The following is a 72,089-nucleotide window of genomic DNA, read 5'->3' as shown; positions in this document are numbered from 1 at the left end:
CCCCCTGTTGTGGAAGGTCCCTACAGGAAAATTCTGGTAAGACCTCTGTATTAGTTTTCTATTGCTGCTGTAACAAATTACCACAAACTTACTGGCTTAAACAGTAGAAATTTATCAATTCACAGTTCTGGTGGTCAAAAGACCAAGAAGGGTCTCACCGGACTAAGCCATTGGCAAGGCTGCTTTCTCTTCTAGAAGCTCTAGGAGAGAATCTGTTTTCTTGCCTTTGCAAGCTCCTAGAGGCTTCTCAAATTCCTTGGGGAGTGGCCCCCTTTCTCCACATTCTAAGCCAGCAACATTGCATCCTTCTGACTCTTCTTCTATACTCACATCCTCCTCTGGTCACAGCCAGGAGAGATTCTCTGCTTTTAAGGGTTTATGTAATTAGATTGGGCCCACCCAGATAATCCAGGAGAATCTCCTCTCTCAAAATCTTTACCCTTAATCACATCTTCAAAGTTCCTTTTGCCACCCTGTGAGGTACTATATTACCAGGTTCCAGGGTTTAGGGCCTGGACAGCCTTGGGGTTCATTATCCTGCCTTCCCACAGCCTCTCTGGACTCTTCTATTTCATTGTCAGGAATTATGTTGGCATGTTTTGTTCAGTTAGATGCACAGGGCTGAACTCAGTCAGGCTCCAGCTCAACTCACTGGTTTATAAGATCCAATGAGATTTATGCCCTGATGAATCATTATACCCTGATGAATCACTTCCCAGTGACTTCTTGCCTCTAAATTCCCTATTTAATTCCTTCTCAGGCTCCTTTCTTTCCTCTTTTCCTCGCTATTATCCAAATCTTGGAGCCTCAGCTTCAAAACCTCCACCACTGACCCAGAGCTGCCTCTTGTCGTCCCTCCCCATGGCCCCTTGTTACCAGCCAGGCCTTTTGCTTAACGACTTCTGATTGTGCTTTTTGTAGTCCTACCTGAGTTTCTTTGCTTAGTACTGCTTTTATTTTGAAAGCAAAAGAAAGTAAGAAAAAAAAAGGAAAATTATTCCATTAGTCATATTTCTTCTTTTAAAGACCATTCTCTAAGTCTGTAATCCTACATATCGCTGATTACCCCATGGACAGATTACCCCATGGCCTAATTCTTCAGGTATCATATTTTTTCATTCAACTCTGACATTTCCTATCTAACTGACCTTGAGTAACGTACTTAACTCCTCAGCGACAAGGTTTTCTTACACATAACATGGAAACAGTAATTCTATGTATTTTTAATGATTGTTGTGGGGCAAAATGATTCAGTATATGTCAAATGCTTTGAACAGTGCCTGGCACAGAGAAAACACTTGGAAACTACTTTCATTATCATCCTTCACAAGTGGCTCTTTCTTCCCAGTTTATTACCATCCTTAATTTTTATCACACTAAGAAATACAGTCTCAAACTTCATGAGTCTTCCAGCTACTGATTTAACGTACGTTTGTTGCTTCCATTTCTTAGTCTACTTTTCTCTAGAATACTCTGCACAGTCTTGATTTTCAACCTACCACACTTTGAAGGTCAGCCGTGAATCTTGAATAATTTCCAGATTAAATAGGCATTTTTCATTCATTAGCTGGGTTGTCATTACTTCTATATTTGGGTAATAATGATCACATCATTTATGTTGTGCTTTACACTTCTCACTTAATACATATAAAAACCATATGAAGTAGATTTTATCATTATCTGCACTGTCACGGGAACTGCTTGCATGATGCAGCAGTGGTCCCTAAATGCCCATTCACCTTTGTGGCACAGACAGACTACCAAAGAAAAGTCTGGGGACCTTCATAAAATACAGATTCCCAAAAACAAATGGATCTGAGAATCCTGACCAGTTTGACCGGATTGTGGCTCAAGATATTGTTAACAAGTTTCCCAGCTGATTCTGATATGCAGCTTAGCTGATAAACACTGTTATCATCCTTGCTGATTATGTGATTTTGTGTAAGTTACTTTCCGTGATTTTCATTCATTCATTTGTAGAGTAATCTTACCTGAAACAATCCTGGTTTATATCAATTGCCTTAGTGTCTTGTCCAGTTTATCAATTTCCTCAGATTTTTAATTTTACACTAAAGTGTCATTATTAATATGGTACATTGCATTACAGGCAACAACCCATCTCACTTGCCCTGAGTCTTTTCCTTTTCATTTTGGGACAGTTAATTTCTCCTACTCTCAGATGTTGATGACGAAATAGGGCTGTGTGTCACTTCATGATGGAGATACGTTCTGAGAAGTGTGGCATTAGGCAATTTCGTGATTGTGTGAACAGTGTAGAGCATACTTACACAAACCTAGATGGTATAACCTACTACGCACCTAGGCTATGTGGTACTAATCTTTTGGGACCACCATCACATATGGTCTGTCATTGACCAAAATGTTGTTATGCAGCGCATGGCCGTATTTGCTGCTCTGTCCCTGCCATATTCTTTGCAGACCAGCCAACTGTGCTTTGGTCTACTCTGTGGTCTGAAAGATGAATATAAATTCTTACAGCCTACTTGGAGCTAGTATTTTACCACCTCAAGAAAAATGTAGGAGCTCTGGAATAACTTAGGTGTCTTCAGCTTTGTCCTTTACATGATGTACCACCATATGCATTCTAATATCCACCTGACATTGTTATATTATTTGCTTTCAACAATCATACATGTTTTAAAGTTCTTAGGAGGAGAGAAAGAGTCTATTTACTCAAAGATTTATCACTTATGTTGCATTTTTGTTCATTCTTGAAGTTTGCAGTTTCCTGTAGTGTTATTTCTCTTCAGACTGAAGAACTTTATTTCACATTTCTATTAAAGTAGGTATGCTAGCAACAAATTCTCTAGCTTTCCCTTCATCACAGTGTGTCTTCATTTTCCATCATCCACAAAGAATATTTTCACTAGACATATAGAATTTTGAGCTGGTGTTTCTTCTGTTTTTCACTTTGACTCTATTATTCAATTGTCTCCTGTTTTCCATAGATTCTGATGAGAAGTCTGCATACGTTTGAATTGTTGTGTTTCCCTCTACACATCATTTTCTCTGCTGTGTCTCCTTTCAAGATTTTTTTCTTTGTTCTCCAGCAGTTTGATTATGACATGAACAGATGTGAGTCTTTTTGAGTATATCTTGTTGGAGTGTGCTGCACTTCTTAAACCTGTAAATTTATCATGCTCATCAAATTTGGAAATTTTCTTACATTACTTTTCAAAGATTTTTCTCAACTAGTCCCTGACTTTTGAGCTTTTGCATCTTTGTATTTTCCAATTTTATCAAGAATCCTGCTAAATGAGTTAAACCAGAATGCTCCCTCCTTGATATCTGATTGGGCTCCTCATCCTCTACCTTCCCCCAGGTGGTGTCTGATCATCCTGGCCTGCCTTCAGCAAGCATCTTGTCAGGTTGGTTTAGCCAGAATCACCCCTGACCCCTGATGTTTCCTCTTAGTAATTTTCTATCCACTGACCCCACCTGCTCCTTGGCTATAAATTCCCACTTTTTCTTATTGTATTTGGAATTGAGCTCAAACTCCCTCTTCCACTGTATAACCCAATTGCAATAGACTCTACACCTATGTTGATGGTCCCGAATAAGCCTGTCTTACTGTTTTTAATAAGTGTCATGAATAAATTTTTTCTTCAACACTATGTGTCTTTTTGAGGTGAATTGATTTGCTAGAGAAAAAAAATGTTGTTTGTCTTCTATTTACTACTGATTAAAAAGTAGATTGGAAAAAGTCAGATGTAAACCTAGAGAAAACTGACATCATGGAAATCATAAGTGATTTTTGTCTGAGAAGATAACCCTACTGCTTATGGTTTTATCGCTCTATAGGACATTAACAAGTTTTGCATCTTATTTATCAATATTATTGCCTTATTGATATGTGTGTGTGTGTATGCGTGTGTGTGTGTGTGTGTAGATGTATATCCTTTTTTGAACCAGCTTTACCATCTGGTCCTGTCATTAATAAGTTAAATGAATCTTTGTTACATGCTCACAATATATATGCATGAGAACTTTATTTAAATTTTTGAAAAGTTTATACCTTGACAATATTAATTTCACAATTGAGGGGCCAGCCTGGTTGCACAGTGGTTAAGTTCGCATGCTCTGCTTTGGCAGCTCAGGATCTGCTGCTTTGGATACCAGGTGTGGACCAATGCACCACCTGTCAAGCCATGCTGTGGCAGGTGTCCCACATAAAACAGAGGAAGATGGGCACAGATGTTAGTTCAGGGCCAGTCTCCTTCAGCAAAAAGAGGAGGATTGGTGGCAGATGTTAGCTCAGGCTTAATCATCCTCAAAAAATAAAAATTTCACAATTGAAAGCCAAAGAAGAGTGAATAAAACACAGCAACCCAGCCATATGCTGTTTAGATGAGATTTACCTAAAACAAATACATAAAATGATTGAAACAACTAAGGCAATGGATTAAGACATATCAGGCAACTGCTAACTGAAGGAGAAACCATATGTAATATCAGAAAAATAGAGGAAAGAGCATTTCTAGGGACAAAACTTATATGATAAGTGGTATATAGCAAGAAGATCAGTCATCAAGGGGCGGAGCAAAATGGCGGGGTGACCTGACCTGGGATTCTCTCCCCTCCAAAATACAACAAAAGATTGGAAGAACTGAATTTCAGAGAATAAAGATAATGCCAGCTCGTTAGAGACCTACAATACCAAGAAGGCGGAGATCATAACCTTGCTTACACCTTCGGAGGCACTGGAACGGTAGGAGAGAACATCACTCCCTCCCCTAGAGTCTGCGATCGCTGCGGCTCGGGTCGGGAAGGAGCGGGGGAGGGGCCGCGCGACGGGGGATCATCCAGGACTCCTGCCGCTGATTCAGTGGAGACCCGCTGACGGGGGGAAAGCTTCTGTCGGCGGGGACCCCATAAACCAAGGGCCTTGGGAGACCAGAGAACAGAACTGATCTGAACCCAGACCGGCGTGTGTGAGTAACAGCCCCTCCCCCCTAACAAAGCCAGGGGGCGCAGCCATCTTGCCCCAAGGCGGAGAGCTAACACGCGGCTCTCGACCCCCATCTAGTGGCGACAGGCTGTAACTGCAACAGAATTCTACCACCATGCGAAAAAACTGCTCCTCTACCATCCAGCAATTTATAAAAGCCCCAGACCAGAAGGAAAACAATAAAAACATAGAATTAAGTCCTGAGGACTTGGAATTAGGTAAACTAAGTGATAATGAGTTCAGAGCAGCTATAATAAAAAAACTCAATGAAGTAGAGAGAAAGATAGAGAAACAAGCCGAGTTCTGGAGTTACTTCACAAAAGAGTTTGAAATCATAAAGAAGAATCAAACAGAATTACTTGAGATGAAAAACACAATGGACCAGATAAAACAGAATACGGATTCCCTGAATGCCTGTGTAGACAACCTAGAGGAGCAAATCAGCATAATCGAGGACAGACAGGCTGAATGGCTCCAGACAGAGGAAGAAAGAGAACTAAGAATTTAAAAAAATGAGGAAAATCTCCGAGAGATAATGGATTCAATGAGGAGTAAGAACATAAGGATCATAGGAATTCCCGAGAATATGGAAAGTGAAAATGGAGCAGAAAGTGTGCTTAACGAAATTATTGAAGAGAACTTCCCAAATCTAGGGATCAATGGAGAAATGTGTGTAGAGGAGGGTTTTAGATCTCCTAGATTTGTCAATGTAAAAAGAGCTACCCCAAGGCACATAGTAGCAAAATTGGCAAAAAGGAAAGATAAGGAAAAAATACTCAGGGAAGTAAGAAAAAAAAAAGAGAATAACCTATAAAGGAGCCCCTATCACACTGTCAGCGGATTTCTCTACAGAAACCCTACAAGCTAGGAGAGAATGGAGTGACATATTCAAAGCTTTAAAGGATAAAAATCTTCAGCCAAAAATACTCTATCCAGCAAGAATCTCCTTCAGATATGAGGGAGAAATTAAATCTTTTCCAGACAAACAAAAGTTAAGGGAATTTGTAACCAGAAGCCCTCCATTACAAGAAATCCTCAAGAAGGCTCTCATACCTGAAAAAAGAAAAAAGGGAGAAAGGGGACACAATCCACAGACTAGGGAGACCAATGGATAGAACCAGAACAGGATAGCAATTATTCAATTATAGCATTAGGGTAAAGGTAAGGAAACTACCGAAGCAAGGACGATCTTATCACTCTAACTACAAATTAATAAGACGAGTTGGAATAAAAAATGAAAATAATTATTTAGGAGGGGAAGAGCAAAGGGTCTAAATCAGTATTGGTCAAGTAAGTAAGAGACCACCAGAGAATAGACTACATTATACACGAGATTCTAAATACAAACTTCAAGGTAGACACTAAAATAAAGTACAGAACAGAGTCACAAATCATAAATAAGGAAAAATCTTAGAAACCCAGCATAAGAAATTGCAGTATTAAATGGGTAGGCTAAAGCACACAGGAAAAGAAACACAGGAAAACAAGATAATGAGCGACAGATTGACAGCATTAAGTCCACATGCATCAATAATCGCTCTCAATGTGAATGGATTGAACTCTCCAATAAAAAGACACAGAGTGGCAAAATGGATTAAAGAACATGATCCAACAATTTGTTGCCTCCAGGAAACACACCTCAGCCCCAAGGACAAACACAGACTCAGGGTGAAGGGGTGGAGGACAATACTTCAAGCAAATAGCAAGGAAAAAAAGGCAGGTGTTGCAATTCTCATATCAGACCAAGTGGCTTTCAAAATAAGACAGGTAAAGAGAGACACAGAGGGACAATATATAATGATCAAAGGGACACTTCATCAAGAAGAAATAACGCTTATAAATATCTATACACCCAACACAGGAGCACCAAGATTCATAAAGCAACTATTAACAGACCTAAAGGAAGATGTTAAAAACAACACAATAATAGGAGGGGACCTCAACACCCCACTCACATCAATGGACAGATCATCCAGACAGAAAATCAACAAGGAAATAGTGGAGCTAAATGAAAAACTAAAACAATTGGACTTAATAGACATATATAGGTCACTCCACCCTTAAAGAGCTGAATACACATTCTTCTCAAGTGCACATGGAACATTCTCAAGGATAGACCATATGTTGGGAAACAAGGCAAGCCTCTACAAATTTAAAAATATTGAAATAATAACAAGCATCTTCTCCGATCATAGTGCTATAAGGCTAGAAATTAATTACAAGAAAAAAGCTGAGAAAGGCACAAAGATGAGGAGACTAAACAACACACTACTGAACAAGCAAAGGATCATTGAAGAAATTAAACAAGAAATAAAAATATACCTGGAAACAAATGAAAATGATAGCATGCCATACCAACTCATATGGGATACAGCAAAAGCTGTATTAAGAGGAAAATTCATCACAATACAGGCACATCTTAACAAACAAGAAAAATCCCAAATAAGCAACCTTAAAGCACACCTAACTGAACTAGAGAAAAAAGAACAAATGAAGCCCAAAGTCAGCAGAAGGAGAGAAATAATAAAAATCAGAGCAGAAATAAATACTATTGAAATGAAAAAGTCAGTAGAAAGGATCAATGAGACAAAGAGCTGGTTTTTTGAGAAGATAAATAAAATTGACAAACCCCTAGCCAGACTTACAAAGAAAAAAAGGGAGAAAGCTCAAATAAACAAAATCAGAAATGAGCAAGGAGAAATAACAACAGACTCTGCAGAAATACAACAGATTATAAGAGAATACTACAAAAACTATATGCCAACAGAGGAAATGGATAAATTCTTGGACTCCTACAATCTCCCAAAGCTCACTCAAGAAGAGGCAGACAATTTGAACAGACCAATCACAAGGAAAGAGATTGAAACAGCAATCAAAAACATCCCAAAGAATAAAACCCCAGGACCAGATGGCTTTCCTGGGGAATTCTACCAAACTTTCAGAGAGGATTTAATATCTATCCTTTTCAAGCTATTCCAAAAAATTAGGGAAGATGGAACACTTCCTAACACATTCGATGAGGCCAACATCACGCTGATACCAAAACCTGACAAGGACACCACGAAAAAAGAGAACTACAGGCCAATATCACTGATGAACATAGATGCAAAAATTCTAAACAAAATTTTGGCAACCAGAATTCAGCAATTCATCAAAAGAATCATACATCATGATCAGGTGGGATTCATACCAGGGACACAGGGATGGTTCAACATCCGCAAATCAATCAATGTGATACACCACATCAACAAACTGAGGAATAAAAACCATATGATCATCTCAATAGATGCAGAGAAGGCATTTGACAAGATCCAACAGCCATTTATGATAAAAACTCTGAACAAGATGGGCATAGAAGGAAACTACCTCAACATAATAAAGGCCATATATGACAAACCCATAGCCAACATCATACTTAATGGGCAAAAACTGAACGCCATCCCCCTGAAAACAGGAACGAGACAAGGATGCCCTCTATCACCACTCTTATTTAACATAGTACTGGAGGTCCTGGTCAGAGCAATCAGGCAAGAAAAAGGAATAAAAGGAATCCAAATAGGAAGGGAAGATGTGAAACTCTTGCTGTTTGCACACTACATGATCTTATATATAGAAAACCCCAAAGAATCCACTGGAAAACTGTTAGAAGTAATCAACAACTACAGCAAAGTTGCAGGGTATAAAATCAATTTGCATAAATCAGTAGCATTTCTATACTCCAGTAATGAACCAACAGAAAAAGAACTCAAGAACACAATACCATTCACAATCGCAACAAGAAGAATAAAATACCTTGGGGTAAATTTAACTAAGGAATTGAAGGACCTATATAATGAAAATTACAAGGCCTTTCTGAGAGAATTGGATGACGACATAAGGAGATGGAAAGACATTCCATGTACATGGATTGGAAGAATAAACATAGTTAAAATGTCCGTTCTACCTAAAGCAATCTACAGATTCAACGCCATCCCAATCAGAATCCCAATGACATTCTTTACAGAATTAGAACAAAGAATCCTAAAATTCCTATGAGGCAACAAAAGACCCTGAATTTCTAAAGCAATCCTGAGAAAAAAGAACAAAACGGGTGGCATCACAATCCCTGACTTCAAAACATACTACAAAGCTACAGTAATCAAAACAGTGTGGTACTGGTACAAAAACAGGTGCACAGATCAATGGAACAGAATAGAAAGCCCAGAAATAAAACCACACATCTATGGACAGCTTATCTTTGACAAAGGAGCTGAGGGCATACAATGGAGAAAAGAAAGTCTTTTCAACAAATGGTGCTGGGAAAACTGGAAAGCCACATGTAAACGAAGGAAAATTGACCATTCTTTTTCATCATTCACCAAAATAAACTCAAAATGGATCAAAGACCTAAAGGTGAGACCTGAAACCATAAGGCTTCTGGAAGAAAACGTAGGCAGTACACTCTTTGACATCAGTATTAAAAGGATCTTTTCGGACACCATGTCTTCTCAGAGAAGGGAAACAATAGAAAGAATAAACAAATGGGACTTCATCAGACTAAAGACCTTCTTTAAGGCAAATGAAAACAGGATTGAAACAAAAAAACAACCCACTAACTGGGAAAAAATATTTGCAAGTCATATATCTGACAAAGGCTTAATATCCATAATATATAAAGAACTCTCGCAACTCAACAACAAAACATCAAACAACCCAATCAAAAAATGGGCTGGAGACATGAACAGACATTTCTCCAAAGAAGATATACTGATGGCCAATAGGCACATGAAAAGATGCTCATCATCGCTGATCATCAGGGAAATGCAAATCAAAACTACACTAAGATATCACCTTGCACCCGTTAGAATGACAAAAATATCTAAAACTAATAGCAACAAATGTGGGAGAGGTTGCGGAGAAAAAGGAACCCTCATACACTGCTGGTGGGAATGCAAACTGGTGCAGCCACTATGGAAAACAGTATGGACATTCCTCAAAAAATTAAAAATAGAACTACCATACGATCCAGCCATCCCACTACTGGGTATTTATCCAAAGAGCTTGAAGTCAGCAATCCCAAAAGTCCTATGCACCCCAATGTTTATTGCAGCATTATTTACAATAGCCAAGACATGGAAGCAACCTAAGTGCCCAGCAACAGACGAATGGATAAAGAAGATGTGGTACATATATACAATGGAATACTACTCAGCTGTAAAACAGAACAAAATCATTCCATTTGCAATAACATGGATGGGACTTGAGGGAATTATGTTAAGTGAAATAATCCAGCGAGAGAAGGATAATCTGTGTATGACTCCACTCATATGAGGAATTTAAAATTATGGACTAAGAACAGTTAAGTGGATACCAGGGGAAAGGTGGGGTGGGGGGCGGGCACAAAGGGTGAAGTGGTGCACCTACAACATGACTGACAAACATTAATGTACAACTGAAATTTCACAAGATTGTAACCTATCAATAACTCAATAAAAAAAAAGATCAATCATAAGACTGAAGAACCATCAGTGTGGGAAATGCTCTTATAGCAGATTGATTTATTTTTGTGATTATGTTTTGGGAACCATGGAAGCAAGGCAGTGGGTACTGTGACTGCCAATTTTCCTAAGATGATGGTGGGCCTTGGGACTTAAGGAGAGGTGTGTCCCTTGGCACTCATGGATCAGTAGCACCTGAGAGAGGCTCTGGGGGTGGTGGCGGTGGAGAAGGTGGGGAAGGTGATATCTCACCTGGTGTCAACAATGTCGCTGGAAGGGCAGTGCCTCTAAGCCTCTAATTTATGTTCATTCTCACCCTCAAATATTCTTTATAGCAGGAACAGTCTGGTCAAGCTGCTGTTATTAGATGGAATGAAATACTTTCAGTCTCTGTGTCTTTTTCCTCAAGATTCAGGCTGCAAGGAGGGAGGTTTGTTTAGCCTCACTTGGGTCAGATGCTCACCTCTGGCTAGAAGAGGGTGGGCCCCATGACATCCTCACCTGACTGTATCCAATCAGAAAGAAGTAATTCTCCCAAAGGGAGGTCAGTGTGCTCTTAGGAAACACAAGGATGCGGTTAGGAAATGGAATGTCCGTTGCTCTGTTTCTTCTGAATATTTTGAACCCAAAGCTCATGAACTAGGATATTTTGACTGTAAATAAAAAATACCATTCACCAAGAAGACTTACTAGTGATGGATTTTATACTGAGTCACATTGCATCAAAGTCTATATATAAATAATATCATATCAGAGACACAGTAATAGCTTTAGAAAATGACAATTATACTAGAAGACCTTCTCTATGTATATGGAAGACTGGAACAACACGATAAAAACTTTGAATCTCTCTCCTCTCTCTTCTTTCCCTCTCACACCCATCATTCTATATCCTTTGTGGAATCACAGAACTGATCGTAGTGTGAGGTAACGGCGTTGACATCAACGTGTTAAAGATTATTTGCCTCCTTCCAAAGCAAGCTTATGTCAGAAGGGACATTTTGAAGGTAGCTGAGAATACTTCTGTCTGGGTTCCCTGACTGAGAAGCACAAGCTTCAAATAAATTCTTTCTAATCCGCATACTGACCCTCAATAGAAAAATAGAAAGAGACATATGTCTCAGTTCATTTTGATATAAGTATATGGATGTATATATATAACTTTATATATATATATCTCCATGGAATATATTTGTGTTTATAACATAATCTTCTCAAATGGCCACTGAATATTTACAACATTTGGTTATGTACTAGCCCTAGGCCCCTCCTCCAAAAAATGGAACAATACATTGTCCCAAAGTGGATATCATTGGTGGCGTTGTCTTAACCACAATGCAACAAAACTAGAACTTAGCCATGAAATAGCCAACTAATAAATTGTTGACTTGGAAATTAAAAAACTCAAAAATTGCACACCATTCTAAAAATCTTAAGAAGTAAACATATCAAATTACAGACATCAGATTATTTAAGAATAAACAGCAGTGAGAACACTACATATCAAAATCTATGGGAAGGAGTCAAAGTGGTTCTCAAATGAAAATATATTTTCTTTACTGACTAAAGAGCCAAGAGATCAAACATAAATAAATTAACCTTAAACTCAAGAAGCTGGCCACAGAACAAGATAAAACAAAAGAATGCAGAAGGAAGCAGTTAGTAAAAATAAAAATAGAAGCAGATGAGAACCAAAAAAGAGATTTTGGTGAATAAAACCAAGAAATATTTCTTTGAAAAGGAGCAATAAAATAGACAAATTTCTGGAAAGTTTGACAAAGGACAAAGAGAACCACAAATAGACATTGGGAATGAGAAAGAGATTGTAATAACATAAAAAAAGAACTTTTAAGAATTAAAGTACATGCTTCCTGGATTATCCCCATTTTTCCAGCCTTCTGGGGCTATCCTCATGATTATTTTCTTCTCTTTCTTTTTTTGGTAGTGGTTGGGGGGTAACAGCTCTATTGGGATATAATGCACATGCCACATAATTCATCCATTTAAAGTCTACAATTCAATGACTTTTAATATATTCACCATGCTACAGTACAAATATAACCAACACCATCATCAATTTTTGAACATTTTCATCACCTCAAAATGAAACCTTGGACACCTTATCTATATCACTCCCATCCTTTCCAGCCCCAGGCAACAGCTAATTTACTTTGTATCTCTATAGTTGCTCATGCTGGACATTTCATATAAATGAAATCATAACACACGGTCCTTTTTGTGTGGTTTCCTTCACGAAGCATGGTGTTTCCAAGGTTCATCCCTGTTTTAGCTCTTATCAGTACGTCTTTCCTGTTTATGACTGAATAATATTCCACTATATGGTCATACCACATTTTGTGTATTCATTCATCAGTTGATTCACTCTTTTTAGTACCCAAATAATACTAATCGGGCCTCTCCGTGACATGTTGGTGAAGGCTGCACCTCTCCAAGTATTCTCAGAAGTTTCTCAAATGTGTGGTCCCTTCCTGTTTCAGATTCTTATTCCAAAGGGGTTACTGATCTCTCTCACTGCTGTCATGGTTAATGTGGTCACTGCCTTTTCTCTGCCCCTCGTCATCTCATGTTTGACTTTTCTTCTTCCTTCATTTTAACAGAAATCCACTTACGCTGGTTTTCTGGGGTAGGCAGTGTTGGATTTGATAGAATTTATTTACCCAATTTTCTACCTGTTTTCAAAATAAAACCCCTTTAAACCCCTGCCTTTTGAACATCTAAATGAAGTGGACAATTCCTCATCTCCAAAAATCAATCAAGTAATTCTTTCAAAAAGAGATATAAACCAGAATAAACTCATAATTATAGAAGAGATTGAGAAGTTTGCCAAAGAACTATCTCCTCCAAAAGAAACTTAATATAAGATGGTTTTCAACCTGTGTCTTTATAAACTTTATTTTGAAACAGGTAATTCCTATGCCAAGAAGATAAACAAATATGGGATACTTTTCAATTTATTGTCTGAATTGGCTTGACTAGATTCTGCAGCTGGACTAGTGTAGCCCTCAAAAGACACCTAGGACCACTACAGATTACAAGGGCTCATCTCTTGATGTTCACCCCTTGAACCTTAAGTCCAGTAATTTCATGTCCTTTTTAAGTGAAGTGAAGAGACAGGCTAGATATTTAGTCAGCTCTTGTAATCGCCTGGCTGGGAATTTGAAGTACTACACACAAGGGGCAGGTGCCAACATTAACAACAGAAACCAGTGGGAGTCTACCTAAATGTAAGGCGTATATACCAGGATTCATCAACCTAGAAGTAAAACTAGTGTCACAAGAATGATCATACAGAACATGTCACTGACTCTTGTCTCTACCCAGGATGTCATATCTTCCAATCCCATGAACAATATTATTCTTCATCTCACTCATTATTTCTTGCATTTCACAAGGCATCTCACGAAGGGCTCACACTCACCATTGTGCTTTCAGTGACAAGTGTCTGGTATACAGTTGGTGTTCAATAGTTATTTATTAAATAATTGAAAGAAATGAACAAGGTGTTTTCAGCAGTCACATGGCACTTGCTGCTTTCTCCTTGCTTGCTCTGGTACCCTCAGGTGACTCTATTGAGTAGATTCTGAAGCCTTGAAAGCTGCATCTGATGGTGATGACTTAATCTGAAATTCTCTCGGCTGCACCTCACCCTAGAACCACGTTAAGCTGAATAGAAAATAGACTTAGTGCATCCTTGGATGGGTTTTGTAGGCTTGTAGACTGTTTGAACTGGAAGAGACAAACCATGTCTAACTCTATTCATTACAAATAGAAGAAAACTGGGTTCCTAAGAAAGGAAGTGATCCTCTCAAGGCTAGGTAGCTGGGGAAGGACTGGGCTGGAGGCAGAACCATGTGTCTTGCCTCCTAGTTAATGTACTTCTATTACGTTTCCTGACAATTGCCAAGATCTTTGTAAACCAGGAAAATTCTTTGCACCATTGCCATCTCGTTCTTCCTAGTCAAAGGAGACATTTAAAAAATTAAAAAAAAATTTAATTGAGGTATAATTGCCACACAACATTCCATTAGCTTCAGGTGTACAGCACAACGATTTAATATTTGCATATATTGTGAAAAGATCACCACCATAAGTCTAGTTAACATATCACAATACAGAATTAAAATTTTTCTCTTTGTGTTGAGAACGTATGAGATTTACTCTCTTGACAACCTTCAAATATGCAATACAGTACTATTAACTATAGTTACCATGCTGTACATTATACCCCCATGACTTGTTTCTTTCATAATTGAGAATTTGTACCTTTGATTACTTTCACCTGTTTTGCCTGCTCTCCACTTCCTACCTCTGAAAACTACCAATCTGTTCTCTGTATCCATGAGCTTGGCCTTTTTGTTTTATTCCACATATAAGGGAGATCATACAGCATTTGTCTTTCTTTGTCTGACTTATTTCACTTAGCATAATGCCCTCAAGATCCATTCATTTTGTCGCAAATGGCAAGATTTCATTATTTTTTTGTGGATGAATAATGTTCTATTGCATACATATGTCACACTTTCTTCATTCATTCATGCACAAATGGACACTTAGGTTGTTTCCATATCGTGGCCATTTTAAATAATGCTGTCATGAACATGGGGGTGCAGATCTTTTAGAGTTACCCAGAAGTGGAATTCATGGATCATATGGTAACACTACTCTTAATTTTTTCATGAAACTCCATACTGTTTTCTGTTTTTAATTTAATTTATTTTTTATTTTGGTAATATTTGTTTATAACATTATATAAATTTCAAGTGTACATCGTTATATATTTTGATTTCTGTGTAGATTACATCATGTTCAGCACCCAAAGACTAATTACAATCCATCACCACACACATGAGCCTAATCACCCCTTTCTTCCTCCTCCCTCCCCTCTTCCCCTCTGGTAACCACCAATCCAATCTCTGTTTCTATGTGTTTGTTTGTTGTTGTTTTTTCTTCTACTTATGAGTGAGACCAGACACTATTTGACTTTCTCCCTCTGACTTATTTCAATTAGCATAACACCCTCAAAGTCCATCCATGTTCTCACAAATGGCCCGATTTCATAGTTTCTTATGGCTGAGTAGTATTCCATTGTGTATATATACCACATCTTCTTAATCTATTCATCCCTTGATGGGCACCTAGGTTGCTTCCAAGTCTAGGCTTTTGTGAGTAATGTTGCGATGAACATAGGCATGCATGTATTCTTTATGCATTCGTGTTTTCATGTTCTTTGGATGAATACCCAGCAGTGGAATAGCTTGATCATATGATAGATCTATTTTTAATTTTTTGAGGAATCTCCATACTATTTTCTGTAGTGGCTGCACCAGTTTGCACTGCCACCAGCCGTGTTTGAGAGTTCCCTTCTCTCCACATCCTCTTCAACACCTGTTTCCTGTCTTGTTAGTTATAGCCCTTCTCACAGAAGTGAGGTGATATCTCATTGCAGGTTTGATTTGCATTTCCCTGATAATTAATGATGTTGAACATCTTTTCATGTGCCTATTGGCCATCTGTATATCTTCTTTGGAGAAATGTCTGTTCAGATCTTTTGCCCACTTTTTAATTGGATTGTTAGTTTTTTTGTTGTCGTGATGTATGAGTTATTTGGATATTTTGGATATTAACCCATTATCTGATATGATTTGCAAATATCTTTTCCAAATTGATAGGTTGCATTTTCATTTTGTTGATGATTTCCTTTGCTGTGAAGAACTTATTAGAGTGACGTAGGGTCCAATTGTTTTCTTTTGTTTTTGTTGTCAAATAAAAAAACCCTGTGCCAAGTTCGATGTCATGGAGCTTATCGCCTTTTTTCTTCTGGGAGTTTTGTGATTTCAGGTCTGAAGTTCAAGTTGTTAATCCGTTTTGAATTAATTTTTGTGCATGTTGCAACATAGTTGTCCAGTTTCATTCTTTTGCATGTGGCTGTCCAGTTTTCCAGAGGGGACATTTTAGTGAATTTTCTGAAATCAAGTGACAGAATGAAAAATGACCCTGTGCAGTATGCAAATATGCTTCTTTATTCCCAAATGACAGCTGCCTCAGGAGTTAGTCAGGATCCCAAGCATCGTTTTTAAATCTGGAAGTAACCTTAACAATTTGACTTTGACAGTTGAGGAAACCAAGCTTCCCTAAATGAAACTGAGGTTGTGGGTACACAGCCAGGGTCTAAACCCTTTTCCTTCTAAGGTCCATTTCAGTAATTTCCACTAAATGGGGCTGTCTCAGCCATCCTACAGAATGCATCAGATTGGTACAGGAATAATCTTTACCATGGTGAATGTATTAATTAAGGGCAATGATGATTACCCAAACAGATAGGATCTGAATCTTGAATGATGTAACACATTAGAAATTTATTTTTCACTCACATAAAGTTCTAATTGGCAGTAGAGGGTGGGGTTTCTGTTCCATGCTTTTCCTCAGGTACACAGGCTCACAAAGGCCATCTTCAACACAAGGTTTCCACAGTGAATTGCCAGACTACTGGTTATCAGAGAAAAATTGATCACAGAGTCGCTGCCACTGAATCTGGCTGGAATTCCAGAACAGGACAGACGCTTTGGGGATGAGGAGCTTTATATATGACAAAGTTTTCCACTGCTTCCAAACAGATTTTGGTTGTTTAAGGAGAGGGTGAAGATGGAGTGAACACAAACTCTCCAGGTAGGTCAGCAATCACTTTGGTAGTATGCCATTTATCATCCTTCACACATCCTGCCTTGCATCATGGAATTTGTAATCAGATTCTAATCTTCCTACTAGAGACTGAACAGCTGGAGGTGAGTGGCTCATCCAGGCCCTTCTCTATTCTCCGTGTAATTTGAGACTGAGTACTCAATGATCGCTCCTCGAACAGAGTTTGGTAAATATGTGTGTTTGGAGTCACATCACGTTGAAGTAATCTGTATCATAGTAGCATGGTGGTTATTGAAAAAGAATCTTTATCAGCAACGTAGTGAAATTCTTAACGGATTAGCTTCAAAATACTCTAGTGTGTGTTTTATCTATCTTGGTACATGGTTGACCCTTTCTATAAACGTTAAAAATGAAATAACTGAAAAGGAGAGGTGTCAGCTTGCTGACTGTGATTAACGGTACTCTAACGTCAAGGTGCAGTTATGCAGTTCTCTCACTAGATGGCAGTGTTGTGTAAGCCAACAAGCCTACTACTCAAGCCTGAGTATTTTGGGGATCATTGAGGTTTCTAGGTAATGAAAGCAATGATATTAAAAGCCAGGTCAGATTTTACTGGTTTTAGACAAAAGCTCATGGTAAGATTTGCAGAGCAAAAAAGCAAGTACAGAGCAATCTTAAATTATTTTATTTATTATTCATTTTTATTCAGGTAACAATGGTGTATAACTTTAAGTTTCAGATGTACAAGGTTATCAGTCGACATCTGCATATATTACAACATGCTCACCACCAAAAATCTAGTTTCCACCCATTACCATACAATTGGCCCCTTTACTCATTCTGCCCTCCTCCCACCCTCCTTCCCCTCTGGTAACCACCAATCTGTTGGCTGCTTCTTTGAGCTTGTTTCTGTTTTGTTTTGTTTGATTTTGTGTTTAATTTTGTCTTTTATATTCCATGTATAAGTGAAATCATACAGTATTTATCTTTCTCTGTCTGATTTATTTTACATAGCACAGTGCCCTTCAGGTCAATCCATGCTGTCACCAATGACAAGATTTCATCTTTTCATGATTGAGTAGTTTTCTATTGTATATATGTACCACCTGTTTTTTTGTCCATCCATCTGTCAATGGGCATTTAGGTTGTTTCCATATTTTGACTATTGTAAATAGCGCTGCAATGAACATAGGGGTGTACGTATCTTTTTGAATTAGTGTTTTTGTCTTTGGATGAATACCCAGAACTGGAATAGCTGGATCACATGCTAGTTCTATTTTTAATTTTTTGAGTAATGTCTGTTTTCCATGGTGGCTGCCCCAGTTTACATTCCAAGTAGCAGTGCACAAGGATTCCCTTTTCTCCACATCTTCCTCAACACTTTTTATTTCTTGTCTTTTTAATAATAGACATTCTGATAGGCATGAGGCGATACCCCATTGTGGATTTGATCTGCATTGCCCTAAGGATTAGTGGTGTTGAACATCTTTTCATGTGTCTGTTCATCTGTATATCTTCTTTGGAAAAACATCTATTCAGATCCTCTGCCCATTTTTTTGAATCATGTTGCTTGTTTCTTTGTTGTTGAGTTGTATGAATTCTTTATATATTTTGGATATGAATCCCTTATTGGAAATACAATTTGCAAATATCTTCGCCCAATTGTTAGGTTGTCTTTTGATTTTGTTGATGGATTCCTTTGCTGTGCAGAAGGCTTTTAGTTTGATATCGTCCCATTTGTTTATTTCTCTTTTATTTCCCTTGCCTCAGGAATCCAAAGTAATATTGTCAGGACTGATGTCAAAGAGCATGCTGCCTATGTTTTCCTCTAGAAGTTTTATGGTTTCAGGTCTTACATTCAAGGTTTTAATCCATTTTGAGTTAATTTTTGTGTATGATGTAAGACAGTGGTCTAGTTTCATTCTTTTACATTTGGCTTTACAGTTTTCCCAGCACCGTTTGTTGAAGAGACTTTTCTTTTTCCATTGTGTGTTCTTGGCTCCTTTGTTGTAAATTAGCTGTTCATAGACTTGTGGGTTTCTTTCTGGGCCCTCAGTTGTGTTCCATTGATCTGTGTGCCTGTTTTCTGCTAATACCAAAGGGTTTTGGGTTTTGGTACTACAGTTTTGTGGTATAGTTGGAAATGAGGGCATGTGATACCTCTGGTTTTGTTCTTTTTTCTGAAGATTGCTTTGGCCATTCGGGATCTTTTGTGGCTCCATTCCAATTTTAGGACTGTTTTGTTCTATTTTTGTGAAAAATGCATTGGCATTTTCATAAGGATTGCATTGAATCTGTAGATTGTTTTAGGTAATATGGACATTTTAACAATATTAATTCTTCCAATCCATGATCATAGAATATCTTTCCATTTCTTTCTTATCTTAGATTTCTTTCAGTAATGTGTTATAGTTTTCAGTGTACAGGTCTTTTACCTCTTTGGTTAAATTTATTCGTAGTTATTTAATTCTTTTTGTTGTGGCTGTAAATGGGATTATTTTCTTAATTTCTCTTTCTGATATGTATAAAGACCACATCTTTTTGTATATTATACCTTGCAATTTTACTGTATTCTTTTGTTATTTCTACTGGATTTTCGGTGGAGGCTTCAGGGTTTTTTACGTAAGAAATCATGTCATCCACAAATAGTGACAACTTTACTTATTACTTTCCAATTTTGATGTCTTTGTTCTTTTTCTTGCCTTATTGCTCTGGCTAGGACTCCCAGTACTATGTCGAATAAAAGAGGTGAGAGTGGGCATCCATGTCTTATTCCTGTTCTCAGAGGAACGGTTTTCATTCTTTCACTGTTGAGTATGATATTGACTGTGGGTTTGTCATATATGGCCTATATTATTTTGATGTGCTTTCCTTCCATACCCATTTTATTCAGAATTTTTGTCATAAATGAATGTTGAATCTTGTCAAATGCTTTTGCTGCATCTATTCAGGTGATATGATTTTTGTTCTTCATTTTGTTCATGTGGTGTATCACATTGATTGATTTGTGGATGTTGAACCATCCTTGCATCCCTGGAATAAATTCCACTTGAGCATGGTGTGTGATCCTTTTAAGATATTATATTTGATTTGCTTGTATTTTTTGAGAATTTTCACGCGTATTATCATTAGAGATATTGGTCTGCAATTTTCTTTTTGTGTGTTGTCTTTGTCTGGTTTTGGTATCAGGGTAATGTTGGCCTCATAGAATGAATTAGGAAGTCTCCTATCCTCTTCAATTTTTTGGAGGAGTATAAGAAGGATAGGTATTAAAATCTCCTTTTAATGTTTGGTAGAATACAGAGAAGCTGTCTGGTACTGGACTTTTGTATTTGGGGAGGTTGTTGATTACCATTTGAATCTCCTTATTATTGACAGGTCTATTCAGATTTTCTATTTCTTCATGGTTTGGTCATGGAAGGTTGTATGATTCCAAGAACTTTTCCATTACTTCTAGGTTGTCCAATATGTTGGCGTATAGCTTTACATAGTATTCTCTTATTGTCTTTTGTATTTCTGAGGTGTCCATTGTAATTTCTCCCCTCCATTTCTGATTTTATTTATTTGAGCCTTCTCTCTTTTTTTCTTGGTAAGTCTCACTACAGGTTTGTCAATTTTGTTTACCTTTTCAGAGAACCAGCTCTTACTTTCATTGATCTTTTCTATTGTCTTTTTAAGTCTCTATTTCATTTAATTGCACTCTTATTTTTATTGTTTCCTTCCTTATCCTAACTTTGGGCTTTGCTTGATCTTCCTTTCTAGTTCTTTTAGGAGTAGCATTCGATTGTTTATTTGCGATTTTTCTTGTTTCTTAAGGTAAGTGTATATTGCTAGATACTTCCATCTTTGTGCTGCTTTTGCTGCATCCCACAGATTTTGATATGTAATATTTTCATTTTCAATTCTCTTGAGGTATTTTTTGATTTCTCCTTTGATTTCTTCATTGATCCAATAACTGTTTAGTAGCATGTTGTCTGGTCTTCACATATTTGTTAATTTTCTGGTTTTTCCTAGTAGTTGATTTATAGTTTCATATCATTGTGGTCAGAAAAGATGCTTGACATGAATTCAATCTTCCTAAATTTGTTGAGACTTGTTCTTTTTCCAACATATGGTCTCTCTTTGAGAATGTGCCATGTACACTTGAGTAGAATGTGTATTCTGCTGCTTTTGGATGGAATGTTCTCTATATATCTATAAAGTCCATCTAATCTAATGTGTCACTTAATGTCCATGTTTTCTTGCTGATTTTCTGTCTGGATGATCTATTCGTTGATATTAGTGGGGTATTTAAGTCCCCTACTCTTATTGTCCTGCTGTCAATTTCTCCCTTTAGGTCTTTTAATTGTTGCTTTATATATTTTGGTGCTCCTATGTTAGGTACATGTATACTAATAAATGTTATGTATTCTTGATGCATAGTCCCCTATATTATTATATGATATCTACCCTAGTCTCTTGTTACCTTTTTGGCTTGAAGTCTATTTTGTCTGATTTAAGTGTGGCTACACCCACATCCTCTTGGTTGTTATTAGCTTGGAGTACTGTTTACCATCCCTTCACTCTGAGTCAGTGTTTGTCTTTAGAGCTGAGATGTGTTTCCTGAAGGCAACTTATTGTTGGGTCTTGTTTTTCATCCATCCAGCCACTCTGTGTCTTTTGATTGGTGGATTCAATCCATTTACATTTAGGGTACATGATTATTGGTACATGAGGACTTAATACTGCCATTTTATCTTTTGTTTTCTGTTTGCTCTATATTTCCATTTTTTCTCTTCCCTTGTGTTTCTGGGTGCCATTTCAGTTTGGTGGTTTTCAGTGATGTGTTTCTCAGTTTCCTCTTTATTTATGTCTTGTGAGTTTGCTCTGGATTTTTGTTCTGTGCTTCCCAGGAAATCTGTATAAAACGTCTCATAGGTAAGATAGTCTTTTTTTGCTGATAGCATCTTATCTTAATTTGCCTACACAAGTTTTGTTCTTTGCCTCCTCACATTCTATGTTTTGGTTGTAACAAATTATCTCTTTTTTCCTTTTTTTTTTTCTGGTGAGGTTGCTTGTCCCTGAGCTACCATCTGTGCCAATCTTCCTCTATTTTGTATGTGGGATGCTGATGAGGTGTAAGGATCTTTCTGGCATTAATATGGTGAGATATTTTGAAAACCAAGGCTGATGTGCAATCTCCCTTTTAAGCTATTTCACTGATTAAAAGTAAGAGACAGTAAAACCCTCGTGTGGCTGTTCATACAAGCTGTTATTTAAAGCTCTTATTTAAAGAAGTGATTATGCTGCTTCTGCGGGTCAGAAATTTGTAGTGCATGAATATGACCAGCAGATGGCAGCAAGTGTCCACTCCTTTTTGAAAATCACCTTCCAAACCTCCCATTCTCCTAGAGGGAATTGTGATACTACAAATGATACAGTGTTTGAACCATTAATAATATGCAACTGTAAAAGATATTTTCTTTGTAAGTAGGGAAGGCTATTTATTATTTCATTTTAGTTTAACTGAGATGTAATTGACATGTAGAATTCTATTAGTTTCAGGTGTACAAAATAATGGCTTGATATTTGTATATGTTGTGGAATGATCACCACAATCAGTTTAACTAACATCTGTCACCATACGTAGTTACAAAAGTTTTTTTCTTGTGATGGGGACTTTGAAGGTTTACTCTTAGCAACTTTCAAATATACAGAGCAGTGTTATTAACTGTAGTCACCATGCTGTACATTATATCCCCATGACTTATTTATGTTATAATTGGAAGTTTCTACCTTTTGACTCCCTTCATCCATTTTACCTACCCCTATCCCCTGCCTCTGGCAACCACCAGTCTGTTCTTTATCTCTATGAGCTTGGTTTATTTTTTTTCTAATTCCACTTATAAGTGAGATCATATGTTATCTTTCTCTGTTAACTTAGTTCACTTAGCATAATGCCCTCAAAGCCCATCTATGTTGTCACAATGACAAAACTTCCTTCTTTTTTATGGATCAATAATATTCTATTCTATATATATAGAATTTGTATATTCTATATACACACATATACCACAACTTATTTTCCCTATCTTGGCTGTTGTAAATAATGCTGCACTGAACATGAAGGTGCATTTATTTGAGTAACTGTATTTGTTTTCTTTAATAAATACACAGAAGTGGAATTGCTGGATTCTTTGGTAGTTCTATCTTTACTTTTTAGATGAAGCTTAATACTACTTTTAATAGAGGTTGCACCAATTTACGTTCCCAGTAACAAGGGATCCCTTTTCTCTGCATCCTTGCCAACACTTGCTATCCTGTCTTTTTTCCCTGCCTTTTCTCCCCAAATCCCCCCAATACATAGTTGCATATTTTAGTTGTGGGCCCTTCTAGTTGTAGCATGTGGGATGCTGCTTCAGCGTGGCTTGACCTCAGTGCCATGTCCACGCCCAGGATCCGAACCAACGAAATCCTGGGCTGCAGAATTGGAGCATGTGAACTTAATCAGTTGGCCACCGGGCCAGCCCTATCTTCTGTATTTTTAATAATAGCCATTCGAACAGTTGTGAGGTGATATCTCATTGTGGTTTTGATTTGCATTTCCCTCATCATTAGAGATTTTAAGCACCTTTTCATGCACTTGCTGATCGTATGTTTGTGTTCTTTGGAAAAATGGGTATTCAGATCCTCTGCCCATTTTTTAATCAGATTGTTTATTTCTTTTGCTTGAGCTGTATGCATTGTTTATACATTTTGGATATTAACCCTTTATCAGATATATGATTTGTAAATATTTTCTCCCATTCGTTAGACTGCCTTTCCATTTGTTGATGCTTTCTTTTGCTGTGCAAAAGCTTTTTATTTGATGTAGTCCTACTTATTTATTTTTGCTTTTGTTGCCTTTGCTTTTGGTGTCAGATCCAAAAATTCATCACCAAGACCAATGTCAAGGAGCTTATTGCCTATGTTTTCCTCTAGGAGTTTTGTAGTTTCAGATCTTACATTCAGTCTTTAATCCATTTTGAGTAATTTTTGTATATGGTGTAAGATAGAGTTCAGTTTCATTCTTCTGCATGTGGTTGTCCAGTTTTCCCAACAGCATTTATTGAGGAGACTATACTTTCCCCATTATATTCTGGGCCCCCATGTCATAAATTAATTGTCTCTATATGTGTGGGTTTATTTCTGGGCTCTCTATTCTGTTCCATGGTTCTATGTGTCTGTTTTTATGCCAAAACCATACTGTTTTGGTTACTCTAGCTTTGTATGAAATGTAGTTTGTAATCAGGGAGTTGATGCCTCTAGATTTGTTCTTCTTTCTCAAGATTACTTTAGCTATTTGTGGTCTTTTGTGGTTTCCTACCAATTTTAAGATTTACTCTATTTCTGTGAAAGATGCCATACGAATTTTGAAAGGGATTTCACTGAGTTTTGGGTAGTATGGACATCTTAACAATATTGACTCTTCCAATCCATGAACACAGAATAACTTTACTTTCACTTGTGTCTTCTTCGGTATCTTTCAGTAATGTCTTATACTTTTCAGCATACAGATTTTTCACCCCCCCCCGATGAAATTTATTCCTAGGTGTTTGATTCTTTTTGACGCAAATCTAAAAAGGATTGTTCTCTTAATTTCTCCTTCTGACAGTTTGTTATTAGTGTATAGAAATGCAACAGATTTTTGTATATTGATTTTGTATACTGCAGCTTTACTGAGTTCATTTATTGGTTCTAACAGCGTTTTGGTGGACTCGTTAGGGTTTTGTGTATATAATATCATGACATCAGGAAAAAGGGAGTTTCACTTCTTCCTTTATGATTTAGATGACTTTTATTTCTTTCTCTTGCCTAATTGCTCTGGCTAGGACTTTCCAATCTTATGTTGAATATAAGTGGCAAGAGAGTGTATACTTCTCTTGTTCACAATTTTACAGGAAAAGCTTACAGCTCTTCACCATTGAATATGATATCAGCTGTGGTCTTGTTATACATGGCCTTTAATATATGGAGGTGTGTTCCCTCTATACTCACTTTGTTGAGAGTTTTTATCATGCAATGGTGTTGAATTTTGTCAAATGCTTTTTCTGCATCTATTTAGATGATCATATGATTTTTGTCCTTCATTTTGTTATTGTGGCCTATCACATTGATTGATCTGTGGATGTCTCATTTTCAATAGCACTCAAAAAAAAAAAGATAATAAAATACCTAGGAATAAATTTAGCCAAAGAGATGACAGACCTGTACAAAAACTATAAGACTATGAAATACTAGTGAACGTTATTAAAGTAGTTACAAATACATGGGAGTGATGTCATCAAATTGGCAGGGTAGGAGACCCCAGCCTTCTTCTCGCAACAAAGAACAACAATTAGGCGGTATTGATGAATAAAAATAGCTCTGGGAGAGCTCAGGAGACCACTTAGGAAGCATCAGCTACACAGTGGAGCAAAAACCTGAGAATAAATGCACAAAAAGGGTGGAAAAAACAATTTCACTTTGCCTGCATCAAACCATCCCCCAGGTTGGCACTGCTCAGCACCAAGAGGGAACTGCCCAACCCAAGAGAGTTCCCCTGGTTGGGAAAAGGAGAAAGGGCTGAGCAACCGGCTTTCCCAGACTTTCATGGCACTGCATGAAAGGCCTGCTTCAACTTCATTTCACCTAGAGACTGGCACAGCTGAGAGATCTAGAGATGACTAGGAGTAAGGAAGATGGTAGCCACACCAGAGTCAGCCACTTGGTGGGAGCCACCGCAGTTCCTCTGCTCTTCTGAGGACTCTAGCAGCTTTTGCTGCTGAGGACCTCAATGGTCCTTGTGGATATGGCAAATCCCACAGCTTTCATCACTGAGGATCCCATGATTGACCCCAACAGACTGTTCAAGAAAGGGCCTCAGGAGCTTTCGCCATTGAGAGAACGATGGCCAGCACTGCTGCTGCAGACCCTCTGCATCTTTTAACACTGAGGGCCTCCCAGGTTTTTGATTTTGCAGGCTCCACTGGCTGAGTCCCTCTCTGCATCCCCAACACCCTGGTGGAGACTCTCTAGCCTGTGCTGCCATGGATGACCCAGGCCCTGGCATTCACACCAGAGGCTAGCCCCATCTTCTGTGGCTGCATGTGTGCATGATGCCATCCCAGGTCCCCAGTGTTCTGTGTGCAACCGTGGCTAGTCCCTACAGCTGCACAAAGGCACATCAACAGCCCAGGCCTCCACAGCTGCTTCAGTGCCTGGAAATACCTCCAACTCCTGCACCACCATATGTGCCAACAGCCAGCCTCTGTAGCCATTCATTTGCACATTGCTGACCCTGACTCCCATCACAGGCTCCACTTCCATGTGCATGTCCACAGCTACCCCTTACAGTTAAGCACCAGCACGCCACTGACTCTTGACATGACCTTCACAACTGTACACTCCCCTGCAGGCAGTATCTGTAGCAACATGAGTGTATGCCAACAGCCCACATAATACTAGCTGATCATGCACCCACAATCAGCTCCAGCCTCTGCTGCTGGTCCTGACTCTCACCACTGCAAGAGTGCCTGCAGCCAGCCCTTCCACCCTGCAGGCACCTGTAAACAGCCCCTGCTGCTAAATGTGTGCACACTGCTAGTTCTGTCTACCATTGCTGCTTGCCCAGTTCTTCACTGCTGCACCTGGAGGCACTGCTGAGGATCTCAATAGCCCTTGAACTCCCATTGTTCCCACAGACCTCCCGCTGTTCTTGCCATCAAGGATAATGCAGTTGTCACTATCATGGACTCCAGCTGCCTGAGCTAATGAGACACCTTCTCCCTTCAGTTCTGAAGCTGCCACTTGCCCCCACATTTGATGCCCTGCACCACTAGACCTGGAGCCACCACACACTCCAGCATGTGCCCCCCTACTTCAGGTAAAGGTCTTCCTTTAGTGAAGTCAGTCCATAAAGCCAGGAAGAGTTGATTGTTTTTTCAAACATACAGACACCTATACAAGGCTACAGGGATGATGAAGAATCAGGAAAACATTACAACACCAAAGGAACACAACAAACTTCCAAGGGCTGATCTCAAAGAAATGCAGATCCATGTATAGTCTGCAAAGAATTCAAAATATTTGTTCCAAAGAAGCTAAGAGGGCTCCTAGAAAACACAGACAATTTTAATGAAAGCAGGGAAACAATACAAGAACAAAATGAGAAGTTCCACAAAGAGATAGAAAACATTAAAAAAAACCAACCAAATAGAAAGTTTGGAACTGAAGAATACAAAGACTGAGATAAAAAAAAACACACACACACACAGTAGAGAGTTTCAATAGTAGACTCAATCAAGCAGAGGAAAATATCATCAAACTCAAAGAGAGATCACTTCAAATTATCCAGTCACAGGAGAAATAAACACAATGGAAAGGAATGAAGAAAACCTCTGGGACTTATTAGATAACATTAAGTGAAACAATATGCTCATTATGGGAATCTCAGAAGGAGAAGAGAAAGAGAAACGGTTAGAAAGGTTATTTAAAGAAATAATGACTGAAAACTCCCTAAATCTAGGGAAAGATATCTACATACACATACATGAAGCTCAAAAGTCCCAAGTCAGTTTCAATCCAAAGAAGACTTCACTGAGACACACTATAATAAAACTGTTAAAAATAAAAGAGAAAGAGTCAATCTTAAAAGTAGCAACAGAAAAAAAGCTTGTAACATACAGGGGAACTCCCCTGATGCCTACAGTGTATTTCTCATCAGAAACCTTGCAGGCCAGAGAGAATGTGATGATATTCTCAAAGTACTAAAAGAAAAAAAACTGCCAACCAAGAATACTTTACCCTGCAAAGCTATTCTTCAGAATTGAAGAGAGATAAAGACATTCCCAGACAAAGACTGAAGAGATTCATCACTATGAAACCTGCTTTACAAGAAATGCTGAAGGGAGTTCTTCAAGCTAAAAGAAAGAATGCTAGCTAGTAACATGAAATCATATGAAAGTATAAAACTCACTGACACAGGTTAATATATTATCAAATCCAGAATTGGCTAATTTTTTAGTGTAATGTAACTAAAAATAAATACAGCTACAATAATTTGTTAATGAATACACAAAATAAAGATTTGTATATTGTGACATCAAAAAAAACCTGTGGCAGGTGCACTAAAGATGTTCTGATTTTTATACAAAGTTAAGTTGTTATCAGCTTAAGGTAGATTGTTATAAGATGCTTTATGTAAGCCTCATGCTAACAACAAAGCAAAAAACAATATTACATATACAGAATATAAGAAGAAAGGTATTGCAGCATACCACTATAGAAAATCATCAATTCGAAATAAAAGACAGCAAGAGAGGAAGAAAGAAACAATGGGTCTACAAAACAACCACAAAACAAAGAACAACATGGCAATAGCATATCCTTACTTACAAATAATTACTTTAAATGTCTATTAACTACATTCTCAAATGAAAAGACATAGAGTGGCTGAATGCATAAAAAAATAAGATGCAAACTATTCTGCCTACAAGAGATTCACTTCAGCTTTAAAGACACATATAGGCTAGAATGAAGGCATACAAAAAGATGTTCCATACCAATGGCAACCAAAACAGAACAGGTGTGGTTATACTTACATCAGACAAAATAGACTTTAATTCAAAAACTGTAATAAGAGACAAAGACGTATATTATATAAATATAAAGGTGTCAATTCATTGAGGAAAAATAACTGTAGTAAATGTATATACACCAAGTCAGAGCACCTAAATATATGAAGCAAATATTAACAGATCTGAGGAAGAAATAGATAGCAATGCAGTAATAGTAGGAGATTTCGGTACCCCACTTTCAACAATGGATTGATCATCCAGACAGATATTCAATAAGAAAATACTGGACTTGAACTGTATCTTAGACCAAAAAGACCTAACAGAAATATATAGAACTTTCCATCCAATAGCAGCAGACTATACATTCCTCGCAAGTGCACCCAGAACATTTCCCAAGAGAGATAATATGTTAGATCACAAAACAAGTATTAGCAAATACAAGAACATTGAAGTCATACCAGTATAGTTTCTGATTGCAATGATATGAAACTAGAAGTGAATCACATGAAGAAACCTGAAAATTCACATATGTGGAGATTAAACAACAAACTCACGAGCAACCAATGGGTCAAAGAAGAAATAAAAAGATAAATCAAAAAATATCTTGAGACAAATGAAAACGGAAATACATCATACCAAAAATTATGGAATGCAGCAAAACGATTCTTTCTTTTTTTAAAAAGATTGGCACCGGAGCTACCATCTGTTGCCAATCTTCTTTTTTTTCCTTCTTTTCCCTAAAGCCCCTCAGGACATAGTTGTATGTTCTAGATGTAGGTCCTTCTGGCACTGCTATGTGGAACGCTGCCTCAGCATAGCTTGATGAGTGGTCCTAGGTCTGCACCAGGATCTGAACCACTGAAACCCTGGGCTGCCGAAGCAGAGTATGGGAACTTTACCACTTGGCTACAGGGCCAGCCCCAGAAATGCAATTCTAAGGGGAAAATTTACAGTGATAAACTTCCCTTCTACATTGAGAAACAAAAAGATCTCAGGTAAACAATCTAAATTTACACCTTAAGGAACTAGAAAAAGAAGAACAATTTAAGCCTAAGTTGGCATAAGGAAGGAAATAACAAAGATAAGAGCAGAAATAAATGAAATAGAGACTAGGAAGATGATAGAAAAAGATAAATGAAACTAAGAGTTGATTTTTTAAAAGATAAACACAATCAACAAACCTTCAGTTAGACTAATTAAGGAGCTAAGAAACAGGACTCACATAAATAAAATCAGAAATGAAGAGACATTATAAGTAGTACCACGGAAATAAACAGGATCATAAAGGATTATTTTGAACCAGTAGATGCCAACAAATTGGATAAACTATAAGAAATGGATAAATTCCTGGAAACATCCGACCTACTCAAACTGAATCATAAAGAAATAGAAAATCTGAACAGACCAATTACTAGTAAGGAGATTGAATTGATAATCAGAAATCTCTAATAAAATGAAGTCCAGGACAAGATACTTCACTAGTGAATTCTTCCAAACATTTGAAGAATTAACACCAATACTTCTCAAGCTCTTCAGAAAAATGGAAGAGGAGGGATCACTTCCAAACTCATTTTATGAGGCCAATATCACACTAATACCAAAGAGACAAAGACACAAGAGAAGAAAACTATAGGCCAATATCTCTGATGCACATAGATGCAAAAATCCTCAACAAAATGAATTCAACAGTATATTAAAAGGATTATACATCCTGACCAAGTCAGATTTATCCCTGGGATATAAGCTTGGTTCAACATATACAAATCAATAAAAAAATTAAGGATACACCACATTAAAAAAAGGATAAAAATCATCTCGATAGATCATCTTGGTATATGGAGGAAATGCAATTGACAAATTCAACTCCTTTTCATATAAAAACTCTCAACAATTTGGGTATAGAAGGATTGTACCTCAATAAAATTAAGGCCATTTTTATGACAAACTCACAGCTAACATCGTAAGTCAATCGTGAAAAGCTAAAAACATTTCCTCAAAGATCAAGAACAAGACTTGGTGCCCACACTCACCACTCATATTCAACACAGTGCTGGCAGTCCTAGCCAGACCAATTAGTGAAGAAAAAGAAATAGAGTGCATCCATATCAGGAAGGAAGAAGTAAAATTGTCTTTGTTTACAGATTATATGATCTCATATATAGAAAAGACCACATTATTGAAACTAAGAGAAACAGCATGTAATAGAATCATAAGAGTCAGACAATGGAGTTAGATATTTAATAATACACTTTACTTAAATGTTCAAGAAATGAAAGACAAAGACTAATTCTTTCATCAGAGAAGTAGAAACAATAATGAAGAATGAAATGGAAATTACACCTATAAAACAATGAGAATAGTATTTAGTGAATTTACTCAATATATATATAATATATATATATATAATATATATATAACTGAAAGTGAGTACAATATATTGAATTAAAGTATATAATATAATTATACTGGTATGTCTTTAGAAATATATTGGCTATGTGGCTCTCATTTTCCATCACACCAGTTTGCTCTCATTTTATCTTTAAAAATCTATTTAGAGCAGGTGTGTAGTAAAAAGATGTCAGCTCACATGACCTTTCACTTTGATTAACTGTGCTTAGATTTTGTGTCCCTGCCTAAATTTGGGGTGGAATTTACCTTTAGAGCCTGGACTAGTTTCATTGTGTACTCAGTCCCTTTGAAACCAGGCCCTCTCACACCACCTGACTTTGAGTGGCCTTCCTATATTTGCAGTATTTAACTGCTACTGCCTTTCTCAGCCAATTTCCCTGATCTTGCTACCTTATGTAATCAGTGACAGCTGAAAGGCCATTCATGTTTATCTGGATTCTCCTTCCTCTCCTCATGGCAAACTTGGTCCATTTGCCTCTCTGTCCTGGATGTGAGTGTGGAATGATGGGGACTGCTGGTACCATTTCCACATTTTCTGGTTTTACTAAATCATTAAAGATAATCATGAGTTTCCTAGACTCCAAGATATTATTTATTTTAAGATTAATCTTCAATGTAGAAAATTTATAGTAAGTAACGCAAAATTATGTTTTAAAACTGCACTAATATACATTTATTCACTTAAAAAAGACACTTTGCTAGTGCCACATTCATAGTTTGAGTGTATACCTTCTTTCAAAATCCAAGACAGATTCATTGTTTCTGCAGATTAATAAATGATTTGGAAGATTACCAAATTGTACGCTTAGCTTAATATATGAATAATTGATTATTGACAGATTAATATGTTGAGACATCATATAGTATGCAAGCTTCTTCTGCAAGCACTGCTCCCACGATTCAGAATGGAGAGATGAAACCTCCATATGGTGGGAGAATTTTCAGGGACTCAAACCTTCCAGATCATTGACATCAGAGATTAAAATCTGGGGTATAATTGATAGATGGAGAATGTTTCAAGATACAAAAAGGGACAATCTGATAGGTTGGCATGATTCTCTGTCTAGTTTGGTCTATCTTTCCAGTTTTCCTGGGAGTGAGGATTTCTCACGGCCTGAGATTTCAGTGCTAAAATGAGGAAAGTCCTGCAACAACTCGGGTGGCTGGTCACCCTATCTATTTCCTCACTATTCTGCCTTTTTCAGAAGGTTGAGGGTTCAGGGAAGGGAAAAGAAATTAAGGTAGAATCAATCAGTATTTCTGCTACCCAAAATAATTCAGGAACAGAGAAGAACAGGTAGAAATGCAATTGGATTTTCCCTTAAATTGTTTCTTTTGGGGCATGAGAATTTGAGATTTTGTACTTGGACCACACTCTCTCCTGCTTAGATTTCTAATAAACGCAGCCCAATGGTTGTGTCTCACTTCACGGGGGCTTGGAGAAAATAAGAGAAGTAATAAGAGAGGTCCAGTGAGAAAGCAGTAGGAGGGAAAGAAAACAACTATTGTACTTGGTGTGAAGACCAGGAATGTGTCATTCCTACAGGCTTAAGTGGTAGAGCATAGGGTATTTGAAGAGTATTGTTTGTCAGGGTCTTTCAGAGAAATAGAACCAAAAGGATATATACATAGAGAGAGAGAATGTAAGGAATAGCTAGTATGGGGGCTGGTAAGTCTGAAATTTGTAGAGCAGGCTGGCAGATTTGAAATTCAGGTTAGTGTTGATATTTCAGTCTTGAGTTTGAAATCTGCAGGCTGGAAACTCAGGCAGGGCTTCTATGCTGCAGTCTTCAGGAAGAACTTCTTCTTCTTTGGGAGACCTCAGTCTTTGTTCTTAAAGCTTTCAACTGATTGGATAAGGCCCACCCACATTATGGGGTATAATCTGCTTTGTGCAAAGTCTACTGATTTAAATGCTAATGCACCAAAACATGCTTTAACAGCAACATCTAGGCTGGAGTTTGAGCAAACGACGGGCACCATAGCTAGCAAAGTTGAAGCACAAAATTAACCATCATAAGGGCAAATTTGAGGGGCTTCATGAAGGGAGAATTGACCCTTTGTGAGGGCTGAGGTTTTGATCTCCAGATAGAGTCTACTTGATACAGAGCACAGCCGGGTCTTAGCATATTTCTCATGCCAAGAAGCAGTGCACAGGCTAGATGGACTCCCATAGAACAACCCATATGCTCCCTGATAGAGTAAACATTGAATCTCTCTCCCACTCAACAGATTACAAAGGTTTCATTAGCTAAACTTGCAGTATGCCTCAAGCTGGAATAACCTATGCCCTCCTCACCATGAATGCATACTTAATTTCATAAGGGACTTTCCCCTCACTTTTCCCTCTGTTTGAGAAGGAAGATCAGGACTAGAAACAGAAGGAGCAAAATCTTACAGGGTACCTGTGACTAGAAGGAGGTTAAGACAGTAACGCTAAGCTGGCTTTTCAAACCACTGCTTGGAACTGAATTTACATGAAAGCACCTAGACTTAATTATTTGGTTAATTTAACAAGAAATGAAAATATTTAACTGAAAAAATAAGAAAAACTAAAATTCAGGGTTCAAAAGACACATTTCACATGAGATTAAACATAGTTGAAGAGAAATTAGTGAACTAAAAGATAGGTTAGAAAAAACAGGCTATAATTAAGAAAAGAGAAGCAAAAGGAAGGAAAATATAGAAAGGAGATTCTTAGGGGATTTGTTGAGAAGGCCATGTGCTATTGAAGCGACAGAAGAAAAGCAAGTTAATGGAGGAAAAAGCAATGTTTGAAGATCTAATGCTCGATCACTCTCCAACCTGATGAAGGACATCACATCACAGATTCAGGATTCCAAGAAACACAAGCAGGATAAATAAAACGAAAACTCAACGTAAGCACATTGTAGTAAAATTGGTTAAATCAAAGAGAAAACCAAGGCCTTAAAAGCAACAAGAGAAAAAAAATAAATTTCCTTTAAAAATACGCAGTAATTATTACAGCTGACTTGTGATATGAAACAATAGAGCAAGAAGACTGACATTTTTTTTCCCAAAGTGCCTGGAAAAGTTCACTACAAAATTAAATTATATAGCAAAGGAAAGAGTCTTTGAAGAATTAAAATGAAACAAAGACATATTAGAAGCAATTGGAATACTTTATTTTCATAGACTCATCCTAAAAGGAAGGCTAAAGGAGATATTGTAGGCAAGAGGAATCCAGTTGGAATCTCAGAAATCAAAATTACCAGCCACCAAGAAGTCTCCCAATGTTCCCTGCCTCCTGGGATTCCTTTCTCCTCATATTAACACCCTCCTCTCCACATTAAATCAGGATAACCTGTGTAACCAGTACAATATTGAAGAAATAACAGTGTGTGACTTGAGAGGCTAGGACATTAAAGAGATTGTGACTTCTTACTGCTCTCTTTTGGATAATTTCCTGTAGAGGAAGCTAGGCGCCACCTTGTGAGAACAGGCAAGTAGCTTTATGGACAGATTTACCTGATAAGAAACTGAGGCCTCTTGCCAATGACCAGCACTAATTTGCCAGCTTGTGAGTGGGTTACCTCGAAAGTTACACATCAATTCATTTGCTGACTGCAGCTGTGGGTGACATCTTGACAGCAGCCTGATGAGAAACCTGGAGCCAGAACCACTTAGGGAAGCCATCCTCAAATTCCTGACTTACAGAAATGGTGTGAGAGAATAAATGTTAATATTTATGTTGCTGAAATTTGGGGCAATTTGTTACACAGCGATGGATAAATATTTTAAAGATATAGTAATAAATGTAGTAAAATATGGGCATAAGTATGATGTCTATCAGCTGTGTAAAATGAAAATAATATTTTTCAGGGTTAAAATGTATACAGAAGTAAAAGATGTGACAATACTAGCATATGAGTCAAGAGGAAGTTCAATGGAGTTGAAGTATTGAATAGTCCCTGAACTGTCTATGAGAGCATGAAAGTGCTAATTTATATAAAATTTGTTTGTTTTGTTTTTTTGAGGAAGATTAGCCCTCAGCTAAGGAAGCCTGGCCCTGAGCTAACATCTGTGCCCATCTTCCTCTACTTTATATGTGGGACGCCTACCACAGCATGGCGTGCCAAGCAGTGCCATGTCTGCACCTGGGATCCGAAACAGCGAACCCCGGGCCGCTGAGAAGCGGAACGTGCAAACTTAACCGCTGCGCCACCGGGTAGGCCCCTATAAATTTTTCTTATATGGAAGAATAAAGAGAGTGATTCTTTTTTCAGTCTTTTGTTTTTTTGACTTGATAGTGATTTAAAAAAATTGTTTCAGTGAGGTAAAATTAACATACAGTAAATCAAACATATTTAAAGTGCAGGACTTGATGTGTTATGATGTATGTATACACCTGTGAATTAATCTCTACAATCAAGATAGTAAATAAATCCACATAAGTGTTTAATATTCTTATGTCCTCTTGAATAACTGACCCCTTTATCATTACAAAATGACCTTCTCTATCCCTGGTAATATTTTTTGTTGTGAAATCAACTTCATCTGATATTCAAATAACCCCTCTACTTTTTAAACTAGTGTTAAAATGTTTAATCTTTTACATTTTAATCTGTTTGTGTGTTTCTATTTGTTTTCCATTTGTCCCATCTGTTCTTTCTTCCCCTTTTTCATTTTTTTGTTTACTTTTCAATTAATTACTTTTTATCATTCTTTTTTGTTTCCTTTGTTGGTTTACAGTGTATAATTTTTGCTTCTTTATTTAGTGGTTGTTTTGGGGTTTGTGCTATATATCTTTACCTTACCATACTCTACCATCACTTCCTATCTAGTGTTAGGATTTTTAAATAATATTCTCCATTTTCACTCCCCTGATTTTTATGCTATTTCTGTCATGCATTTTACTTTTATGCATGTTATAAATCCCACAATAAATCGTTATAATTTTTGAATACATACTAAGGTAACTTTTAAAGAGTTTTAAATAATAAGAAAGGAAAATCTTAAATATTCACTCATGCAGTTACCTTTGGCAGTGCAATTTATATTTCCCTCTGCTATTGTTTTCCTTTTGCCTGGAGGCCTCTTTCAGTATTTCTTGTAGTATGGAACTATTGGTTATGTATTCTTTCAGATTTGGTATGTTTTCAAAGTTTTTATTCAACACTTGCTTTTGAAATATCATTTTTCTGAGTATGGAATTTTTGTTGGACAGCTGTTCTCAGTGCTTTGAAGATGGTGTTCCACTGTCTGCTGGATTGCATTGTTACCAAGGAGAAATGTGCTGCCATCCTTGTGTTTGTATGAAATATGTTTTTTCTCTCAGTGCTTTCAAGATATTCTTCTTATCATTGGCTTTGGACAATTTGATTATGATGATAAGCTCCAGTGCATTTTTCTTCATGTTTTTTGTCCTCACAGTTCATTGAGTTTCATTGATCTGTTCATTTATAATTTTCATCTATTTTGGAATAGTTTTTGCCACTATTTCTTCAAATACTTTTTCTATTTCTGACTCTCCTTCTCCTTTCAGACTCCAGATAAAAGTATATTTTCCACTTGAAGTTGTCCTGTAGCTCACTGATGAACTTGCCATTGTATTGGATTCTTTTCCTTCTGTTTCGTGTTGAATAGTTTCTATTGTAAAGTCTTCGTGTTTATTAGTTTATTCGTTTGTCATTTCTTATGAATTCCACTCAGTTTTATATCAGACACACTGTAGTTTTCATCTCTAACAGCTCACTTTACCTCTCTTTCTTAATATCTTCTATGTCTCTACTTAACTTGTGAATATATGTCATACATTTATAATAACTTTTAATGTTTTTTCCTTTTAATTCTAACACTTGTGTCAGTTCTGGGTTGGTTACATTGATGAATTTTTCTCCTCATTATGGGGCATTTTCCTGATTTTTTGCATGACTGCTAACCTTTCATTGGATACAAGGCCTAGTGAATTTTACTTTGTTGGGTGCTTGACATCATTGCATTGCTATAAATATTCTTAAGCTTTGTTCTGGGACAGAGTTAAATTACTTGGAAATAGTTTGATTCACTTGGGTCTTGCTTTTATGGTGTGTTTGCTGGGCCCAGAGCAGTATTTAGTCTAGAGCTCACAATTCTCCCACTACAAAGACAAACTCCTTCTGAATACTTTACTCAATGTCCTGGTAATTATGAGGTTTTCAAGTCTAGCTGGTGGAAACAGGCACTATTCCTGCCTCTGTGTGAGTGCCAGATACTGTTACCTCCAATTTCCTTGGTAGTTCTTGGCTCAGTCACAGGCAGTTTCCTCATAGAAATGGAGCAAATGGCTCTCTCTTGAATATTCTAGATAAACTATTATAAACAGATAATGGGAGTCCTCTCTATCCTCTGCAGCTCTGTCTTCTGTGGTACTTTGTCCTGCAAAATTTAACCTCTTCTGTTTTTCTGGACTTTCAGATTTGTTTCCTCAACCAGAGAATCCAATGGGCTCTGCCTGGGTTCCTCCTCCTTGTGCTGCAGCCTGAAAACTCTCTCACTGCAATAAGCTGTACATTCATAGGACTCAGCTCCCTTGTTTCCTGTCTCTCAGACTGTCCTTAATTGCCTGATGTCCAGTGTCTTGAAAACCATTTGTTTTTCAAATATACAGACACACACACACAGAGGCGAGAGTAAATCTCATCCTTTTTATCCCCTTTTGTCTGGAAGTGGAAGTCCCTCTTCCATGGATGCTAGGGACTGAATGTTTGTGTTCCCAAATTCACATCTTAAATCCTAAACCTCAATGTGTTGGTATCAAGAGGTGGGGAATTTGGAAGGTGATTCAATTATGAAGGTGGAGCCCTTGTGAATGGAATTAGTGCTCTTACAAAAGAGATTGCAGGGAGTTCCTTCTCCCCTTCCAGCAAATGAAAATACAGCAAGAAGATGACCATATATGAACCAGGTAGTGGTACTCACCAGACACTGAATCGGCTTGTGGCTTGACTACAGGTTTTCCAGCCTCTGGAACTGTGAGAAATAAATTTCTTTTGTTTATAAGCCATCCAGTTTATGGTATTTTTGTTAAGACAATTGATTTTTAAAATTGTGGCTATTTTATTTCTAATTTCTAGAAATTTTTCTTAAATGTACAGTGGCTTTTTTTTTTCAGTTTCCTATACCTTCCACACAATGTCAAATTTGTAATTTATTTCTTTAAACAAGCTCTCATAATTTTGTAATTCCCTAATCTGAACTCTAGGCAGAACTCTATTCTTTGTTATTTTTGTTTTTTCCCTTTCATATTCAAGTTATCTTATTTGCTTGGGTGCTAAGAATCTTTGATTTCTTGGCGGTAAGAGTCGTTGAAAACCTATTTGTGAGGTTTCCTGTGCCCTTCTCTGAAGCAGCTTCCATTTGGGGGCCATATCAGTAGGAATATCTTAACCCAGTTCCAAGGATGGAGAGTTCCAGACCCATATAGGCCATGCACTTGTGGAGTAAAAATCATTGCAAATGTTGGTCTGGAGCCACAACTTCCCAAGGAAATCTTGTTTATTTTTTTCTCACCATTTCTGCAATGAATGCAGAGCCGTCTTTTTAGTTCCTAGCAGTTGTGGGAAGGATAGGCTCCAGTTTCTCTTTGTTGACACTTACTTTGAGATTAGAGTCTCTCTGGCCCCTAACTCGAATCAGGACCCCAGTGTCTTCCAAATGATTACATTCTGGACCTGTGTTCTATCCCTCTTGCCCTTACATATCCTCCAAATCCAAACTCAAGTGTTTCCAGTATCCTTACACACATTTTGGGTAAAAATGGAGTCAGAGCTCAGACATTATCTGGTCATAGATTTTTTTAAAAAAAATTGGGCCCAAAGTTGCCTATTTTCTTTTTGTCCCTTCCCTTCTCCTTCCTTCCTCCCTCCCTTCTTTTCTTCTTTCCTTTTATAGCTTTTTCTCCTAACATCTTTCATTATTTCACCAGGATTGTTAATATGAGGAAACTAGCCCATCATTTCTGGAAACTGAATCCATTTACAAACATTTTGAATCTAAAGTAGAAGCTCTTCATTATATTATCTAACAGTTTGTAGTTTCAGACCTTTTAAGTTGATCTTAGTTTCTAAGTTGACTTCTGTGTCATCTGGTCATACAAGTACACTTCTGGTGATGATATGTTCAGCTCTTGATTTGCATTAGATATTTTCACAACTCACTGCACGTGCAATTTGCTTCTATCATTGAGTGCTTTGCATAGGCCCCTGGAGGCCCAGATCAGCTGTTCAGGTTTTATAAAATGGGCCTTTGCAGTGTGAGCTGAGCTGCATCAGGCAGGCAAGGGCACCAAGATGATGTTGCAGACACAGGTCCTTATAACCTTGTTGCTCTGGGTCTCAGGTGAGAAATTTATAAGTGCTTTTGGAGTAATATCTTTTTATAGTTAAAAATTAATTTTAAGATGTACTGAGAAATACTGGCTGTTTACAAAATAGACCCAATTGTGTACTGACCTGTAATGCCATTAGAAAGCACATTTTAAATTACATATTTCAATGTGTCTATGATAAAGTGTGTGTGTATCATCATTATCTATTTGTGTTTGCAGGTGCCTGTGGGGACATCGTGATGACCCAGTCTCCAGACTCCTTGTCTGTGTCTGCAGGACAAAGGGTCGACATGAAGTGCAGGGCCAGTCAGAGTGTTAGCAATGAGTTATCCTGGTACCAGCAAAAACCAGGACAGGCTCCTAAGCTGCTGATCTATGCAGCATCCAACAGAGCATCTGTGGTCCCTGACCGATTCAGTGGCGGTGGATCTGGGACAGATTTCACTCTCACCATCAGTAGCCTCCAGGCTGAAGATGTGGCCGTTTATTACTGTCTGCAGCATTATAATAATCCTCCCACAGTGCTTCAGGCTCGAACACAAACCTCCTCCCCAAACCATGGGTCAGTGAGTCTCTTCTGCACCAGCTGCTTCCTCTTACACAGTCTTGAACATTCACATTCCTCTATCTACCAGAGAGGTCATATTTCCTGACTCACTCTGTGCTGGATTTGTAGGGTCCAGGGGAAAATTAAGAGGGTTTGCTTTTTCTGAATCCCTTTTTATGGGAGATGGCTGGAAAAAAAATGCTGTAAATATCTCTTAGAGATCAGGAGGTTTTGTGTCACAGGAACCTGCATGTTTCTCATGGACTCATTGTGTGATTCAGCCAATAAGGTTTGTCTCTACCCTCTGGAAAAGGGTTCACTGAGTTTTACACTATGATGGATCCATTCTCTCTTCCCTGTTCTTCTGAGATTCAGGAACATTTCTATTTTAATTTCTAGCTCTCCTGGTTTCCTTTCTTTATCTGCAATCATCCTTTTAACTCTGGACTATCCCATTATTATACCGTTCACCTCTCCTACTCAAAACCTTCCACAAAGAAGGTTGTATTCCTCTCTTGCTGTTTCTTTCCATGCAGAGATTTTCCAGCGAAGCATTCATGATCAATGTCACTGAAGTTGTTTTCCTACTCTATCTCCTTTTGTACCACCTTTATCTTCTCTCCATTTCCACAGTTGTACTCATTCTTACAAATGCACTTCTCTCATTCTTTAACCCTATCACTCTAGAAATATATGATAGTGTTCCCTGTTACTTTTTCTCATCACCTATCATCTTCCTCTTTAAATCCATCTCTTGGGCACCCAAGTCTAATTTTGTGACTGAAGGAAATCATTGCTCTAAGCGTGCTATAACTTGAGTCCTTTGGACAACATTTAATTAACCTGCTCATTTCAGTGTAAAAATGGAAAAACTCCAGTCATTTTGGTATTACTTCTTCACCTCCTTCTGAAATATTTGGGTTAATTAAATTTAGCTTCAGGAAAGATTCCTGCAAACCTCATCAGTGTAATTTGAACATTCTTACCTGCTTAACAGCTCCTCATGATAATTACAAATATATTTAAAGTATTGCTATTGAGGAATCAGTGGCATTCATTCATTCAGGATAGTTTTTGAGTTCTTCCTATGTGTCAGGAGCAAAAATATCTGCTTTCATTCCAGTTGGGGTAAACAGACCATAAACAATTGTATCAGTAAATATTTACTGTAATTGTCTAAGTGCTGGAAGAAAAGTAAAGCAAGGAAGAGGATAAAAGATTGCTGGGGTAAGAGTGAGGAGAAATTTTAAACTAGATGATGCATTAGTTAGCTATTGTCATGTAATAAACCAGCCACAAAATGCTGTGGTTTAAAATGGTGGCATTTTTATTGCTGTTATGCTAATGGATCAGCTGATTAGTTATGTTAATATGTGCCATACTCTATTGATCTTCACTGGCTTGCTTGTGTGCTTGAAGTCAGCTGACAGGTCAACTGGGTGCTGATTAATACAGAAAGGCTCAAATTTCTTTAATCTCTTTCACATTTCTATAGTTGGCTGATCATCAGCTGGGGCTGTCTGGGTGATAACCTCATGTCTCTCATCAACTGGCAAACTAATCTCAATTTCCCAAGGCTGTTGGCAGGGTCACTAGAGAGAAAGTAACACTACTTAAGGTATCTTGAAGTCTAGACTCAGTACTGTCTCAATGTCCCAATTTATGCATTGTAAGGATCAATGCAATTGATCCTGTTGAAGGAGACGTTAAATAGCACTTACCTGTTCATAAGAGGAACTGCAAAGTTATACTGGAGGAAGCATGCATATAGGGAGGGAATGAGGAGTCCTCTTTAATAATAGAGAATCCCTTTTTGCAATGAACCTACTGTAGAATGTCATGGAGAAGGTGAGAATGAGAAGGTGTGACTATCGAGGCCTTAATGTCATGTGAAAATGAGCCATAGAAATATCTCCAGGGAATAGAGCTTTAGCTAGAGGAAATAGCACTGCTCTGAGGCAGAAGTGAGACCAGTATGTTGGAGAAATAGTGGGAGGGCAGTGTGAGAGAAAGAAAGAATTTACTATGTTTGGCATGACAATCAGAAATGTTTTGCTCCTGTGGACTCAAGTGTTGGAACATAAGGTTTGAAGAGTGCTTTTTCTTAGGATACTGCAGAGAAAAAGAACCAATGGAATGTATACCCAGAGAGAGAGATTTAAGGAAGTGCAAGTGTGGGCGTTAGTAAGTTGGAAATCTGTAGAGCAGGCTGGCAGGTTGGAAATTCAGGTTAGTGTTGATGTTGCAGTCTTTAGTCTGAAATCCAGCAGGTCTTCTATGTTGCAATCTTGAGGAAGAATTTCTTCTTCACTGGGAAATCTCAGTTTTTGTTGTTAAATGTTTCAACTGATTGAATGAGGCCTACCCATATTATGGGGCATAATCAGCTTTTTGCAAAGTGTTGATTTAAATGTTAATTGCAACAAAACATGCATTCACAGCAACATCTTGACTGGTGTTTGTCCACACAACTGGCAGCATAGCCAGCCAAGTTGACACAAAAGGTTAACCTTTATAAGGGTAAAATTGAAGGCAGAATTGACCTTTTGTGAGGGATGAGGTATTGCTCTCCAGCTAGGGTCTACTTGATACAGAGTACAGCTGGATCTTAGGAAATTTCTCATGCCAAGAAGCGGTGCTGAAGCCACATGGACACCTATAGAACATCCAACGTGCCACCTGATCTACTCAGCATTGAGTATCTCCCAACTCTGAGAACAGATTACAAAAGTCTCAGTAGCTGAACTTGTAGTACACCTGAAGCCACAGTAACCTGTGCCTTTTAAGGGATTTTCCCTTCACTCTGCCCTCTGTTTTAGAATGGACAGCAGGACTAGGAATAGGAGTAGGAACAAAAGCTTACACAGTGTCTGTGACAAGAAGGGGGTTGAGGTAGTTACCCTGAGCTGGCTTTTCAAACTACTGGATGCAACTGAATTTACTTGAAAGCACCTAGATTTAATTACTTGGTTAGTTCAACACATAATAGAAATATTGTACTGAAAAAATAAAATAAATGAAACTCAGGATCCCATCCACAGATTTCACAGTTCATTAAACTCAGCTGAAGAGAAGTGAGTTAACTAAAAAGTAGATTAGAAGAAAATGTCTAGAATTAAGAGAGACAAAAGGAAGGAAAATATAGAAAAGAGATTCTTAAACACATGGGATTTACTGAGAAGGCAATGTGTAATTGAAGTGACAGAAAAAAAGAAAGCAATGGAGGGAAAAGCAATGTTTGAAGATGTAGTGCTTGGTCACTTTCCAAAGCTGATGAAAGACATCCATCAAGTCATAGATTCAGGAAGCTCCAAGAAACACAAGCCCGATAAATAAAATGAAAACTCAACCTGAGCACATCATACTACATTTGCTTAAAGCCAAAGAGGAAAACAAAGCCTTTGGGGCCAGCCTTGTGGTGTAGTGCTTGGGTTTTGCATGCTCTGCTTGGGCAGCCCAGTTTTGTGGGTTTGGATCCTGGATGTGGACCTACACCACTCACCAGCCATGCTGTGGTGGCATCCCACATACAAAATGGTGGAAGATTGGCACAGATGGTAGTTCAGGGCTAATCTTCCTCAAGCAAAAAAGAGGATGATTTTTATCAGATATTAGCTCAGGTCTTATCTTCCTCAGCAAGAAAAAAACAAAACAAAGCAAAAACAAAAGCAAAAAAGCAAACCCTTTAAAAGAAATGGAGAAAAAAGATAAATTTCCTTTAAAAACACACAGTAAGAATTACAGTTGACTTCTGATATGAAACAATAAAGCAATAAGACAATGGAATAGTATGCATTCAAAGTTCAAGAAAAAAATTCATTACCAAAATAAAATTACCTACCAAAGGAATGTGTGTTTCAAGAATTAAGACAAAATAAGGACATATTCAGAAAATAATTGGAATATTTTATTACCAGTAGACCCATGATGAAAGGGAAGCTAAAGGAGATATTTTAGACAACAGCAATATGGTTGAAAACTCAGAAATCATTATACTCAGCCACCAAGAAGTCTCCTAATGTTCCCTACCTCCTGGTATTCCTTTCTCCTGATATTCACATCCTCCTCTCCACATTAAATCAGGATAACCCATGTAACCAGTAGGATATTGTAAAAACAAAAGTGTGTGACTTGAGAGGCTAGGACATTAAAGAGATTGTAAGTTCTTACTACTGTCTTTTTGATAATTTACAGTAGAGGAAGCCAGATGCCACCTTGTGAGAACAGGCTAGTAGATTTATGGACAGATTCACATGGTAAGAAACTGAGACCTCTTGCCAATGGCCAGCACTAACTTGCCAACAGATGAGTGGGTTACCTTGAAAGCTACCGTTCAAATCATTTGCTAACTGCATCTCTGGCTGACATCTTGACAGCAACCTGATGAGAAACCTGGATCCAGAACCAGCCAGGGAAGCTATCCTCAAATTCCTGACTCACAGAAATGGTGTGAGACCATAAATGTTTAATATTTGTGTTGCTGACTTTTGGGGCAATTTGTTCCCCAGCAATGGATAACTAATGTAAAGATGCTGTAAGAAATACAGTGAAATATGGGCATAAGTATGATGTCTATCAGCTGTATAAAGCAAAAATAATATTTTTCAGGTTTAAAGTACACATAGAAGTAAAACATATGATAATCATAGCATATAAAACAACAAGAATTTAAATGGAGTTGAAGGATTGAACAGTCCTTGAATTGTCCATGAAAGTTTCAAAGTGCTAATTCAAATAAGATTATTTTTCTGGCAGGGTGAGTGATTATTTTTTCTCTCCTTTGTATTCTTCTTGTGACTTGATAATGAGTGAATAAAAAAACTTACTTATTGCGGTAAAATTAGCATCCAATAAATTGCACATATTTAAATGCACACTTGACATGTCATATGTTTATACTTGTGAATTAATCTCTATAATCAGGATAGTGAATGCATCCACAAAAATGTTGAATATTGTTGTGTGTGCTTGAAAAAGTGACCCCTTTATCATTGCTGAATGTCTCTCCTTATCCTTGGTAATATTCTTTGCTCTGAAATCAATTTCATCTGATATTAACATAACCACTCTTTTTTGATTAGGATTACAATGATCAGTATTTTAAATTATTTTTTTACAATTATTTTTTTGTTGAGTTCCTAATAGTTTACATCAACGTGAGATTTCATTGTACATTATTTCTTGACTGTCGCCACATAAGTCCTCCCCTTCACCTCCTGTGACCACCCCCACCCCCCTTCCCCTGGTAACCACTGAACTGTTTTCTTTGTCCCAGTACTTGTTTATATTCCACATATGAGTGAAATCATCTGGTGTTTGTCTTTCTCAGATTGACTTATTTTGCTCAGCCTAATTCCCTTCCATGTTATTCCGAATGGCATGAATTTGTCCTTTTTTCTGGCTGAGTCGTATTCCATTGTGTATATATACCACATCTTCTTTATACAATCATCAGTCAATGGGTACTTGTGTTGTTTCCATGTTTTGGTTATTGTGAATAATGCTGCAATGAACATAGGGGTGCATATGTTACTTTGGATTGTTGATTTCAAATTGTTTGGGTAGATACCCAGTAGTGGGATAACTGGGTCATATGCTAGTCCTATTTTTAGTTTTTTAGGAGTCTCCATACTGTTTTCCATAGTGGCTGAACCAGTGTGCATTTCCACCAGTGGTGTATGAGGGTTCCCTTCTCTCCACACTCTCTCCAACATTTGTTATTTTTAGTCTTAGTGTTTATAGCCATTTTAACAGGAGTAAGGTGATATCTTAGTGTGATTTTGATTTGCATTTCCCTGATGATTGGTGATGTTGAACATCTTTTTCATGTGTTTATTGGCCATCTGTATTTCTGCTTTGGAACAATGTCTTTTCATCTCCTCTGCCCACTTTTTGATCAGGTTGTTTGCTTTCTTATTGTTCAGTTGTGTGAGTTCCTTATATATTATGGAGATTAACCCCTTGTCAGATAAATGATTTGCAAATATTTTCTCCCAGTTGGTGGGTTTCCTCTTTGTTTTGATCCTAGTTTCTTTTGCCTTGCAGAAGCTCTTTAGTCTGATGAATTCCCACATGTTTATTTTTCTTTTGTTTCCCTTGTCTGAGAGGATATGGTATTTGAAAAGATCCTTTTTAGTTCGATGTAAAAGAGTGTACTACTGACATTATCTTCCAGGAGTTTTATAGTTTCAGGGTGTATCTTCAAGTCTTTGATCCACTTTGAGTTTATTTCTTTGTATGGCATGAGATAGTGATCTACCTTCATTCTTTTGCATGTGGCTGTCCAGTTTTCCCAATATCATTTATTGAAGCGACTATCTTTTCTCCACTGTATGTTCTTGGCACCTTTGTCAAAGATTAGCTGTCCGTAGATGTGTGGTTTTATTTCTGGGCTTTCAGTTCTATTCCATTGATCTGTGTGCCTGTTTTTGTACCAGTACCGTGCCGTTTTGATCACTATGGCTCTGTAGTACATTTTGAAGTCAGGGATTGTGATATTTCCAGCTTTGTTCTTTTTTCTCAGGATTGCATTAGCAATTCGGGGTCTTTGATTGCCCCATGTGAATTTTAGTATTCTTTGATCAATTTCTGTGAAGAATGTTATTGGGATTCTGATAGGGATTGCATTGAATCTGTAGATTGCTTTGGGTAGTATGGACATTTTAACTATGTTTATTCTTCTAATCCATGAGCAAGGAATTTCTTTCCATCTCTTTAAGTCATTACCAATTTTTCTCAGTAATGTCTTATAGTTTTCATTGTTTAAGTCTTCATCCCCTTGGTTAAATTTATTCCTAGGCACTTTATTCTTTTAGTTGCAATTGCAAATGGAATTGTATTCTTGACTTCTCTTTCTGTAAGTTTGTTATTGGAGCATAGAAAAGCAACTGATTTTTGTAAGTTGATTCTGTACCCTGAAACTTTACTGTAGTTGTTAATTATTTCTCTTAGCTTTCCAAAGGCTTTTTGGGGTTTTCTATATATAAGATGATGTCTGCAAACAACGAGAGTTTCACTTCTTCACTCCCTATTTGGATTCCTTTTATTCCTTTCACTTGCTTAATTGCTCCCCCCAAAGCCTCCCGCACTATGTTGAATAAGAGTGGTGATAGTGGGCATCCTTGTCTTGTTCCTCTTCTCAGGGGGATGGCGCTCGGTTTTTGCCCATTGAGTATCATGTTGGCTGTGGGTTTGTCATATATGGCTTTATTATGTTGAGATAATTTCATTCTATCCCCATTTTGTTAAGAGTTTTTGTCATAAATGGCTGTTGGATCTTGTCAAATGCTTTCTCTGCATCTATTGAGATGATCATGTGTTTTTTATTCCTCACTTTGTTGATGTGGTGTATCACGTTGATTGATTTGCAGATGTTGAACCACCCCTGTGTCCCTGGTATGAATTGCACTTGATCATGATGTATGATCCTTTTGATGTATTGGTGAATTTGGGTTACCAAAATTTTGTGGAGGATTTATGCATCTATGTTCATCAGCGATATTGGCCTGTAGTTCTCCTTTTTTGTGCTCTCCTTGTCTGGCTTTGGTATCAGAGTGATGTTGGCCTCGTAGAATGTGTTAGGAAGTGTTCCACCTTCCCTAATTTTTTGAATAGCTTGAAAAGGATAGGTATTGAATCCTCTCTGAAAGTTTGGTAAAATTCCCCAGGAAAGCCGTCTGGTCGTGGGGTTTTGTTCTTTGAGATGCTTTTGATTGCTGTTTCAATCTCTTTCCTTGTGATTGGTCTATTCAGATTATCTGTTTCTTCTTGACTCAGGTTTGGGAGGTTGTAAGAGTCTCAGAATTTATCCATTTCCTCTAGGTTGTCCATTTTATTGGCATATAGTTTTTCGTAGTATTCTCTCGTAATCCGTTGTATTTCTGTGGAGTCTGTTATTTCTCCTCTTTCTGATTTTGTTTATTTGAGCTTTCCCTCTTCTTTTCTTCATGAGTCTGGCTAGGGGTTTGTCAATTTTATTTATCTTCTCACTTCTTTTCTTCATGAGTCTGGCTAGGGGTTTGTCAATTTTATTTATCTTCTCACTTCTTTTCTTCATGAGTCTGGCTAGGGGTTTGTCAATTTTATTTATCTTCTCAAAGAACCAGCTCTTTGTTTCATTGATCCTTTGTAGTGCCTTTTTTGTTTCAATAGCATTTATTTCTGCTCTGATTTTTATTATTTCTCTCCTTCTGCTGACTTTGGGCTTTGTGTGTTCTTTTTCTAATTCAGTTAGGTGTAATTCGAGATTGCTTATTTTGGATTTTTCTTGTTTGTTAAGTTGTGCCTGTATTGCGACAAATTTCCCTCTTAATATGGCTTTTGCTGCATTCCCATATGAGTTGGTATCTTATGTTATAATTTTCATTTGTCTTCAGATATTTTTTCATTTCTCATTTAATTTCTTCAATGATCCATCACTTGTTCAATAGCATGTTGTTTATTCTCCACAGCTTTGTCCCTTTCTCAGCTTTTTTCTTGTAATTAATTTCTAGCTTTATGGCATTATGATCAGAAAAGATGCTTCTTACTATTTCACTTTTTTTTTTAATTTATAGAGGCTTGCCTTGTTTCCCAACATATGGTCTATCCTTGAGAATGTTCCTTACGCACTTGAGAAGAATGTGTATTCTGCTGTTTTTGGATGGAGTGTTCTATATATGTCTATTAAGTCCAACTGGTTTAGCTTTTCATTTAATTCCACTGTTTCCTTGTTGATCTTCTGTCTGGATGATCTATCCATTGATGTGAGTGGGGTGTTGAGGTCCTCTACTATTACTGTGTTATTTTTTAATTTCTTCTTTTAGATTTGTTAATAGTTGCTTTATGAAATTTGGTGCTCCTGTGTTGGGTGCATACATATTTATAAGTGTTATTTCTTCTTGATGGAGCGTCCCTTTGATCATTATATACTGCCCCTCTTTGTCTCTCTTTACCTGCCTCATCTTGAAGTCCACTTTGTCTGATATAAGTATTGCAACACCTGCTTTCTCTTGTTTGCCATTAACTTGGAGTATCATCTTCTACCCCTTCACTCTGAGCCTGTGTTTGTCATTGGAGCTGAGATGTGTTTCCTGGAGGCAGCAAATTTTTGGACCATGTTCTTTAATCCATCTTGCCACTCTGTGTCTTTTTATTGGAGAGTTCAATCCCTTTACATTGAGGTTGATTATTGATGTATGAGAGCTTACTGCTGTCATTATATCACTCATTTTCCAGCTTTCCTGCATTTCCCTTGTTTCTCGTCCTGTGTGTTTTGGCCTACCCATTGAATTATGTAGTTTTTTATGATGTGTTTCTTTGTTTTTTTCCTTATTTATTTTTTGTGTCTCTGTTCTGCTTTTTTGTTTAGAGGTTATCCTGAAGTTTGTATTCAGAATCTCATGTATAAGGTAGTCCATTTTCTGATGGCCTCTTATTTCCTTAGTCTAATCTGACTTAGTCCCTTTCCTCCTCCCCTCCTAAGTTGTTTTTCTCATATCTTATTCCAACTTGTGCTGTGATTTTGTGGTTAAAGTGACAAGATTGTCTTTGTTTTTGATGTTTTCCTTCCCTTTTGCCTAACGGTATAGTTGAATTTTTGCCATCCTATTCTGATTCTGTCTAACTATTTATCTCCTTACCCTGTGTTTTGTGAACCCTTTTCCCCTTTTTTTCTGTTTTCAGGTATGAGGGCCTTCTTGAGGATTTCTTGTAGTGGGGGAGGGTCTCATGGATATGAAGTCCCTTAGCTTTAGTTTGTCTGGGAAAGATTTATTTTCTCCCTGATATCTGAAGGATTTTTTTTTTAAAGAAGGATTTTTTTAAATTAAGATTTTATTTTTTTCCTTTGTCTCTCCAAAGCCCCCCTGTACATAGTTGTATATTCTTCATTGTGGGTCCTTCTAGTTGTGGCATGTGGGATGCTGCCTCAGTGTGGCTTGGTGAGCAGTGCCATGTCCGCACCCAAGATTTGAACCAATGAAACACTGGGCTGCCTGCAGCGGAGCACGCGAACTTAACCACTCGGCCACAGGGCCAGCCCCTCTGAAGGATATTTTTGCTGGATAGAGTATTCTTGGCTGAAGATTCTTGTCTTTTAAAGTTTTGAATATGTCATTCCATTCTCTCCTAGCTTGTAAGGTTTCTGCAGAGAAATCCTCTGAAAGCCTGATAGTGGTTCCTTTGTAGGTTATTTTCTTCTGCCTTGCTGCCCTGAGTATTCTTTCTTTGTCATTTATTTTTGCCAGTTTTACTACTATCTGCCTTGTGGTAGATCTTTTTACATTGATAAATCTAGGAGATCTGGAAGGTTCATCCACACATATTTCCCTCTCTTTGCTTAGATTTGGGAAGTTCTCAGCTATTATTTCTTTGAACATGCTTTCTGCTCCATTTTCCTTCTCTTCACCTTCTTGAATACCTGTAATTCTTATGTCACATTTACTCATTGAGTCAGATATTTCTTGGAGACTTTCCTCATTTCCTTTTAGTCTTAGTTCTCTCTCCTCCTCTGTCTGGAGCATTTCAACATGTCTATCTTTGATTATGCTGATTCATTCCTCTATGGTGTCCACACGCGCTTTCAGGGAATCTGTATTTTGTTTTATCTCTTCCATTGTGTCTTTCACCTCTAACATTTCTGATTGATTCTTCTTTATAGTTTAAATCTCTTTTGTGAAGTCCTCCTGAACTCATTGAATTCTTTCTCTATATTCTCTTTTACCTCATTGAGTTTTTTGATGACAACTATTTCGAATTCATTGTTGTTTAGCTTACATATTTCTGTGTCCTCAGGACTGAGTTCTGGGTGCTTGTCATTTTCTCTCTGGTCTGGAGATTCGATGTAGTGTCTGATGTTAGAAGGTCAGCTCTTTCTTATGATATTATTCAGTTGCAGTTACAGCATATTGCCACCAGGTGGGGGTCAAGAGCCATGTATTCTGAGCCCTCTGCCTTCAGTGGAGATGGCGCGACTGGGGTTGGGGTAGGGGAGCTTTCTCCTGTGTGGAGTCCGGGGTTTCTCGATCAGCTCTTGCTATCTGGTCTCCTGGGGTCTTGGCTTGATGAGGTCATCCTGCACAAAAGCTTTTGCCCCATTAGAGGGCTTCCCTTTAGGCTGCAAGGGCGATAGGGAGTCCTGGGTGATCCCGTGGATGCGTGACCCTTCCACCGCTCCCTCCCTCACAGATCCTCCCATGGCAGGGTTCGCAGTCTTTAGGGGAGGAGCAAAGTTGTCTCTTACCCTGTTCCAGCTCTGTGCAAGAGGGGAGCCTCTCTGCCCTCCATCATGTGGCTGCGTGTCTCTCTGAGGTTTTTGTATTTTTAGGATATCTTCTGTTGAAGTATGGTTGCCCGTTTTCATTGTATGTTGGAGGGGAGAGTGTCCTGGGCGAGTACACTCTGAGAAGATGCTGACGTCACTCCTAATCTTTTAAATTTTAATCTGTTTTGTATCTTTCTATTTGTTTTGTACTCATCCCATCTGTGTTCTCTTCCTCTTTTTCTCTTTACTTTTGGATGAATTATTTCCTATGATTCCTTTTTATTTCCTTTGTTTGCTTATAATATTTAATTCTTTATCTTTTATTAGTGGTTGCTTTGGAGTTTGTAGTACATATCTTTAATTACCATAAAGTACTCTCACTTCCTGTCTAGTGTTAGAATTTCAATACTATATTCCATTTCTAATCCACTGAACTTTATGATATTATCATGCATTTCATTTTCATATGGGTTATAAATCCCACAATACTTTGCCATAATGTTTGATTATACAGTCAACTAACTTTCAAATAGATTTAAGTCACAAGAAAAAATTTTGTAAATTTACCCATGGTGTTACTTTTTCCAGTGCTATTTATATTTTCATCTGCTATCGTTTTCCTTTTTCCTGGAGGACTTCTTTCAGTATTGCTTGTAGTGCAGAACTATTAGTGATGTATTCTTTCAGTTTTGCTGTGTTTTAAAAGTTTTTATTCCATATTTGCCTTTGAGATATCATTTTTATGGGTATAGATTTTTGGTTGATGCTTTTTTTCAATACTTCCAAGATGTTGTTCCATTGTCTCTGAAATCTGCCAACATCCTTAGGTTTGTATGTAATATTTTTTTTTTCTCACTACTTTAAAGATATTCTTCTTATCATGGCTCTGAACAATGTGTTACGATGATAAGCTTTGGTGCATTTTTCTTCAGTTTTCTTCAGCTTGCAATTCCTTGAGTTTCCTGGATCTGGTCATTTATGATTTTCTTCAAATTTGAAAGATTTTTGGCTATTATTTCTTCTAGTATTTTTTCTGTTTCTGATGCTCCTTCTCCTTTAGGACTCCAATTACGTGTATGTTGTCCACTTGAAGCTGTCCTATAGCTCACTGATGAACTTGCCATTCTTTTAGGTTTTGTCTTCTGTTTCCTATTGAATAGTTTCTATTGTTATGTCTCCGTGTTTACTTATCTCTCCTTCTGTCATCTCTGATTAATTCTACCCAGTTTTTCAATATCACCTTTTCTCATCTCTGATTAATTCCATTCAGTTTCTATATCAGACATGCTGTAGTTTTATCTCTATCAGTTCACTTTAACTCTTTTTCTTAATAACTTCTATGCCTCTGCTTAACTTTTGAACATCTATAATACAATTATAAAAACTTTTAATGTTCTTTCCTGCTAATTCTAACATTCATGTCAGATCTGAGTAGTTTAAATGATTAAATCTTCTCCTCATTATGGGTCATATTCCTGCTGTTTTGCATAACTGCTAACCTTTCATTGGATACAAGGCTTAGTGAATTTTACTTTGTTTGGTGGTGGACATCATTGTCCTGCAATAAATATCCTTAAGCTTTGTTCTAGGACATAGCTAGATTATTGGAAATAGTTTGATTGTTTTGGGTCTTGCTTTTATGGTTTGTTTCTTGGGACTAGAACCATATTTCATCTGGAGCTAATTATTCCCACTACAAAGACAAAGTCCTTCTGAATACTTTACTCAATACCCTGGGAATTTTGAGGTTTACAAGTCTGGCTGGTGGAACCAGACCCTGTTCCTGTCCCTGTGTGAGTGCCAGGTACTGTTACCTCCAATTTCCTTGGAGGTTCGTTGCTCAGCCTCAGGCATTTCCCTCATAGACATGCACCAATCAGCTCTCTGTTGAATATTCTAGATAACTATCAACAGATATAGGGAGTTCTCTCTATCTCTGCAGCTCTTTCTTCTTCAGCATTTTGTCCTGCAAACTTTAGCTACTTCAGCCTTTCTGGACTTTCAGCTTTGTTTCCTCAACCAGAGAGCCCACTGGGCTCTGCCTAGTTCCTGCTCCTTGTGCTGCAGCCTGAAACTTCTTTCAAGGCAATAAGCTGGTACAATCATAGAACTCAGCTCATTTGTTCCCTGTCTCTCAGACTGTCCTTCATTGTGTGATGTCCAGTGTCTTGAAAATAATCTGTTACAAAGATACAGACACACACAAACACACACACATCCAGGAATGTAAATGTCTGCCTTATTACCCAATTTTCCCTGGAAGTGGAAGTCCTCTTCTATCGATGCTACAGACTGAATGTTTGATCCTTAAAAAAAATTGAGAGCCCAGAAGTAAACCCACACGTTTATGGACAGCTAATATTTGACAAGGGAGCAAAGAGCATACGATGGAGAAAGGAGAGTCTCTTCAATAAATGATATTGGGAAAACTGGACAGCCACATGCAAAAGAATGAAAGTAGACCATTCCCTTACACCATGCACAAAAATCAACTCAAAATGGATTAAAGACTTGAATGTAAGACCTGAAACTATGAGACTTCTAGAAGAAAACATAGGCAGTACGCTCTATGACATTGGTCTGAGCAGCATATTTTCAAGTCCCATGTCTGACCGGGCAAGGGAAACAAAAGAAAAAAATGAACAAATGGGACTACATCAAACTAAAAAGCTTCTGCACAGCAAAGGAAACCATCAACAAAATGAAAAGACAACCTAACAATTGGGAGAAGATATTTGCAAACCACATATCAGATAAGGGGTTAATATCCAAAATATATGATGAACTCATACGGCTCAACAACAAAAAACCAACAATCCAATTAGAAAATGGGCAAAAGATCTGAACAGAGATTTCTCCAAAGAAGATATACAGATGACCAACAGGCATATGAAAAGATGCTCAACATCATTAGCTATCAGGGAAATGCAAATCAAAACTACAATGAGCTATCACCTCACTCCGGTTAGAATGGCTATAATTAACAAGACAGGAAACGACAAATGTTGGAGAGAGTGTGGAGAGAAGGGAATCCTTATTCACTGCTGGTGGCAGTGCAAACTGGTGCAGCCACTATGGAAAGCAGTATGGAGTATCCTCAGAAAATTAAGGATAGATCTACCATATGATCCAGCTATTCCACTGCTGGGTATTTATCAAAAGAACTTGAAAACACAAAGGCATAAAGATACTTGCACCCCTATGTTCATTGCGGCATTATACACAATAGCCAAGACATGGAAGCAACCTAGGTGCCCATCAAAGGACGAATGGATAAAGAAGATGTGGTATTTTTACACTATGGACTGCTACTCAGCCATAAAAAATGACGAAATCCGGCCATTTGTGACAACATGGATGGACCTTTAGGGTGTTATGCTGAGTGAAATAAGTCAGAGGGAGAAAGTCAAATACCATGTGATTTCACTCATAAGTAGAAGATAAAAAGGACAAAAATAAAAAACATAGCATTGGAGATTGGACTGGTGGTTACCATTGGTGAAGTGGGGGAGGGCAAAAGGGGTGATTAGGCTCACATGTGAGGGGGTGGACTATAATTAGTGTTCGGGTGGTGAGCATGATGTAATGTATACAGAATTCGAAATATGATGTACATCCAAAAAAAATTAGAAAAAACATATTTATGAGGTTTCCTGAGGACTTTGGAATGATAGGACGTTCTCCAGAGCAGCTTTCATTTGGGGCCTGTATCAGTAGGAATATCTTAACACGATTCCAAGGTTGGAGACTCCCAAACCAACATAAGCCATACAGATGTGGAGTAAAAATCCTTGCAAAGGATACTGGAACCATAACTTCCTAAGGATATCTTGTTTGTCTTTTTCTCTCTACTGTTGCAATGAATGCAGAGGCCTCTATTCGGTTTCTAGCAGTTGTGGGAAGGATAGGTTCCAGTTTCTCTTTGGTTGACAGTTCATCTGAGATTAGAGTCCCTCTTGCCCCTAGCTCAAATTAGGGCTCCACATGCGTTTGCAAATGAGTAATTTCTGGGCCTGTTTTCTATCTCTCTGGCCTTTGTATGTCCCCTAAATCCATGCTCACGTGTTTCCAGTGTACTTACATACCTTTAGGATAAAAATGTCTTCAGAGCTCATTTGCTGGTCATAGATTCTTTTACAAAATTGGGCCAAAAGTTCCCCATTGTTTCTTTGGACCCTTCTTCCCTCCCTCACTACCTCCATTGGTCCCTCAGTCCTTCTGTCTCTTTCTTATTACTTTGCTTCCTTCCTTCCTTCAGTCTTTCCTTCCCTTTCCCCTCCCTCTTTCCTGCTCTTCCTTTCTTTTCTCACTTTTTAGTTTTTTTCTGGCTGTTTTATTATTCCACCAGGATTGTTCATATCGGGAACCTTGCCCATAATTTCTGGAAACTGAACGCATTTGAAAATAATTTTGACTTTAAAATAGAAACTCTTCATTAGATCATCTAGCAGTTTGTAGTTTTAGAGCTTCTAAGTAGACTTCTGGTCATACAACCACATTTTTGGTGATGATATTTTGGCTCTTGATTTGCATTAGATGCTTTCACAGCCCACTCACTGCACATGCAAGTTGCTTCTGTACTCATTGAGTGTTTTGCATAGACCCTTGCAGGCCCAGATCAGCTGTTCAGGTTTTATAAAAGGTCTTTGCAGTGTGGGCTGAGGTTCATCATGCAGGCAGGGGCAGCAAGATGATGTCACAGACACAGGTCCTTATATCCTTGTTGCGTTGGGTCTCAGGTGAGACATTTAAGTTCCTCAATGTTTTTGGAGTAATATCATTTCAGAATTAAAAAAATAATTTTAAGATATACTAAGAAATACTAGGTATTTCCAAAATAGACCCAATTATGTGCTGACCTGTAATGCCATTAGAAAGCACATTTTAAATTACATACTTCAATGTGTCTATGATAAAGTGTGTGTGTATCATCATTATCCATTTGTGATTGCAGGTGCCTGTGGGGACATCATGATGACCCAGTCTCCAGGTTCCTTGGCAGTGTCTCTAGGACAGAGGGTCGAGATGAAGTGCAAGGCCAGTCAGAGTGCTAGCAGCTACTTAGCCTGGTACCAGCAGAAACCAGGACAGGCTCCTAAGCTGCTCATCTACAGTGCATCCAGCAGAGCGTCTGGGGTCCCCGACCGATTCAGTGGCAGTGGATCTGGGACAGATTTCACTCTTACCATCAGCAGCCTCCAGGCTGAAGATGTGGCAGTTTACTACTGTTTTCAGAGTTATAATGCTCCTCCCACAGTGCTTCAGACCCGAACACAAACCTCCTCCCCAAACCATGGGTCAGTGAGTCTTTTCTGTACCATCTGCTTCCTCTGCACACAGCCGTGAACACTCACGTTCCTCTATCTACCTGAGATCTCATATCTCCTGAGTAACTCTTTGGTAGATTTCCAGGGTCCAGGAGAAAATTAAGGAAGTTTGCTCTTTCTGGATCCCTTTTTGTGAGAGATTATTGAGAAAAAATGTTGTAAATATCTCTTTGAGATCGGGACGTTTTGCATCACAGAATTCCACGTTTCCCATGGCGTGATCGCATAATTAAGCCAATAAGGTTTGTCTCAACCCTCTGGAGAAAGGTTCACTGAATTTTACAACTTGATGGATCCATGCTATCTTCCCTGTTCCTCCGTACTTCTGGAACATTTCTATTTTAATTTCTGGTTCTCCTGGTTTCTTTTCTTTATCTGCAATCACGCTTTTAACTCTGGACTATCCTGTTATTAAACCCTTGACTTCTCCCATTTGAAACATGCCACATAGAAGGTAGTATCCCTCTCTTGCTGTTTCCTTTCATGCACAGATTTTCCAGCCAAACATTTCTGGTCAATGTCACTAAAGTTTTCTTACTCTGTGTGCTTTTGTACTACCCTCTATCTTCTCTCCATTTCCACAGTTGTACTCACTCTTACACATGCAATACCCTAATTCTTTAACCCTGTCACTCTAGAAATATATGATAGTGTTCCCTATTAGTTTTTCTCATCATCTATCATCTTCCTCTTTAAATCCATCCCTTGGGCAGCCAAGTCTAATTTTGTGACTGAAGGAAATTATGGCTCTAAGTGTGCTATGACTTGAGTCCTTTGGACAACATTCAATTAACCTGCTCATTTCAGTGTAAAAATGGAAAAACTCCAGTCGTTTTAGTATTATTTCTTCACTCCTTCTGAAATACATGGGTTAATTAAATTTAGCTTCCGGAAAGATCCCAGCAAACCTCATCAGTGTAGTCTGAACACGCTTACCTGCATAACTGCTCCTCATAATTAGAAATATGTTTAAAGTATTGCTACTGAGGAATCCATGGAACTCATTCACTCGAGATTGTTTTTTGAGTTCTTCCTATGTGTCAGGAGCAAAAATATCTGCTTTCATTCCAGTTGGGGTAACCAGGCAATAAACAATTGCATCACTAAATGTTTATTGCAGTTTTCTAAGTGCTGAAAGAAAAGTAAAGCAAGGAAGAGGGTAAAAGATTGTGGGGGTAAGAGTGAGGAGAAATTTTAAACTAGATGATGCAGTAGTTAGCTATTGTCATGTAATAAACCAGCCACAAAATGCTGTGGTTTAAAATGGTGGCATTTTTATTGCTGTTATGCTAATGGACCAGCTGATTAGTTCTATTAATATGTGCCATACTCTATTGATCTTCACTGGCTTGCTTGTGTGCTTGAAGTCAGCTGAGAGGTCAACTGGGTGCTGATTAATACAGAAAGGCTCAAATTTCTTTAATCTCTTTCACATTTCTGTAGTTGACTGACTGGCAGCTGGAGCTATTAGGGTGACTAGGCCTCATGTCTCTCATTGACTGACAGACTAATCTCAGTTTTCTAAGGCAGTTGGCACGGTCTCAAGAGAGAAAGTCAAATGACCTAAGGAATCTTGTAGCCTAGATTGAGTGCTGTCTCAATGTCCCAATTGATGCATTGTAAGGATCAGTGTAATTTATCCTTTTGAAGGAGAGGATAAACAGCCCTTACCTCTTGATAAGAGGAACTACAAAGTTTACTGTAGGAAACATGGATATAGGGACTGATGAGGGATCCCCTTAAGAATGGGGGATCCCTTTTTGCAGTGAACCTACCATAGAATGTCACAGAGAGGTGAGAATAAGGTGTGACTATGAAGGTCTAAATGTGGTGTGAAAATGAGCCATAGAGATATCTCCAGGGAATAGAGAGAGCTTTAGCTAGAGGAAATAGCACTGCTCTGAGGCAGAAATGAGACCAGCATGTTGGAGAAATAGCAGGAAGGCAGTGTGAGAGAAAGAAAGAATTTACTATGTCTGGTACGACAATCAGAAATCTTTTGTTCCTGTTGGCTCAAGTGTTGGAACATAAGGTTTGAAGAATGTTTTTTCTTAGGGAACTGCAGAGGAAAAGGACCAGTGGAATGTATACCCAGAGAGAGAGATTTATGGAATTGCAAGTGTCAGGGCTGGTAAGTCAGAAATCTGTAGAGCAGGTTGGCAGGTTGAAAATTCATGTTACTGTTGATGTTGCAGCCTTGAGTCTGAAATCTGCAGGCTGGAAACTCAGGTAGGACTTCTAGTTTGCAATCATGAGGAAGAATTTTGTCTTCGTTGGGAAATCTCAGTTTTTGTTGTTAAATGTCTCAACTGATTGAATGAGGCCTACCCACATTATGTGGCATAATCAGCTTTTTGCAAGGTGCTGATTTAAATGTTAATCACATCAAAACATGCCTTCACAGCATCATCTCAACTGGTGTTTGTCCACACAACTGGTAACATAGCCAGCCATGTTTACACATAAAATTAACCTTCATAAGGGGAAAATTGAAGGCAGAATTGATCCTTTGTGAGGGCTGAGTTATTGATCTCCAGCTAGGGTCTACTTGATACAGAGCACAGCATGGTCTCAGGAAATTTCTCATTCCAAGAAGCAGTGCAGAGAACAGATGGACACCCATAGATCACCCCATATGCTGCCTGATAGAATAAGCGTTGAGGATCTCCCCAACTCTGAGAACAGATTGGCTAAGTCTCAGTAGCTGAACTTGTAGTACACCTGAAGCCACAGTAACCTGTGCCTTTTAAGGGATTTTCCCTTCACTCTGCCCTCTGTTTTAGAATGAACAGCAGGACTAGGAACAGGAGTAGGTACAAAATCTTACATAGTCTCTGTGACCAGAGGGGGTTTTGATAGTTATCCTGAGCTGGCTTTTCAAACTACTGGATGCAACTGAATTTACTTGAAAGCACCTAGATTTAATTACTTGGTTAATTCAACACATAATAGAAATATTGTGCTGAAAAAATAAAATAAATAAAACTCAGGATTCCACCAACAGATTTCACAGTTGATTAAACTCAGCTCAAGAAAAGTGAGTTAACTAAAAAGTAGATTAGAACAAAATTGTAGAATCAAGAAGAGACAAAAGGAAGGAAAATATAGAAGAGAGATTCTTAAATACGCGGGATTTTTTAAGAAGGCAATGTGCAATTGGAGTGACAGAAAAAAAGAAAGCAATGGAGGAAAATCAATGTTTGATGATATAATGCTTGGTCACTTTCCAGGCTGATGAAAGACATCAAGTCATAGATTCAAGAAGCTGCAAGAAACATAATCAGGATAAATAAAAGGGAAACTCAACCTAAGACCATGATAGTACAGTTGCTTCAAACCAAAGAGGAAAACAAAGCCTATGAGGCCAGACCTCTTGTGTAGTGCTTAGGTTTGGCATACTCTGCTCTGCTTAGGTTTGTGGGTTTGGATCCTGGACGTGGGCCTACGCCACTTGTCAGTCATGTTGTAGCAGCATCCCACATACAAAATGCTGGAAGATGGCACAGATGGTAGCTCAGGTCTAATCTTCCTCAGCAAGAAAAAAGAAAACAATGCAAAAACAAAAACAAAATAACAAAGCCTTAAAAGCAACTAGAGAAAAAGATAAGTTTCCTTTAAAAACACACAATGAAAACTAGAGCTGATTTCTGAGATGAAACAGTAAAGCAAGAAGACAATGAAATAGTATGTATTCAAATTGCAAGAAAAAATTCACTGCCAAATTAAAATTACCCACCAAAGGAAAGTGTCTTTCAAGAATAAAGACAAAATAAAGGCACATTCAGAAAATAATTGGAATACTTTATTACCAGCAGAGCTACAGTGACAGGAAAGCTAAAGGGGATATTTTAGGCAAGGGGAATACAATTGGAAACTCAGAGAACTTTATTCCTAGCCACCAAGAAATCTCCCAACGTACCCTGCCTCCTGGTATTCCTTTCTCCTGATATTAACACCCTCCTCTTCACATTAAATCAGGATAACCTGTGTAACCAGTACAATATTGAGGAAATAACAGTGTGTGATTTGAAAGGCTGGGAAGTTAAAGAGACTGTGACTTCTTACTACTCTCTTTTTGATAATTTTCAGTAGAGGAAGCCAGATGCCACCTTGTGAGGACAGAAAAGTAACTTTATGGTCAGAGCCACATGTTAAGAAACTGAGGCCTCTTGCCAATGGCCATCACTAACTCGCCACCAGATGAGTGGGTCACCGTGAAAGCTACTGGTCAAGTCCTTTGCTGACTGCAGCTCTGGCTGACATCTTGACAGCAACCTGATGAGAAACCTCGAGCCAGAACCAGCCAGGGAAGCCATCCTCAAATTCCTGACTCACGGAACTGGTGTGAGACCATGAATGTTTAATATTTATGTTGCTGAAATTTGGTACAATTTGTTACACAGCAATGGATAACTAATGTAGAGATGCTGTAAGAAATGAAGTAAAATATGGGCATAAGTATGATGTCTATCAGCTGTATAAAGCAAAAATAATATTTTTCAGGTTTAAAGTACACATAGAAGTAAAACATATGATAATCATTGCATATAAATCAACAAGAAGGTAAATGGGATTGATGGATTGAACAGTCCTTGAATTGTCCATGAAAGTTTCAAGGTACTAATTCATATAAGATTATTTTTATGGAAGATTAAGTGAGTGATTATTTTTTCTCTCCTTTGTTCTGTTTTTTCACTTGATAAGGAGTAAATTAAAAAAACTTATTTCTTGTGGTAAAATTAACATCCAATAAATTGCACATATTTAAATGCACAACTTGACATGTTATATGTTTATACTCGTGAATTAATCTCTATAATTAAGATAGTGAATGCATCTACAAAAATGTTGAATATTTTTGTGTATCCTTGAAAACATGACCTCTTTATCATTGCCGAATGTCCCTCCTTATCCCTGGTAATACTCTGCTCTGAAATCAATTTCATCTGATATTAAAATAACCATCCTTTTTTGTTAGTGTTACAATGGTTAATCTCTTAAATTTTAATCTATTTGTATCTTGCTATTCATTTTCTATTTATCCCATCTGTTTTTTCTTACTCTTTTTCTCTTTACTTTTGGATTAATTGAGTATTTCTTATGATTCCTTTTGATTTCTTTTGTTAGCTTATAATATTTAATTCTTTATCTTTTATTAGCGGTTGCTTTGAGATTTATAGCACGTATCTTTAATTACCATAAGGTATTACCACTTTCTATCTAGTGTTAGAATTTCAATACTATATTCCATTTCTACCCGTCTGAACTTTCTGATATTGTTATCATGCTTTTATATGTGTTATAAGTTCCACAACCTTGCCATAATATTTGATTACATAGTCAACTAACTTTCAAGTAGATTTAAGTGGCAAGAAAAATTTTGTAAATTTACCCATGCTGTTACTTTTTCCAGTGCTATTTATATTTTCATCTGCTATCATTTTCCTTTTTCCTGGAGGACTTCTTTCAGTATTGCTTGTAGAGCAGAACTGTTAGTGATGTATTCTTTCAGTTTTGCTGTGTTTTAAAAGTTTTTATTCAATATTTGCTTCTGAAATATCATTTTTATGGGGATAGATTTTTGGTTGGCGCTTTTTTTCAATACTTCCAATATGTCGTTCCACTGTCTCTGAAATCTGCCAACATCCTTAGGTTTGTATGTAATATTTTTTTTCTCTTACTACTTTAAAGATATTCTTCTTATCATGGCTCTGAACAATTTGTTACGATGATAAGCTTTGGTGCATTTTTCTTCAGTTTTCTTCAGCTTGCAATTCCTTGAGTTTCCTGGATCTGGTCATTTATGATTTTCTTCAAATTTGAAAGATTTTTGGCTATTATTTCTTCTAGTATTTTTTCTGTTTCTGATGCTCCTTCTCCTTTAGGACTCCAATTACGTGTATGTTATCCACTTGAAGCTGTCCTATAGCTCACTGATGAACTTGCCATTCTTTCAGATTTTTTCTTCTGTTTCCTATTGAATAGTTTCTATTGTTATGTCTCCATGTTTACTTATCTCTCCTTCTGTCATATCCGATTAATTCTACCCAGTTTTTTAATGTCACCTTTTCTCATCTCTGATTAATTCCATTCACTTTCTATATCAGACATGCTGTAGTTTTCATCTCTATCAGTTCACTTTAACTCTGTTTCTTATAATTTCTATGCCTCTGCTTAACTTTTGAACATCTTTAATACAATTATAGCAAGTTGTAATGTTCTTTCTTGCTGATTCTAACATTCATGTTAGTTCTGAATTGGTTAAATTGATTAATTAATCCCCTCATTATGGGTCATATCCCTGCTTTTTTGCATGACTGCTAACCTTTCATTGGATACAAGACCTAGTGAATTTTACTTTGTTTGGTACTGGCACACACACTCACACACACACAAACACACACACATCCAGGAATGCAAATCTCTGCCTTGTTTCCTGATTTTCCCTGGAAGTGGAAGTCCTCTTCTATTGATGCTAAAGACTGAATGTTTGATCCTTAAAAAGTTATTTATAAGGGTTCCTGAAGACTTTGGAATGATAAGCCCTTCTCCAGAGCAGCTTTCATTTGGGGGCTGTATCAGTAGGAATATCTTAACATGATTCCAGGATTAGAGAGTCCCAGACCCATATGAGCCATGCAGATGTGGAGTAAAAATCCTTGCAAAGGACACTGGAACCATAACTTCCTAAGGATATCTTGTTTGTCTTTTTCTCTCTACTGTTGCAATGAATGCAGAGGCCTCTATTCGGTTTCTAGCAGTTGTGGGAAGGATAGGTTCCAGTTTCTCTTTGGTTGACAGTTCATCTGAGATTAGAGTCCCTCTTGCCCCTAGCTCAAATTAGGGCTCCACATGTGTTTCCAAATGAGCAATTTCTGGGCCTGTTTCTATCTCTCTGGCCTTTGTATGTCCCCTAAATCCATGCTCATGTGTTTCTGGTGTTCTTACATATCTTTAGGATAAAAATGTCTTCAGAGCTCATTTGCTGCTCACAGATACTTTTACACAATTGGGCCAAAATTTCCCCATTGTTTTTTTGGACCCTTCTTCCCTCCCTCACTGCCTCCCTCTGTTCTTCCCTCCCTCTGCCCCTTCCTTATTTCATATCTTCCTTCCTTCCCTCTCTTTCCCTTCCTCCTTTCTTGCCCTTCCTTTCTTTTTATTCCTTTTCTTTCTTTCGTAGTTTTTTTTCCAGCATGCTTTTTATTCCACCAGGATTATTGACATGAGGAAGCTAGCCCATCATTTCTGGAAACTGAACTCATTTAAAAATGATTTTGAGTTTAAAATAGAAACTCTTCATCAGATCATCTAGCAGTTTGTAGTTTTAGAGCTTCTAAGTAGACTTCTGGGTCTTCTGGTCATACAACCACATTTTTGGTGATGATATTTTTGGCTCTTGATTTGCATTAGATGCTTTCACAGCCCACTGCACATGCAAGTTGCTTCTGTACTCATTGAGGGTTTTGCATAGACCCCTGCAGGCCCAGATCAGCTGTTCAGGTTTTATAAAAGGTCTTTGCAGTGTGGGCTGAGGTTCATCATGCAGGCAGGGGCAGCAAGATGATGTCACAGACACAGGTCCTCTTGTCGGTGTTTCTCTGGGTCTCAGGTGAGAAATTTATAAGTCTCAGTGCTTTTGGAGTAATATCATTTTAGAATTAAAAAAAAACTTTAAGATATACTAGGAAATACTAGCTATTTCCAAAATAGACCCAATTATGTGCTGACCTGTAATGCCATTAGAAAGCACATTTTAAATTATGTATTTCAATGTGTCTATGATAAAGTGTGTGTGTATCATCATTATCCATTTGTGATTGCAGGTGCCTGTGGGCACATCGTGATGACCCAGTCTCCAGGCTCCTTGGCAGCGTCTCTAGGACAGAGAGTCGAGATGAAGTGCAAGGCCAGTCAGAGTGTTAGCAGCTACTTAGCTTGGTACCAGCACAAACCAGGACAGGCTCCTAAGCAGCTCATCTATGCTGCATCCAGCAGAGCGTCTGGGGTCCCCGACCGATTCAGTGGCAGTGGATCTGGGACAGATTTCACTCTCACGATCAGCAGCCTCCAGGCTGAAGATCTGGCCATTTATTACTGTCAGCAGTATAATAGTGCTCCTCCCACAGTGCTTCAGCCTCGAACAGAAACCTCCTCCCCAAACCATGGGTCAGTGAGTCTTTTCTTCACCAGCTTCTTCCTCCCAACACGGCCGTGAACCTGTACATTCCTCTCTCTACCTGAGAAATCTTATCTCCTGACTTATTCCTTGAAGGATTTTTGGGCCCAGGAGAAAATTAAGGAAGTTTGCTTTTTATGGATGCTTTTTTGTAGGAGATCCTTGGGAAAAAAAGCTGTAAAGATCTCTTAGAGATCTGGGGCTTTGTTTCACAGGCACCTGCACGTTTCTCATGGACTGATTGCATGACTGAGCCAATAAGGTTTGTCTCTACCCTCTGGAGAATGTTTCAGTGAATCTTACTCGCTGATCGATCAATTCTCACTTCTCTGTGTCTCCTTGACTCTGCAATATTTGTATTTTAATTCTTGATTCTCCTGGTCTCCTTTCTTTATCTGCCATTACCTTCTAAATCTGGACCATCCCAGTACTAAATGCTTGACACTTCTTATTCAAAATCTTCCACAAAGAAGATAGTATCCATCTCCTGCTTCTTTTCTTTTCCTTGGATGCTGTATTCCAGCTAAGCTTTTATGGTCACTGCCACTGAAGTTGCTTTCCTACTCTTTCTCCTTTTGTACCACCATTTAATCTTCTCTCCAATTCCTCCATTGTACTGATTCTTACAAAGGCAATTCTCTAGTTCTTTAACTCTGTCACTCTAGAAATATATATTGTTCTCTATTACCTTTTCTCATCATATGTCAACTTTCTCTTTAAATCCATCTCAATGGGCACTCAAGGCTAACTTTGTTACTGAAGGAAATCATGGCTCTAGGGGTGCTATAACTTGAGTCCCTTGGACAACATTTAGTTAACCTGCTCAATTCAGTGTAAAAGTGGAAAAAATGAGTCTTCACCTCCTTCTGAAAAACATGGGTTAATGAAATTTAGCTTCACAAATGATCCCAGCAAACCTGATCTATGTACTCTGAGCACTCTTACCTTCATAACAGCTTCTTATAATAATTAGAAATATGTTTAAAGTATTGGCATTGAGGAATACATGTCATTCACTCATTCAAGATATATTTTTCCAGTGCTTACTATGTATCAAGTGCAATAATATCTGCTTTGATTCTGGTTGGGTGAGCCAGACAAGAAACAATTGCTTAGTATATATTTACTCTGTCCCTTTTTAAGTGCTATGAAGAAAACTAAAGCAAGGAAAGCGTAAAAGCATAAGGGGTAACAGTGAGTAGAAACTTAAAACTGGATGATGTAGTATTTAGCTATTGTCATGGAATAAACCACTCAGAAAATGGAGTGGCTTAAAATGGTAGCATTTTTATTGTTGTTATGTTTATGGGTCATCTGAGTAGTTCTGTTAATATGGGCCAGACTTGATTGATCTTGGCTGGCTTGTTTGTGTGTTTGAAGTCAACTGACAGGTCAACTCATGCTAGTTAGTATGGAAGGGCTCATGTTTCTTTCATCTCTTTCACATTTCTGTAGTTGGCTGACCATCAGCTGGGGTTGTCTGGGTGATGACCTCATGTCTCTCATCAACCGGCTGACTAGTCTCAACTTCCTATGGCCGTTGGTAGAGTCCCAAGACAGAAAGTAAAACCACATAAGGCACCTTGAAGCCTAGACTCAGCACTGTCACAATGTCCCATTTGATGCATTCTAATGATCAATGCAATTGATCCTATTGAAGGAGAGGGTAAATAGCCTCTACCTCTTGATAAGAGGAAATACAGAGTTATACTGCAAAAAGAATAGATAAAAGAAGACATGGAGGATCCCCCTTAAGAACAGGGGATCCGTTTTTGCAATCAATCTATATCAATGCAATCAATCAACTCTAGTTGGTCATGGAGAAGATAAGGCTGAGAAGATATGACTTATTCAAAGTCTTAATGTGGTGAGGTAATAAGCCATAGAAATATCTCTAGGCAATAGAGTTTTAGTTAGAGGACACAGCAAATTTCTAAGGCAGAAATGTGATCAGCATGTTGGAAAAATAGAGGGAAGCCATGTTGCTAAAATGGAGTGTGAAAAGGGGACAGTAGTGGAAATAAGATCAAATAAGTAATGAAGTTGCCACATTGTATAGGATTTAGGAGACTTCTCTATGATTTGAGTTGTATCTTGAAGGGTATGGTAAGGGGACAGTTTTGGACAGAGGAGGACATGATTTGATATGTAGTTGTAGAGGATCTCTCTGTTTTCTGGCCATTGCTATCGTCCATGCTAGAGAGGATGACAGGTTTGGTCTATGGCAATAGCAGTAGAGGTGGCGAGAAGTGTTATATTTTGAGGATAGAGATAATAATACTGATGGTTTTGACAAGGAGTGTGAGAGAAAGAGAGATCTGGGGACTGCAAGGTTATTTTCTGAATACCAGAACAATGGAGTTGTCATTTATTTAGATAGAGATAACTGTGGTGAGAGTAGATTTGGGGTGGAAGAGCAGGAATTTGGTTCTGGACATTTTAAGTTTGAGATGTGTGTTAAACCTTCAAGTGTGGTTGCAAAGTAGACCATTGGATATATGAGTCTAGAGTTCAGGGGAGAGAACTGGACTGGAGATTGAAATCTTGTAACTTGCTACAATGGGATAAGTGTTGACTTGATTAGATGCCCAGTGACTGAGCCCTGAAGCAGGAGAGATGAGCAAGAAGCAGTCAAGGAGTCTGAGAAGGAACAGCGGGTTGGAAGACAAGCAAGATAGTCTGATGTCCTGGAGCTCAGAGAAAAAGGTGCGTCAAGAGGGAGGATGTGTCAACATGCTAAATGCTGCTGATGGGTCTAGCGAGGTGAGGACTGGGATGTGAGCATTGAATTTGGCAATATAGAAGTTACTAGTGACCTTGAGCAGAACAGTTTCAGTGAGATGGTGTGGGTAATATCTTGAATGGAAGAAGCTAAAGAAAGAAAGAGAATAGAAGGTTTGAAAGTGGTGACTGTATTAGCTGTTTCAATGAGCTTTACAGTAAACAAGATGAAGCTGGCCACGACTGGAGAGAGATGTGAGGTCAAAGAGTTTTTACAAAAGATTTTGCATGCTGACACGAATAGTGCTAAAGAGAGAATACTGATAATTCAGGAAAGAGGGAGAAATGTCAAGCAATGCTGTTAAGGAGGCAAGAGCTATGGGATCAGAGGAAGTGTCCTCAGATGGGAGGGTCGTCTGCTCCTCTACAGTAACAGGAAGGAAAGTAGAATGTGGCAATACAGATGCCAGGGGACCAGAAGAACCTATGGGAGGGACCAGTGCAAGTTCTCTTCTGATTGCATCTCTTTACCTCGGAAACAGGAAATGGGGTAATTGGCTTACAGTTAGGATGGAGTAGAGATGTTAGAACTTGAAGTAAAGAAGGAAAGAGAAAGAGTGAAAACTGAATCAACCAGGGAAAGGAAACGTGATAGCAGTGCAATATTTGGGGTCCTCAGGAAGTTCATGGTTATGAATCTGAAGTGAGATCTCAGAATTATTGTGTTTTTGTCCAGTCATATCAGAAATGTGAGGGAAGGCACATAGAGATTTGGGATTTTGCTGTATGTAACGAAACAATAGAAGACCAAGGGACTTCTTGTGTATAAGGGAGTCATTATAAAGAAGGATCATGGAATTTAAGGTGAGCAAGGAGGGAAATGAGAATATGAGGGGCTTAGGGACAGACAAAATGTAGAAAAGTCAACAGATTTGTTAAAAGATAATTTTCAAAGAACAGTAAAATTTTGACTCTCATAGATAAATAATAACAATAAACATGCATAAAATAATTTATTTTACTCACATGATATGAGTGAGATAGGAAGATGTATTTGGCTCAAGGGAAAAGTCAAAACAGCATGGATATATATGAAGTAATAGAAAGAATTGCAAATAGAGACAAACGAAGTGGTTTTTCCAAGTGGTGGTAAGGAAGTCAGTTAGGGCCTCAGCGGTTAATTGCAAAGTTCTGCTTTGGCAGTCTGGGTTTGTCAGTTCAGATCCCGGGTGCAGACATGGCACCTCTTGGCAAGCCATGCTGTGGTAGGCGTCCCACATATAAAGTAGAGGAAGATGGGCATGGATGTTAGCTCAGTGCCAGTCTTCCTCAGTAAAAAGAGGAAGGTTGGCAACAGATGTTAGCTCAGGGCTAATATTCCTCAAAAACAAAAAAAAAAGAAAGTCAATTAAATCTCTACTAGACAGGACAGAATTCAGGTATCTATCAGTTACCTACAATTTATAAAGAGTTACAAAACATTTCAAAGACAGTAAACAGGGGTAGACTCTGATAACCCAGAAAGGTATGTTATAGATATGCCTAATTTTCCATTGAAACACAAGATTAGTTTCCCTACAGATTTCAGGTCCTGATGAAGGCTAGAAATTATTGGCAATGGCATACCAGATGGAGAGAGCTCTTAGAAGTGGTCAAGAGTGAAGTGTTTAACATTTTGGTGATAAAGAAGTTGCAATTATTTTCTAATGCCACATCTAAGACATGGTCATGGAAGTGAGTGATCAAGACTGAGTAAAGAAGAGACAATTGGAGGAGATTCAATCAAAGAACTGACTGATCAGTATAATGGAAGGATTATATATGAGTTTATTGAAATTACCAGGAATAGTGACAGGCTTGGATTTGAAGAGAGTGTCTGTGAGCCAGGAACAAAAATATCCCCCAAATGAGAAGAGGCCTTGGAGCTGGTAGATGACTGCAATAAGGAACGATACTGGGTCATGTAGTCTACCTACACAGAATTCAAAGATTGTTTTTATTATTTTATTTTTTAGGTAGGAGATATGGAAGAGATCTAGAAGTGGCAAGTGAAGTGGGCAACAGGAACTCCTTGAGAAGGCTGCAGAGGAAGCACTGTACTCAGGGGAGACCAGAAGGCCAAAGAGCACACAAGCTAAGAGAGTATTCAGAAGAGATGGAAACTCTAGATCTTATCAGTGGTTGGGAAGGCGTGTGAGTTGGGGAGATTTTTAAAGTCCTGCTAGTTAGGAATGAGTCTTTCATCCCTCAAGTCTTCCATGTATTTGTTTGCTTCTCTCTAAATTTTGCTTTACAGTTGTTTTCAAACTTAAAAACTTTTCTAATTATAAAAGGAAACTGTTCTTCACTTCTCAGTTTTGACTAGGAGTCCTTTTTTTTTTAATGGTAAAAACGTATTGGGGGGTGACCTGCCCATTGGTGCAGTGGTTAAATTTGTGCACTCTGCTTCGGAAGCCTATTGTTCGTGGGCCCAGAGCCTGGCGAGGACCTGCACACTGCTCATCAAGCCATGCTGTGGCAGCATACCACGTAAAAAATATAGAGGAAGATTTGCACAGACTTAGTTTAGGGCCAATCTTCCTCATCCAAAATAAACAAACAAAACATATTGGGAAAAGTATAATTTGCATTGGTTCTATCACAAGGATAGGCAGAGATCTAGTGTTTTCTCATTCCTGGGATGTTTTCTCTGGAATCAAAGTTAAATGGCAAGTAGGGAAATAGGGATGCTCAGTGGACAGTGACTACAAACTTGCCTAGGGAGGAGGTTCTATCTGGGGAACATGTTTGGGATCTGAGTGGAGGGGACTACATTGGGCTGCATGACTTCACACTGAGACTCAGAGTTAGGGATGAAATAAAATTTAAAGGAAGTGGATGGAAATATAGAAAAGGAGACTCACTCTCTTTTGGAATAAGAGGAGTCCCAGCTGAAGATTTTTAAACTATACCATTCCAACTCTTTTTTTCCCCAACAAACCAAACCAAACCAAATCAAACAAACAATAAAAAACAATCCTATGTTTGTACAAGTAGCTAGAAAGTGAAAAGTAGCTGGACACCTATCTCACTTGCCCTGCTAGGAAGGTTTATATTTGGGGTCATGTTGTTATGAGAATACATCTTGAGGTTGAAAAACAGTAATTAGTTGTACTATCTTTAGCTTCCAGGCTGCTGATGATAGGAGTGAAGTCTGTCCCAGACCCACTGCCACTGAACCCGGTGAGCATGCTGTTAACTCGAGTGGAAGCATGGTAAATGAGGGCCTTGGGGGGCTACCCAGGTCTGTACTGGTACCACGCTAAGTAATGCCTGACATCCACATAGAGGAGGCTTTCCGTGGCTCTGCAGCTGATAGAGACTCTCTTTCCTGGGGAGACAGGCAAGGACTCTGCAGCCTGAGAGAGCACAATCTACCCACTGGAACCTGCAATCAGAGGCACATGGGGCTGATCCAGAAATGCTGTGTAACTCAGGGATAGACGAAAAAATCAAGCTGAAATGTAGTTTCTGTGACAGGTGGACAAGTGTATGTTGCTTGTAGCCTTTATTTTATATCCAATTTTAAGATTATGGGTCTTTATGAAGAGGAGGATTACTTTGGAGGGAAAATTTCATTTCTGTGTTTGTAAATATTCTCTCATCTGAAACATGGTACAGCAAGAACCTGAGGATCTGGGCTGGTGACATCACCTTGTAACTTCTCTTTTTGCTTGATGTTGCTCAAGCTCTATCCCCCAGATATGGCTCCGTTTATGTGGCTCAGATCACCCTCTCAGGATGTCGTAGGGGCTGGAGGAACACATGTAAAGAACCAAAGAGTATGATGTGAAATTCATAGAGCATAGGCTTGTGTTTAAAAATCTTGTAAGCTGTGCTTTCCTTACTTTTTAAATAACAGTAATTGGTGCCTAAGCATTTGCTCTTAGATTCTTTGCCAAAACTAAGATGAAATTAGTTATGTTTTAGCATCCCTAGTACAGTTGCTAGAAACAGAAATATATTCATGATGAAGCATTGGTTGAAGTGTACATGTGGAAATTGTTTTAACGCTCAACTCATAGAGTCTAAAATGTTTGCAAATAGAGCGATCTCCCAAGATGGCAGCAGTAGAGGCCTCCAACATCCAATGTGCCATGTCTGGTGTAGAGCAGTGGTGGTACCAGTAGGACTGCCACTGCCCATCTGTGGTGGCAGTGGTGTCATATAAAATCTCTTTCTGTGATTTTTCTTGGACAGTTATGCCATCCAACTCCCATGCCTTCTCTATAGCATGTTACCAGAACTTCCCATCAAATCTGTAAGTCATATAATAAGGTTCAGTCATTTCCTTTTGTGCTTAGGTTAGACCCGGTTGGTTTCTGTTGTTTCTAATCAAATGCCCGGACTGATAAAAATGTTTCCATATTTGAAAGCATTATGTCTTCGTCAAAGTTTCTTTCCCACAAAATATTTATATTTGTACTAAACTCTTTACACTTCTATCAAAATTTAGAACAATTTATAGGGTTGCAAAAAACATCTCATTAGTATATTGCTTAAGATTATGTTACAATTGAAAGTAAACTTGATAGACTTGCTGTTTTCTTTCCTTTATTTTTTTTTCATTCATGCATTTCTTAAACAAATGCTAACTGAAGATCAACTATATTC

The 72,089-nt window shown here is 38.0% G+C and overlaps 2 gene segments (V, D, J or C); both read left to right on the top strand.

Moving 5' to 3' along the window:
- The first annotated feature begins 39,342 nt into the window (after window positions 1-39,342).
- LOC106781684 (immunoglobulin kappa variable 4-1-like) lies at window positions 39,343-40,109 on the top strand. The segment is given in 2 exon segments: window positions 39,343-39,431; window positions 39,640-40,109. Coding segments are annotated over 2 exon segments (483 nt in total).
- A 23,962-nt stretch (window positions 40,110-64,071) lies between these two features.
- Window positions 64,072-69,797, top strand: LOC138917743 (immunoglobulin kappa variable 4-1-like). The segment is given in 3 exon segments: window positions 64,072-64,148; window positions 64,363-64,705; window positions 69,452-69,797. Coding segments are annotated over 3 exon segments (396 nt in total).
- Window positions 69,798-72,089: the final 2,292 nt, after the last annotated feature.

This window comes from Equus caballus, chromosome 15 (assembly GCF_041296265.1).
Source record: "Equus caballus isolate H_3958 breed thoroughbred chromosome 15, TB-T2T, whole genome shotgun sequence".
Classification (NCBI taxonomy): Eukaryota; Metazoa; Chordata; class Mammalia; order Perissodactyla; family Equidae; genus Equus; species Equus caballus.
This window is presented reverse-complemented; position numbering and strand designations above follow the sequence as displayed.